Source organism: Narcine bancroftii, chromosome 1 (assembly GCF_036971445.1).
Source record: "Narcine bancroftii isolate sNarBan1 chromosome 1, sNarBan1.hap1, whole genome shotgun sequence".
NCBI lineage: Eukaryota > Metazoa > Chordata > Chondrichthyes > Torpediniformes > Narcinidae > Narcine > Narcine bancroftii.
The window spans coordinates 84,408,218-84,480,306 of record NC_091469.1 but is presented as its reverse complement, the minus strand read 5'-3'; the positions used below and the strand labels follow the sequence as shown (position 1 = coordinate 84,480,306).

The 72,089-nt window shown below is 44.5% G+C and overlaps 1 protein-coding gene and 1 non-coding gene across 6 annotated transcripts; one reads left to right on the top strand and one right to left on the bottom strand.

Moving 5' to 3' along the window:
* The first annotated feature begins 20,230 nt into the window (after positions 1 to 20,230).
* On the top strand, positions 20,231 to 67,498 carry LOC138760722 (noelin-like). 5 transcript variants are annotated; one of them, XM_069931730.1, is made up of 7 exons: positions 28,822 to 29,287; positions 31,167 to 31,220; positions 46,283 to 46,432; positions 48,856 to 49,011; positions 56,409 to 56,628; positions 58,413 to 58,519; positions 64,645 to 67,498. In XM_069931730.1, exons 1-7 carry the CDS (start codon positions 29,198 to 29,200, stop codon positions 65,317 to 65,319), a joined length of 1,452 nt encoding a protein of 483 aa, XP_069787831.1. In that variant the 5' UTR covers positions 28,822 to 29,197; the 3' UTR covers positions 65,320 to 67,498. The 5 variants fall into 5 exon arrangements, with proteins under 5 accessions (XP_069787854.1, XP_069787831.1, XP_069787839.1 ...); XM_069931753.1 differs by lacking the exons at positions 28,822 to 29,287; positions 31,167 to 31,220 and adding an exon at positions 20,231 to 20,312; XM_069931738.1 differs by lacking the exon at positions 31,167 to 31,220 and having other exon boundaries at positions 28,826 to 29,287.
* LOC138752045 (U1 spliceosomal RNA) lies at positions 27,959 to 28,121 on the bottom strand. Its single transcript, XR_011350337.1, has one exon. It is a non-coding gene; the product is annotated as a U1 spliceosomal RNA (small nuclear RNA).
* Positions 67,499 to 72,089: the final 4,591 nt, after the last annotated feature.

Here is a 72,089-nt window from a genome sequence, read left to right as displayed (position 1 = left end):
AGGACAGCTTCTTCCCCACTGTCGTCAAATTCCTGAATAATCAATAAACCAAAGGCACTGCCTTTCTTCTTTGTGCACTATTTTTAAAACATTTATTGTTGTTATACCATGAATATTTTCACTTTGATGCTGCCGCAGAACATCAAATTTCATGACATTTTCATGACAGTAAGTTCTGATTTTGATTCTGATTCTGAAAGATACTCTGTACTGGATGGAAAGGGTCTTCTATAATTCCTTGAGCCCGATATAGACAATGCTCACAGCACATTATCAATGGAGGAAAGGGAGACTCCAGTGATGCTCTCACTGTTTTAATGATCCTCTGTACTGACTTCCAGACTGATGCTTTGCAGCTACCGTATCACACAATGATGCAGCTAGACAGGACACTCTCAATTGTGCTCTTGTAAATTGTTGTCCAGATGGGAGCCAGTAGCCTTGCACACTTAGGGTGTATAGGTGCTGTCCCTTCCTGACTGATGAGGAGGTGTGTAGTCCTGGGTAGGTCTTCCTTTACATACACATCAAGGAGCTTTGTGTTCTCCACTGTGTGCATCCCATTTCTGACCTCATGATGGAAAGAAAGTAATTTCTGCAGCAGCTGGAGATATGCGATGATACGCTGCAGTACATCACTCGGCCAGCAGGCAGCCTCGAGACATGGAACCCGGCCTAATGACATCCGACCACCAGGTGGTCCTAGATGGCCCATGGTATAAAGTCGAGGTCTGGACCGTGTACTCTCTCTCTCTCCGGGATCACTGCTGCAAGCAGCTAACAGCCAACAAGATCTTTACGTGAGTGGAATAAAGCTGTGTTGCCCCAAATAGCATTGTGCCTGTGTTTTCCTTTGGTGCAGCCTGTCACAACTTCTTCCACTCACATAAAATGTGGGTGATCCCACCCAAGCATGAGGACGAGATCGAGGAGGGGGACAAACCCTTCATGATTGAGGAGTGTGTGAGCGAGGACGCCGGACCTTCAACGGATGCCTACCAGGTAACGCTGGTCCCTGGGGAGTCCTACGTCCATCAGTGGAGGCAATAGTCCCCATCCCCAACATGATCGGGGCGCCTAGAAACAAATCAACAGCAGCACCTCTTAATGATGCCATGGCCAGAACGCCTGGAACTAGACCCCCAGGCTCCCTGGGCACTCACACACTTCAGCCGCTGGAGATATTATTTCCTGAACTACGCTCGTGTGATGATGCCCACTGCGCCCCCGGAAGACCTTTTCATGCTGCTGGTGACCCAGCTGGGAGACCTCCGTAAGCGTTAGTCCAAGACTGCACCTGATACAGGGAGGCTATGGACATGCTTCAGTCCCACTATCTCCAAGGGGGAGGCGAAGTACACGCGAGACACCATCTCCTGACCAGAAGACAGCAACCAGGGGAGTCCTTCCGGGATTTCAAGCTCTCAGTAAGAGCCCTAGCATGGGCATGGAACTTCCGCGCTAGAACCCCACAGCAAATAGCGCAGGACCTGATGAGGGACACGCTGGTGGTGGGGGTCCGGTCAAACAAAATCCGCCAGCAGCTGTTAGAACAAAGCACAGTGTCCCTGGAAGAGGCTGTGAGGGTGGCAGAGGCAATGGAGACAGCTAGAAACAACTTTGGGGAATACCTTCCCAACCAAAGTGCCAAACCCCCCACTCCAACCCTGCTAGATTCTATCAGTTCCTCCTACTCCCGTTCAGAGTCACTAACGGGGTATCACTGTTCCAGAGGGAAATGGACTGACTGGTGGATGACTACTGCCTGGAGGCTGTTTTCCCGTACTTGGACAATGTTACCATCTGCAGGCACTAGGGGAAGGAGCACAACACAAACCTCAAGAGATTCCTGGAGGCAGCCAAAGAACGCAACCTGACATACAGCAAAGACAAATGTGTGTTCGGGGCTAGGAAGCTGGCTTTGTTGGGTTATGTAGTACAGAACGGGGAAGTGGGACCAGATCCAGCTCACATGCAGGCCCTGATGGACCTACCCATCCCTACTACGCCCAAATCATTCAAACGCTGCCTGGGCTTATTTGCCTATTACATGCAGTAGATACCCCAGTACACAGACAGGGCCTGTCCACTGATGAGAGCAAAAAAATTCCCCCTGCCCAGTGAGGTGATCCAGGCATTTAACACCCTGCGCAATCACTTGGCACACATCACCATAAGAGCTGTAGATGGAACACTCACCTTCCAGGTGGAGACCGACATCTCAGATGTAGCCATAGCAGCCACCCTGAACCAGGAGGGACACCCGGTGGCTTTCCTTTCTCAAATGCTGCAGGGCTCAGAAACCATGCAATCAGCAGTGGAGAAAGAGGCCCAGGCCATAGTGGAGGCAGTAAGGCACTGGAGGCACCACCTGGTGGGCAGCCATTTTACACTGGTCACAGACCAACAGTCGGTAGTTTTCACGTTTGACAACCAGAACTGGGAAAATTAAGAACGACAAAATCTTATGTTGGAGGATCGAACTGTCTACTTGCTCATATGACATCCAATACCGCCACGATGAGTTCAATGAACCCCCAGACGCGCTGTCCAGGGGTGCTTGAGCGGCCACTCAACACATGTCCCAGCTGCAGAACATCCACAGCGAGTTGGGGCTCCTCGGATTGACCAGGATATTCCATTTCATTAAGAATGCCAACCCATGTGAGAAAGTGAAAACATTTTGGGAAGATCTAAATCACGTATTAAATAAAATCACAAAAAGCAACATACCAAAAAATCCAGAGATCTTTCTTCTAAGTAATATAAGAAGTAAAGAACTTGGACTCATTTTGGATGGAGCACAAAAAAGATTTATTATGATAGCCTTAGCTGTAGCAAAAAAATGTATTATGTCAACCTGGAAATCAGAAGATAGCCTGAGAACACAGCAATGGTACATAGAAATGAATAAATGTATTCCACTGGAAAAAATAACATATAATTTAAGAAATAATATCACAGTATTCAAACAAATTTGGGAACCGTACATGGAACACAACAGCGAAGTCCTACCGCAGATCTCCACCACCTAAAATGCCAGAAGGAGAAGACGAAATGAACTGACCCAGTATGTAAAAGTAGATGACACAATTTTCTTGTTTATTTTCATTGTGAGATGACATTGTTTAATGGGTTTAATGTATCATATAGGTTGAATGTTGAGTGGGTGGGGAGGGGGGGTGAAGGAGGGAGGGAAGGGAAGGGGTAAAAGGGAGAAAATGACACTGTGTATATTCAAGAGGGAAATGGTTATGTGTATTTTGGTCAGTATGGTTCATAGTGTGAAAAATAAAAATTAAAAAAAAACACCAAGCTGCCATTCTCAGCAGAAGAGGTAAGGACTACTACAAGAGGTTGTCGTATATGTGCCGAGTGCAAACCACAGTTCTACCGCCTGCCTGAGGCAGTCCTTATCAAATCCACGCGGCCTTTAGAACGTTTCAGCATCGATTTTAAATCCCCCTCCAGTCCACCCCAATAACAACTGTTACTTCCTCACTGTGATAGATGAGTTCTCCCAGTTCCCCTTCGCCATCCCCTGCACAGATGTGTCCACGGCAGCAGTAATTAAGTGCCTGAAACCCAACTTCAGCATGTGTGGATACCCTAACTCCATCCACACAGACAGGGGGTCAGAATTAATGAGTGCCGAGGTGCAGCAATACTTCAGAGAGGGGGGATCGCTACCAGCCACACCACAAGCTACAACCCCCAAGAGAATGGGCAAATAGAGAGGGAGAATGGTACCATTTGGAAGACACTGATACTAAAGTCAAAGGACCTCCCAGTATCCAGATGGCAGGAAACGTTACCCGAGGCGTTCCACGCAATACGCTCATTATTGTGTACTGCCACGAACATGAACCCACATGACAGATTTTTTTCTTTCACAAGGAAATCGACCCCGAGCTCAGAGGTGACACATTGGATGATCTCACCGGGCCCGGTGCTGATCAAGAAACATGGCCGAAAGCATAAAATGGACCCGCTGGTCGAGAGGGGTGAGCTGATCCATGTGAACCAGAATTACGCATTTGTGACGTTCCCTGATGGGAGGGAGGATTCTGTCTCCATGAGGGACTATGTGCCAACCGAAGAAGAACTAGCCAAAGAAGAAAAGGAAGAACCAGAAGAATCCCAGCCCGACCCAATTGACGTACTGTTGGCACCCTTCCAAGCACCCATACCCCCTCAGCCGCACCACGGAGGACGAATGCCACCCCCCTGGGGACCCCCAACTCACCCAGTATACCCACAACACCTGGCCAATCAACCGCCCCCCACAGCTCAAACCACGCACCGTCCCTAGGTGGTCCCAGAGGGTGCAGTAACCGGTACGCTTGGACCTACGAGTAATACCAGGACTTTTTTTTAAAGGGGGGGTGAATGTGATGATATGCTGCAGTACATCACTCGGCCAACAGGTGGCCTAGAGACACGGCTCCTGGCCTAATGACATCCAACCACCAGGTGGCCCTAGAGGGGAGGGCCCATGGTATAAAGCCAAGGTCCAGACCATGTGCTCTCTCTCTCTCTCTCTCTCCCCCAAGATCACTGCTGCATGTCAGCACTGGAGCTGCACGTGGACTCACTCTGGAGCAACCAGGTTGCTGAGATGCTGGTGGATAGCACCTTTATTGAGTTGGTCACACTGCAATTTCAGAGGATAGAGAAGGATAGGGACTGGGTGTCCAACAGTAAGAGAAGTAACAGGAAGGAAGTGCAGGAGTCTCCTGCAGTCATCTCCCTGCAGAACAGATATGCTGTTTTGGTAGGCAGCAGTAGCCAGGTTCATGGCACTGTGGGTGGCGCTGCTGTCCAAGAGGGCAGGAAAAAGAGTGGTAGGGTAATAGTCAAAGGGAATTCCATTGTAAGGGGGATAGGAGTTTCTGTGATTGCAAATGAGACTCCCGGATGGTGTGTTGCCTCCCTGGTGCAAGGATGACTCAGAGCGGCTGCAGGACATTCTGGAAGGGATGGGAGAACAGCCCATTGTCATGGTCCATATCGGTACCAACAACATAGGAAAAGAAAGGGATGAGGTCCTTCAAGATGAATTTAGGGATTTAGGAAGTAAATTGAGGTGTAGAACCTCAAAGGTAACAATCTCTGGATTGTTACCCGTGCCACGAGCTAGTCAGAGTAGGAACAAGATAGCTAGAATGAATTTGTGGCTTGAAAGGTGGTGTAGGAGGGAAGGTTTGATTCTTGGAACATTGGAACCAGTTCTAGGCCAGATGGGACTGGTACAAACAAGACGGTCTGCATCTGAGCAGGGCCGGGACCAATGTTCTTGGGAGTTTGTTTGCTAGCACTTTTGGGGAAGGTTTAAACTAATGTGGCAGAGGAATGGGACCCAGTGCAGAGAGTCAGAGGGATGTAAAATGAGAACAGAGGCAAAAGGTAGCAAGATGAAAAGCATTAGTGGCAGGCAAGTAAAAGCGGAGGGGGAATATCAAAAAGAGCTATTTATTTACATAATGGTAAAAGGGATAAGAGTGTGGCTAAGGAAAGGCTGAAGGTTTTGTGTCTCAATGCAAGGAGCATTTGTAATAAAGTGAATGAAGTGAATGTGGAGATAGCTATTAATAATTATGATATAGTTGGGATCACAGAGACGTGGCTTCAGGGGGAACATGACTGGGAGCTCAACATTCAGGGTTACTCGACATTCAGGAGGGATAGACAGAATGGAAAAGGAGGTGGAGTAGCCTTGTTGGTTAGGGAAGAGGTGACTGCCATAGAAAGGAAGGACATCAGTGTAGAGGATGTAGAATCCGTATGGGTAGAGCTGCGAAACATGAAGGGGCAGAAGACGCTAGTGGGAGTAGTGTACAGGCCATCTAACAGTAGCAGTGAGGTTAATGAAGGAGTCATGAAGGAAATTGGTAACGCGTGCAACAAAGGGATGGCAGTTGTAATGGGTGACTTTAATCTACACGTAGATTGGGTGAACCAAATTGGCAAGGGTAAGGTTGAAGAGGATTTCTTTGAATGTATGTGGGATTGTTTTCTAAATCAGCATGTTGAGGAACCGACGAAGAAACGAGCCATTCTAGGCTAGGTATTGAGTAATGGAGAAGGGTTAATTAGCAATCTTGTTGTGAGGAACCCCTTGGGCAAGAGTGACCACAGTAGAGTGGAATTCTTCATTAGGATGAAATGTGAAAGAGTTGATACGGATTCAAAGGTTTTGAACTTGAAGAGGGGTAACTTTGATGGTATGAGATGTGAATTGGCTAAAATAGATTGACAAATGGTACTTAAAGGACTAATGGTAGAAATGCAATGGCAAAGGATAGCTTGCAGCAAGTGCAGAAAATGTACATCCCAGTTTGTACGAAGAATAAATCAAGGACGGTAGCGCATCCGTGGCTAACAATGGAGATCCAAGAGAGTGTCAAATCTAAAGAAGGAGCTTACAAATTAGCCAAAAAGAATAATATCCCTGATAATTAGAAGAAATTCAGAGTTCTGCAGAGGAGGACAAAAGGATTAATTAGGAAAGGTAAAAGGGATTATGAGAGGAAGCTGGCAGGGAACATAAAAAATGACTGTAAAAGCTTTTATAGATACGTTACGAGAAAGAAGTTAGTTAAGACAAATGTGGGTCCGTTGCGAACAGAAACGAATGAGTTGATCATGGAACATGGCAGACTGTTTGAATTATTTTAGTTCTGTCTTCATCAAGGAAGACATAACTAATCTACAGGAAATGATTGAGGATTGGGGATCTATTGTGATGGAGGGAAATAATTGTAAGTCGAGAAGTTGTATTAATTAAATTGCAGGGATTAAAGATGGATAAATCCCTGGGGCCGGATAGTCTGCATCCAAGAGTGCTGAAGGAAGTAGGCCAGGAAATAGTGCATGCGTTGGTGATAATGTTTCAAACCTCTTTGGATACTGGATTAGTTCCTGAGAATTGGAGGGTGGCCAACGTAACCCCACTCTTTAAGAAGGAAGGGAGAGAGAAATCGGGAAACTGCAGGCCAGTTAGCCTGACGTCGGTAGTAGGGAAGGTGCTAGAATCGGTTATTAAAGATGCATTTGCAGTACATTTGGAAAGTAGTGGTATCATCGCACAGAGTCAGCATGGTTTTATGAAGGGAAAATCATGTCTGATGAATCTAATAGAGTTTTTTGAGGATGTAACCAGTAGAGTGGATAGGGAGAACCAATGGATGTAGTATATCTGGACTTTCGTAAGGCGTTTGATAAGGTTCCGCACAAAAGACTAGCATATAAACTTAAAGAGCATAGTATAGAAGGTATGGTATTAAGGTGGATAGAGAATTGATTGAGGGACAGGAAGCAAAGAGTAGGAATAAATGGGTTCTTTTCAGAACGGCAGCCAGTGACTAGTGGGGTACTGCAGGGCTCAGTGCTGGGGCCGCAGTTGTTTACAATATATATCAGTGACTTAAATGTGGGAATAGATAGCAGTATCTTGAAATTTTCAGACAATACGAAGTTGGGTGGCAGGGTTAGCTGTGTGGAGGATGCTAGGAGAGTGCAGGGTGATTTGGACAAGTTAGGCGAGTGGGCCAGGTCGTGGCAGATGCAGTAAAATGTGGATAAATGCAAGGTTTTCCACTTTGGAGGTAAGAACAGGGAAGAGGATTATTATCTAAATGGTATCTGTTTAGGAAAAGGGGAGATGCAGCGAGACTTGGGTGTTGCTGTGCATCAGTCGTTGAAAGTGGGCGTGCAGGTGCAGCAGGCAGTGAGGAGGGCGAATGGTATGTTGGCATTCATAGCGAGAAGATTTGAGTACAGGAGTAGGGAGATCCTGCTCCAGCTGTACAGGACCTTGGTGAGACCACACCTGGAGTACTGCATGCAGTTTTGGTCACCTTATCTGAGGAAGGACATCCTCGCCATAGAGGGGGTGCAGAGAAGGTTCACTAGGCTGATACCGGGGATGGAGGGACTTGCATATGAAGAAAGGTTGGATAGACTAGGCTTGTGTTCTCTGGAATTTAAAAGATTGAGGGGGGATCTTATAGAAACTTATAAAATTGTTAAGGGTTTAGACAGACTAGATGCAGGAAGGTTGTTTCCAATGCTGGGAAAAACCAGAACCAGGACCCATAGTTTAAGGATAAGGGGGAAGTTTTTTTAGGACTGAGGTGAGGAAAATTTTATTCTCTCAGAGAGTAGTAAATGTGTGAAATTCTTTGCCACAGGAAGTAGTTGAGGCTGGTTCCCTGTCAATATTTAAGTGTAGGTTAGATTTGGCCCTTGTGGCCAAGGGGATTAGGGGCTATGGGGAGAAAGCAGGAAACAGACATTGATCAGCCATCATCATAATGAATGGCAGTGTAGGCTTGAAGGGCCAAATGGCCTACTCCTACACCTATTTTCTATGTTTCTATGTTTCTAAGCAGCTAGCAGCCAACTAGATCTTTATGTGAGTGGAATAAAGCTGTGTTGCCCCAAAAAGCATTGCTCCTGTGTTTTCCTTAGGTGCAGCCTGCTGCAAGATAGTTGAGCCTCAGACACTGCCCTGAGGAGCTCCTGCTGCGAAGTCCTGGGTCTGAGATGATCAACCTCTGACAACCTTTGTGAAAGTTACATGTCTAGATTTTCCCTTTGTTCCCCACTGATGCAGATGTACCAAGAGCTCTTCATGTTCCCTGAATGTCAATAGTAATCATGCTTTTGTAAAAGGCCCAGGGAGAGAGCGCATTCTGGATGATCTTGACAATGAGCCTGCCATTCTCTCTGTCACAATGACCTTCCATCCCTGCCCTGCAAGAGAAGAATATTCCATCATTACAAATACACTGAAAACAGAGAATCTGAAAGAAAGACTGGCATTTCCATGGAGTTGTTCACAGCCTCCGGTGTTGCAAAGGGCATTGTAGCCAACCTGTACTACACTCAGCAGACTTCTTCCTTTTAGTAGCTCAGTTGATGGATTGTTGTAGGCCTGTGCACTAGAAAGAACTTTCTGCTCTTAACTGCTGAAATAGAGTTCTGGCATCTTTTGAGAGAGCAGAGGGGCTTTGTGATTTTACAAGCAGAGAGAGACAACTGGAATTTTAACCTGCTGAAACCAGAAAAATGAGTCTCTCTAACAAAGGAGCGACCATTTTGTACTCCTGTGTCAGGAAACAATGTGTTATGGATATGTCAGTAACAAAATTTAATTGCAGAATGAAAATACCTTATTGCTGGACAACTGTTAACTTACATTTTCAAGAGTTTGTTTAAAGTAGAATAATCTGGTCATGTTAAACTGTCAACGGCATTCTTGATTAAGGATAGGAAAAACTGAAGAAAAGCAAAATTAACTGGTGAGTTACAAAATGAAAAGAGTGTTTATCTCAATCTCAATTACCAGCACATTGTGACCCCACCTTGCTTGAACAAGATAGAGTTCCCAAAGGCCCTTCCTGTATCCGCTTCCCACTGTCACCTGCTCACTCTGATTTCTTATGAAAAGGGAAGAAAAGAATTTCCTGAACGATGCCTTCAGAAAGAAGCGTAGGCCTTCAATCATCTTAATAGTATTTCTCCTCCGCTGCCCAAAGGCTTTGTCTCCCCACATGACTGGATTTGTCATTTATTTGTAATGGCTGCCTTTACACTGTAACTGGTGAAGAGTTAAAATCACCTTCATCACAAAAGGCAGCTTTTTTTTGTCATCAGGCTCAGCTACACTCAAATTGCTGAGGGAGCAACACTTGTCCCATCCGTGTGTGACACTTGAGGTGAATTATGTCTTTCATTTGTAAACAGAACTGACATTTTACTCCTTTTACTCCCTTGTATTTAAGCAGTGGTCAACTAGGGACATGATCCAAGGAGTGCAGTGAACTGGGATTCACTGGTAGGGTGTTGTGCTGATAGCTGAGTCCGCCAATCCAGCTCTTCCCCCATATAATTCCGGTTGTATTGACAAATAACCACACCAGCAATGCGAGTATAAGACAGCTTTAATTAACTAATATGTACACTAAGAGGTCTTGTCTCTCTGCAAGGCGAACCTGGAAGGCTAGACTGTAGCTCTGGACTGCTTTATATACAAGGTCACCGGGATGACCCCTAGTGACCTAGTGGTGTAATTACATATCACCACATTCACCAAACCCCCCCTCACCCCATGAGAATGGGCCTTGGCTGTGGCCTTGGGGCTTCTGCAGACTTTTGCATAATGGTCATGTTTTCTACAGTTGGAACAGACATTTTCTCTGGGAGGGCAGAGGGCTCTGGGGTGCTTTCTTTGTCCACAGAAAAAGCCCTTGGGACCCTCAAGGTGCTGCTGCCGCTGTGAAATCCCGTGAGGCAGCACACTTTTCTTTTCGTGGGGCTAGAGAGTCCAGCAGTGTGACGTTTGTCCCAGCCCCAGGGTCCTGTGAGTACTCCTCCAATTCTTTCCTGGTGTTTTCTAAAGCTTCTGCAATAGTCTTTGCCTCATCTAGCCCCACCATTGCCTTCTACAGCAATCAATGTCTCGTCTCAGTAGACCGTATGCCCACAACAATTCTGTCCCTAATAAGGTCCTCTGCATACTCCTGGGCTGATACTACTTTAAAGTTGCAGCCTCTCGCCAGGTCGTTCAGAGAGAGTATAAAGTCTCTGGCAGACTCCCCTACTTGTTGTGACCTGGTCATGAGCCTGTACCGGGAGTGGAGTTCACTATGCCCCTTATTGTTATTTGGCTTGGCTTCGCGGACGAAGATTTATGGAGGGGGTAAAAGTCCACGTCAGCTGCAGGCTCGGTTGTGGCTGGCAAGTCCGATGCGGGACAGGCAGACACGGTTGCAGCGGTTGCAGGGGAAAATTGGTTAGTTGGGGTTGGGTGTTGGGTTTTTCCTCCTTTGTCTTTTGTCAGTGAGGTGGGCTCTGCGGTCTTCTTCAAAGGAGGTTGCTGCCCGCCGAACTGTGAGTCGCCAAGATGCACGGTTTGAGGCGATATCAGCCCACTGGCGGTGGTCAATGTGGCAGGCACCAAGAGATTTCTTTAGGCAGTCCTTGTACCTCTTCTTTGGTGCACCTCTGTCACGGTGGCCAGTGGAGAGCTCGCCAAATAACACGATCTTGGGAAGGCGATGGTCCTCCATTCTGGAGACGTGACCCACCCAGCGCAGCTGGATCTTCAGCAGCGTGGACTCGATGCTGTCGGCCTCTGCCATCTCGAGTACTTCGATGTTGGAGATGAATGCGCTCCAATGAATTTTGAGGATGGAGCGGAGACAACACTGGTGGAAGCGTTCTAGGAGCCGTAGGTGATGCCGGTAGAGGACCCATGATTCGGAGCCGAACAGGAGTGTGGGTATGACAACGGCTCTGTATACGCTAATCTTTGTGGGGTTTTTCAGTTGGTTGTTTTTCCAGACTCTTTTGTGTAGTCTTCCAAAGGCGCTATTTGCCTTGGAGAGTCTGTTGTCTATCTCGTTGTCGATCCTTGCATCTGATGAAATGGTGCAGCTGAGATAGGTAAACTGGTTGACCGTTTTGAGTTTTGTGTGCCCGATGGAGATGTGGGGGGGCTGGTAGTCATGGTGGGGAGCTGGCTGATGGAGGACCTCAGTTTTCTTCAGGCTGACTTCCAGGCCAAACATTTTGGCAGTTTCCGCAAAACAGGACGTCAAGCGCTGAAGAGCTGGCTCTGAATGGGCAACTAAAGCTGCATCGTCTGCAAAGAGTAGTTCACGGACAAGTTTCTCTTGTGCCTTGGTGTGAGCTTGCAGGCGCCTCAGATTGAAGAGACTGCCATCCGTGCGGTACCGGCCCCCAAAGTTCCTCAACATGATTATCCAACTGCACGAAAACCATCAAGGTCGGGTCAGATACAGTAATGAGCTCTCTGAACCCTTCTCCATTAACAATGGTGTGAAGCAAGGCTGTGTTCTCGCACCAACCCTCTTTTCAATCTTCTTCAGCATGATGCTGAACCAAGCCCCTTACTGTAATGCCTCTGTAAAGTACTCATTGCCTCTTGGTATGCCTGGCATCCTGTATAAGGGAGTAAGGGTGTCTCCCAGCTGTGCTAACAGCAGCATTAATAGCTCTTTATCTGATGCCTCAGCACCCTCCATGTAATTCAGAAAGCATCTCTGCCAGCGGCCGAAGTGCGTGCTGGCTCTGGGATTTTTGGGGTCAAGCTCCAGCCTGTCTGGCCGTAGCACATGGCTAAGCCGCAGTCTCTGGTCCCTTAGGTAATGTGGGGGGACCCCAGGGGTCGATCCCAGTCTCCACATGGTCTCTGGGTCTAGGTGTAACAAGGGCAGACCCTGGGATACTGGGAGCTGCTGGTAGGGCCTCTGTGGGGCTTGTGTCTGCTGGAGGAGTAACCTGGGTGCTTGGGGCTGTTGACTGAGTCTCTGGCTTTGGGACGTTTGCAGTAGGCTTATGGGAGATCCCAGCAATATCTCCGTGGTACTGGGGAAACTGCTGCTGGGGGAGTGACGGTAGTGGTGTCTGCTTTCCCTGGCTCTGGAGTGGTCGGGAATTCTGCACATACATGGCGAGCTGGAGCACAACTTGAGGAGATCCTTCCACCGTGCTTGTAGTGGCCCCTTCCTGATAGGACCGGGGTTTAGGATCGGCAGCACCTGTACTGGCGAACCCATGGGCAGACAGGGCTCTTGGCCATTTCTTACCTACCCTATCGTTCTTCTGTGGTCTTCCCCAAATTCCACCATGATTCCAGTACAGCAGTCCCTTGTCATCTCTCTCCTCGGATGCACATGTGTGCTGTTTGTCCCCAGATTCTATTCCTCAGGAAGAGTCTCCAGGTGGTCAGGAATGCACGTTGGAGCAGAAGCAGCTTCCATCCTAGTAGCTATGATATTAGTTTATTAAATTGTATTGACAATAACCACACCAGCAGTACCAGCTTTAATAAACTAATATGCACACTAAGAGGTCTTGTCTCTCTGCAAGATGAACCTGGAAGGCTAGACAGTAGCTCTGGACTGCTCTATATACAAGATGTAATTACATATCACCACACCGGTTTCCCACCTAAATTCAGAATCCTTCTGAAGACTACTATTGAACCTAACCCTCAGTTATAAGTTAATAAAAGTGTTTGTTCTCCCTCCAGTTTTGAGAGCTTTAATTCACGCTACAATTTTATTAGCTTATTCCCTAAACGATGGAAGCACTACTCAAGCCAGGGATGCTACTGATAGACTCTCTGTCCCCCAATGTGGCTGAGGAGTTCACATTCACATACTGGCTAGATTCTTTCAGGCCTACCTGAATGCAACCAGAAACGTCTTCCACACTGATGAACTCAGGATGTCTGCACTCGTTTCAAGGGTATGCAGTCATCAGGGACTGCACTACATATGATGCTGCCATTGAGGCTTTGAAGGCTAGGTATCTGAAGTTGCAGAACAAGGTCCTAACAAGGCACTGACTCGCTCTATGTTGCCAGCGGTCAGGAGAGACCATCAATGATTACATGCTGGATCTGTGGACACTTACCAAGAAGTGTAGGTACGAAGCGGTTATGGCCCGTGTTCATGAAGAAGAACAGATCCAGGACACTTGAGTCGCGGGGGCCTGCTCGAAGTACATGAGGCAGTGACTGCTCTAGTTGGGAAAGAAGGATCTGGCTAGTCACATTGAGCTGGCCAAATCGCTGGAACAGGCCAAGCTCGACAACAATGACCTCGAAGCTAGCGAGCTTGCCCACCAAGGTGAACCCTGCCAAGGACCGGCTGCTCCCGCTACCCCAGCCCTAACGGCCGCCACTTCCCATGCTAGGGAACAGTTTTTCTGCGACAAGAGCCAGCATCCCCAATCTATTTGCTCGGCAAAGGATTCAGTGTGTTCCAACTGTGGCAAGAAAGGACATTAGGTGAGGATTTGACACATGAGGGGAGGCTCAGGGAAGTCCATGGCCTGCACAGCTCCCGGATCTGATTCCAGCCCCAAGTCTCCCCTTAATTCACCTGAATCCACTTGTTGCATGACATGCCGACGGAGGGTGGCAGTGAGAAAATGACACGAAAAGGCTCGTCGGCCATCTTGCCAATTCAAACTCAGCAACATCATTGTTGGAGGAAGAAGGAGGGCAGCTATCTCACCACGCCATGAGGTTGATGCCATCTTACCCATGCAGGGCAAGCCAGGACAGTAAGGGCCACTTGAGTGAGGAGCATGGAGTCTCCGGGGTCCTAGCCTCTATGGTCCTAGATCAAGACAGACCTCACCAGCTCAGCAACTCAACTGTGAAGGTAAATGGACATTTAACTAAATGCCTAATTGACGCAGGCTCTACTGAAAGTTTCATAGACTTACAGAGTGAAAAACATAACCTGAAGATATATCCTTCTAATTACCGCATTTTTCTCATGTCTCATTCGCATTCTATGTGTGTTCAACAACATTGTTGTTTGAAGGGGAAATTCTGTAAATTTCGCTTGTATATTCTTGATGAAATGTGTGCTCTGGTGTTGTTGTGTCTGGACTTCCTGTGTCATCTTAAAAGCATGACCTTGGAGTTACTCTGGTCCCCCCCCCCCCATAACAGTTTGGAACAGAAGGCCCCTAAAATCAGAACCCACATGCAGCTTTTCACACTGAATATTGACCCCCACCCCCCCACCTCTCTTCCTAAATCTGTCCTCAGACTGCAATCCTATTGCTATCAAGAACAGGAGGTACAGCACAGCAGATCGAGACTTCATAAAGTCTGAGACACCACATCTGCTCGGCAAAGGTATCATTGAACCTAGCACCAGCCCGTGGAGAGCACAAGTGGTAGTGGTAAAGGGGGAAAACATATCCAGGCTAGTAAATGACTATAGCCAAACTATTAATCAGTACATACTCCTGGACACATACCTCCCCCACTCATATTTTGGATATGGTGAATGATATTGTGCGGTATTGGGTCTATTCAATCACTGACCTGAAAGCTGCCTATCACCAGCTCCCAATCCATTCCAAGGACCGCCCATATATGGCATATGAGGCTAACGGTCGTCTCTATCAATTCCAGAAGGTCCCTTTCAGTATTATTAATGGAATTTCTATCTTCCAGAGGTAGATGGACAGAATGGTGGATGAGTATGGGTTGAAGGTTACCTTCCCCTACCTTAATAAATCTGTGGCCATACCTTGGAAGAATGTGAAGCCAACCTCCAGAGTTTTTTCCACACGGCAAAAGCCTTCAACCTCACTTATAACTCTGACAATGTTCAGGACTAAACATCTGGCTGTCCTTAGCTATGTGTTGGAGAATGACATAATTGGCCCTGACCTGATAGGATGCGCCCCTGTTAGAGCTCCCCATTCCCAGCACCACAAAGGCTTTGAGGAGATGCCTGGGGTTTTTCTCATACTGCGCCCAGTGGATCCCTCAAATCGCTGATAAGGTTCGCCCACTCTTAAAAGCCATTAATTTCCTCCTCTCGCTGAAGCCAAAATGGCTTTTAATTACCTCCAGAACCACATTGTGAAAGTCGCTATGCATGCAGTGGATAAAAATGTACTTTTCCAAATGGAAAGCAATGCTTTGGACATAGCCCTGGCCACTACCCTCAACCAGGCAGGCAGGCTGGTTGCATTTTTTTCCTCAGACATTACAAGGCCCACGAGCTCTGGAACCCATCTGTGGAAAAGGAGGCTCAAGCCATTGTAGAAGCCGTAAGGCACTGGAGACTTTACTGGCTGGTAGGAAATTTGCGCTCCTCACTGACCAGCACTCAGTCACATTCATGTTTAATAATGTCAAGAGGGGAAAAATTGAAACCCTACATGGATTTTATTGCTACGACTTTACCACCACCATCCCCCATCCAATCCACCCTAATTAGTTCACGGTTTAAGATTATTATGTCAATTTGCAATTAATTAATTAAAAGATACAAGTTTATTAGACAGGCTTTTCATTTTCCTACTTTTTTTGGGGATGGGGGTGAGTGGGGGATAGAAAATATAAAAAATGGTATTCTTTTTGTATTGTTCTTAGGTTATGGATAAATACTGAGGCAAATGAAAAATAAAATTTATATTAAAAAAGGGGGGCAAAATCAAGAATGGCAAGATTTCTAGGTGGAGGATCAAACTCTCCACCTACAATTATGACATCACCTATCGGCCAAGAGCCCTCAATGGCTCTCCAGTTCCTCCTTATGCCTCTGCACACTTGGCCAACTGTGGACTATGTATAATGAGCTCTGCCACCCAGGGGTTACCTGCATGGCTCATTATGTCAAGGCGTGCAATCTGCCCTAGTCCATGGAAGATATCAGGGAAATGCACTGTGTGCATCCAGGTAAATTGTAGTAAGGTTACATCTGTCACAACCATGTCAACTTGATGGAGAAGATCTGAGAAATTAAGAGGATAGCCTGCTTCTCATCTGCATTTTAAACCAGTAAACAGCATAGGGAAGGATGATATTTCCTTTAGTTGCCTGACCCTTGTGTGGTTTGCATATTAATTGCCACTTACTAGTTGAGAATTGAATGACGTTCAGGTTGTGCTGCATGGGTGGGGGGGGGGGGTGGTCTGCCTTATCACTGAGGAGTTGTTAATAAAGTGGTGCATCAGAAGCAAACATTTACACTTGTGACAGGCTCAAAGATCTGGCAGCTAAAGATGGGTTGCTCTGGACCAGTACTTTGGGGAATTCTTAAAGCAATGCCTTAGGGTTAAGATTCTTCACAGCCAAAACTATAAGCCAGTGGAGAGTTGCCCATCAGGTTCTCTTGACTTAAATTTTACTGGGGTACTTAATGCTGCACTCATCCAAAAACTGTCATTCTCACCTCTCCTTGCAGTTCATTCTTATTTGTTCAAAAACATGTTGTCAACTGTGCTCATGCCAGGAATATAAACTTAGCATCAATGAAGTTGATGAATAAGTACTGCTAGAACAACAGATAGACAATGATTGCATTACATTTGGCCTCTCTATCATCACAGCTTTATGCAATCAGGATGATTCCTGTGTTGTCAATTTTATTGAAACAACTTGGCTCAAGGGTTAGTTATTTCAGAGCAGGTCTTTAGGCTGCCAGGTCTCATTTCCTTATTTGTGTACAGGGAATTGATTATATAGGGGAGTGGAGTGGGGGTAGGAGTTGAATTGGCTCAAGACTGCAATGTTGGGGGCCTGGGGTGGGGTAGCCAAGACAGACCATTTCCCCTGGCGTTCCTGGCTGAAGATGTTATGAATGCTTCATCTTCAACCATTGTATTGCATTAAGGGTGGATGTATTCAGGGACTTTCCATAGGACCATAGAACATTTCAGTATTTGCCAAAGCCCTTTCCTGCTCACGGTGTCAAAGGCTTTGGTGAGGTCAACAAAGGTGATGTAGAGTCCTTTGTTTTGTTCTCTGCACTTTTCTTGGAGCTGTTTGAGGGCAAAGACCATATCAGTAGTTCCTCTGTTTGCGCGAAAGCCACACTGTGATTCTGGAAGGACATTTTCGGCAACACTAGGTATTAGTCTATTAAGGAGAATCCTAGTGAAGGTTTTGCCTGCAATAGAGAGCAGCGTGATTCCCCTGTAGTTTGAGCAGTCTGATTTCTCGCCTTTGTTTTTGTACAGGGTGATGATGATGGCATCATGAAGGTCCCAGCAGAGCATGAAAAACTCATGCAGTTTGGTATGCAGAGTTTTGCCGCCAGCCTTCCAGACCTCTGGGGGGATTCCATCCATACTTGCTGCTTTGCCACTTTTCAGTTGTTCAATTGCCTTATATGTCTTTTCTCGGGTAAGGACCTCATCCAGCTCTAGACTCAAGGGTTGTTGAGGGAGCTGGAGCAGGGCAGATACTTGGACTGAGCGGTTGGCACTGAAAAGGGATTGGAAGTGTTCTGACCATCGATTGAGGATGGAGATCTTGTCGCTGAGGAAGACCCAACTGCGCTGGGTGGGTCACATCTCCAGAATGGAGGACGATCACCTTCCCAAGATCGTGTTATATGGCAATTTCACCACTGGCCACCGAGACAGAGGTGCACCAAAGAAGAGGTACAAGGACTGCTTAAAGAAATCTCTTGGTGCCTGCCACATTGATCACCCCCAGTGGGCTGATCTCACCTCCAACTGTGCATCTTGGCGCCTCACAGTTCGGCGGGCATCAACCTCCTTTGAAGAAGAAGGCAGAGCCCACCTCACTGACAAAAGACAAAGGAGGAAAAACCCGACACCCAACCCCAACCAACCAATTTTCCCTTGCAACTGCTGCAACTGTGCCTGCCTGTCCCGCATCGGACTTGTCAGTCACCAACGAGCCTGCAGCAGACGTGGACATACCCCTCCATAAATCTTTGTCCGTGAAGCCAAGCCAAAGAAAGAAGAACATTTCAGCTCAGAAAGCAGGTCCTTTGGCCCTTTTAGTCTGTGCCAAACGATTATTCTGCCTAGTCCCACTAACCTGCACCCTGTCCATAGCCCTCCCAACCATGTACTTGTCCATATTTTTCTCAAATGTTAAAATTGTGTCAACATTCATCACTTCAGCTGGCAGCTCATTCCACACTCCCACCACTTTCTGTGAAGAATTTTCCCTGAATGTTCCCTCTAAATGTTTCCCTGTTAATCCTTAAATCATGTCCTCTGATTTGCCTTCTTGCATTTACTCTGTCTATACCCCTCATAATTTTGTACACTTCTATCAAATCTCCCCTCATTCTTCTACCCTCCAGAGAATAAAGTCCTAACCTGTTTAACCTTTTCCTGTAACTCAGTTCCTGAAGTCTCAATAACATCCTAATAAATCTTCTCTGCACTCTTTCAATATTATTGATATCTTTCCAGTAGTTAGGTGACCAAAACTGCGCACAATACTCTAAATCTGGCCTCACCAATGCTTTACCATACAACAATACAACTTTACCATAATCTCCCAACTTTGTTCCTGGCTGCCCTTTCCAAAAGTGTCTGACAGACTGCAGATCTCTGTTGTGGTGCACCCTCGCTTTCAGTATGGTGGCAGTGCCACATAACCTGATGGAGGGTGTTCTCAATGCAGAGGCAGAATTTCAATTGAATCCACAATCAGTGGTCACTTGCAAGCTTCCGAGGCCTGTTGAAGGCATATGATGCCAGCTGAAGAAAACACAGGCTGCTCACAGAGCAGGGGAAACCTCAGGCCTGCTGCAGCTCTCCAGGGTAGTGGAACCTAGGCTATAATTCTCTAGTTTTCTTTAACGCTTTATTTTTCCTGGCGTGAATCATGAGATTTTTAATGTTCCAGTTTCTAGGCAAGGACTGCCAGCTCTCCACTCCCCAGGGTACCATCACGGTCAGGTGCATCTTCAGCAAGTAGGTTAGTGAGGACTAGAATAAGCAGGCCTCACTGGCTCAGGTCATCCCAAAGCACATTGGAGTCAAAGCTGTACAATTTTTGAAGGATAACATTATAAAGGAAATGGGTTGCTAATTTGCGTAAAGAGCAAATCATATTAACCAGATAATGTAGTTTGAAGGATGAAAACTGATATAACATAACAATGGGAGCTTCCCTGTTATTCTTCAATTTTGTAGATGAAGAGGTTGTAAGAGAATGAGAATAGTTGATGGGTTGAATATATCAGAAATAATTTATCTTATGAAGCCTAAACACTCGCATATTTTGAATATGCTAAATGATACATGTCTGTGCTGCATCGGTTTTACAGCCCAAGATTTTGCAGTTTTAAATTTAGAATAGACCAGTTCTGATGAAATGTTTGTACTATTGTTGCCTAATAAAATCCATTCTCCACCAGCTTTCAGCAATAACCTGTTTATTTATCAGAAGGTCCTTCTCAAAACCACAGAAGTGAATTGAGTGCTGTTTTAGAAAGATAATGTGGTTGTTTTTTTTCATGTCAGTTTTGGTCAAATTCTGGGTGATGATAAATATTCCACACATACCACAGACTTAGACCTTTAAACCTGTCGTCAAATATTGATGATTCTGCTGTTTTACCGGAACAAACACATCTTGAAATAATCTCGAGGCTGTCCTATAATGTATTGCTTGAAATCTGTATGTTTGAGTCGGGGATTTAGATCAAACAATGAGTATTACAAGGTATTTGAAAAAAAGATGGGTTCAGCCTGTTCCGAAACATAGACCGTGTTCCTGAAGAATTGCTTCAACCAGAAGTTATGATCAATTCTTGGCAGTAATTCCATGTGCAAGTCCTAGATTCAGGCTGGGCGGAGCAGGGAGCTAAAGTTGCCCTGCATATAATTTCACAATTCATGATGAGAAATATTTGCTCTCCAGTCATGATGGGAGACAGGAGAGTTTGAGAGAGATCCTTCAGTTGCAAGGAGGAGTTGGCATTAGATGTCAAGGGGGAAGGAAGTACCTGGGACAGGAGAGAATGGAGGTAATCCAGACTTACAAACTTATTACTCTCTCTCTTTACAGTGGACAAGTATCTCACATAGAACTGCGCAGCACAGGAACAGGTCCAATAGCCCACAAATGAAACTGGAGCACCATGCAGGGAGTAAAGGGATATATATTATGTCCAAGCAGTAAAAATTTTGTTTACTTTGCCATTGAGTTCGGCGCAGACATTGTTGGCTGAAGGACCTGTTCTGTGCTGTACATAGAACAGAACAGCAGTGTTGGATGTTATATATTTTATATATAAATATAATCTTTAAAAGAAATAGATTGTGGGTGGGGGGGGTGGGGTTAGTGTGTAGGTCACTTCATAAACAGAGTGACACTTCACAAAAGAGGTCTCATTTAAAATACAAGAGCTTTGCTGAAAGTGAGACATTAAGGGACCAGTGCCTTTGCAAAGACAATGAAACTGCTTTGGAAGGAATTTCAAAAGCAGGTGCAAATAGACATTCCAGGCTCAAGGTGCTGATAAGATCTTTCAAGGATTGGGTTTTGGAGCCTTGGGGAGGTGTTCTGGTTTTTACAAGCAGAGAGAGGAAAAACCCCAAACAGGATTTCTTCTTTTAGAGAGAAGGGGGGGGGGGTGTCAGTTCTACAGTTCTGAATTAGGTTTTGGAGGCTGCAGCATGACAAGCTGGCAGGCTTATTAAAACCCCATTTTGGAGATGGGTTGTGAGTTCTGAGTTCAGCCTGTTCAAAACTCTTGTAGACCTTACAAGAGGAAATGGCTGGCAAGAGTGTATCTCCTGAAATAAGGGAAACAAGAGGAATTCTGTGGTGACCTGGAAGAAGAGGTTGTCATTTGGAAAACAAATGATGGGGCAAGTTTCTTCCACAAGACATTGAAATTGCAGGTTGAAGGAAATCAGTTTGTGTGTGTCCAATGAGCAACGTACTTCTCTCTCTGAAACCAACAAGAACCTTACTGAGCGGTAACCATTTACCTTTAAGCACCAGAGCCTGGTGAAAAATAATAAATGTTGAATTCTGTGCACAGTATAAGAATTGCCTGATATGGGTGAACATGGAGACGTGAGAATTGAATGATTGGACTATTAAAGCAAAGAACTTTCCTGAACATATACACATTGCATACATGTACACTTAGAATTAGAAGGGGGTTGTTATGTTAAACTAAGTTAATACTAATGTTAACATTTGATCCTGTTTTAATGTTTAAATAAAATTAAAAGCAACTTTTGTTTAAAAAAACCATTTGTCTTCATGAATTTATACTACAGTTGGGTTTTGGGGTCCTCTGGACTTATAATGACAGGAAGTGCCCCTTTGGCCCATGTCTGTGCTGCACATGATATACAAATCAAAGTTAAAAAATTGCTGCTTGCATCAGATAGCAATCCTCTGTTCCCTTCATATTCATGCATCTATCTAGAAACCTCTTGAACACTACTCCTGGCAGTTTGTTTCAGGCACCTACCACTTTCCATGTAAAATACATCTGCCTTAAATTTTCTCCCCCTCACCACTCATGTGTGATGATTTTACCCTGGGAGAAGGATGCTAACTAGGAACACAATCAATGCTTCTCATCATTTCATTAATCTCTATCAGATCTGCCCTCAGCTTCCTGTGCTCCAGAGAAAACAACCCAGATTTGTACAATTGCTCCCCATAACTCATACCCTCAAAACCAGGCAAAATCCTGATGAACCTCTTCTGTACTCTTTCCAAAGACACCATATCCTTCCTGAAATGGGGAGAACAGAATTGGACACAATATTTCATGCAACCTAACCAAAGTTTTATATTGTTGCATTACGACTTCCTTACTTTTATACTCAATGCCTCACCAACGAAGCCAAGCATATCTTATCACTTCTGTTAACTTCTAATATGTATCTCACTCAACCAATTCACCAAGCAAAGCAAACACTCCTCAAGTATTTCAGTGCAAATTCTCTATTTGCCTCCCCTCTACAATGGTTGCAGATGTTTCTCTGAGCATTTATATCCAACTCTAATTAATCAGTGATGCTAATTAGATGGCCCTTCTTGCAAAGAGCCAGCGCAGATAGGATTCTCACATTTCTTCCTCTTTGCAGTTTTTGCAAATAGTAGAAAGAAGGAACAATTTAGAACTCAAGCACAGTTGAGAAACAGACCTTAATATACCCTTAGAACTCAGTGATAGTGTCAGGAGGATTGTGAGTATTAAAGCAAAATTCAGTTGCACCACTCACATTCATTTCCATTGTGCAGACTCAATACAGGAAGTCAAATTCAATCTGTAAACTGTGCCCATCAAACAGACCCGATCAAGCAGATCCCGTCAAACCCTATTTGTCAAACTGATTCCATCAAACACTGCCTGTCAAACAGATCCCGTCAAACACTGCCCTTCAAATTCTGTCCAAGAGACACTCCTCCTCAAAGACTGCAGATCACCATCACCACCTTCTCAAAGAAAATCAGCGATAAGTAACAGATGCTAGTTCACACCAGTGATACCAATATCTTAAGAATGAGTGAAATTTGTCATCAAAAATCCAGCATTGTATGATGAATACTCCCCAATTGTCTATTTATTTATCAGATGTCACCTCCAAGGGCAAATTTGTTCCTTTCCAAGAATTTTGTTTTCTTTGCACTGTATTTATAGAGATTGTTCATATATTTGATATCTAACCTTAATAATAATATTTCAAAGCAACCGATTCATCCACAAATGAGGCACTTATTTTGACTTAACTCATCCATAGAATAACAACTAATGTCAGCTGCATGCTGGAGTTATGCCCCATGGAGTGAGCTAGAATAAAACAATCTCAATGTGGCTGCTTTTGATTAGTGAGGGAGGAGTTTGTACCACCAAACAAATATAAGGATAAGGGGGTGTCCTTTTGACAATGACTACTCACCTGTGGAACCAGAGTTGAAATCTGAGTCCAAAGCAAATGGTACTTTCAGATGCTGTGAATGTCCAATGTGAAATGAGTCAGGTAAATCTCTACCCCAGAAAGAGTTGCATTTATGTGACATTTTTCACATGGCTTTTACGCCATCCAAGTGGCATTAGCTCTTCCTCTGCATTTTAAATTAGAAAGTTGTGAATGGAAATGAACACAATATAGTCACTGGCAAACATCCTTACATCTGGTCTCAAGCATTGATGAAGCATCTGAAAACCACTGGGCCGAGGACATTGCCCTGCAATAAAGTCCCAGGCCTGGTATGATTGACTTCCAACAATTATAACCATCTTCCTTTGTACCAGGGTGATTTCAACTATTGGAGAGTTTTCTTTCACCTCCTTTGACATCTATTTTATGAAGGCCATTCCTGGCTGGATGCCAAAGGCCATGGATTTTACTACACCTCTGGAATCTGCTCATGTATCCATGTTTGAGCATTGGCTGCAACAAAGTCCACAGCCAAGTGTTCCTAGCTGAACCCAAAATGAGCATTGGTGAATAAGTGGCCCTCCATCAGATGAAAGAGTGAAATGAGTGGTTGAAATCGGCATATTTAGCGCAGTCAAAGTTAAAACCAACTAGTATATCCACCTTGGGCACCATTAGCTAATCCTGCCAGCTTTCAGAATAAACTTTTCACTTATCCCATATGTCAGTGGAACATCACTAACAATTTAGTAATATCAGTGCAGCCCCAGCCATCCATTATTTACTGCCGAATAAATAGAATTAGCATTCTCAGACAGACAATGAAATCAAAAGATATCCCACAGAAATAATGGATCGTGTTCAATGGACTTTGTGAAAGCCATGCTGGGAGCCAGAAAAGAAATAAATTCGATCTCTCTGCAAGACTTCTGACTGAGTGACAGAAAGCTCAGAGGAGGAGCGGTGATATGTGGAACATTTAAGTTTACCGGTAGAGATCGACCATGGCCCAAGTGAGACTAAATATGCAATAAAATGTACTCATCCAGACCCGACTGTACCCCACTGTACTCATCCTTCTATGCTCCAAAGAGAAAAGTCCCAGCTCTGCTAACCTTGCCTCACAAGAATTATTTTCAAATGCAGCATCATGCTGGTAAATTCCCTCTGCACCCTCTCCTTAGCTTGTACATCCTTCTAAAATGAGGTGACCAGAACTGAACAAAATATTCCAAGCAGGCAAGGCTCCCAGCCACCATCATGTCAATCTTCTACAGGAGCTCTTATCAAAAGCATCCTGGCCCGTGGCATCACAGAGAAATGGATCAGAGGTCATTCCACAGGACCATAAGATCTACCAGGATTTTTGTCTGAAGAGGGCGCAGAAAATCCTGCACCCTGCACACAGCATCTTTCAGCTGCTCCCATCGGGAAAGAGATCCAGGAATATCGAGCCATCAGCACCAGGACGAGGAACAACTTCTTCCCATGCACTGTGAGAATGCTGAACAACTATTCCACTTTCATTATTCCACTCCTCTGGAAAGAATTATCAGTGTTGCTTGCTATTAGTGGTGAATTATTTGACGAACAAGTGGAGTCATTGCATGAACAAAGAGAGCAATTAATTCTGCACAGTAATATCTTCCAGGCCACATTGGAAGGAAGACCACTACGTTTTTATTCCTTTTGATTGGGACAAGAATACTGTAAAGGATTTATAATAAGATGTCTTGTCTTTAAGATCGCCATCCTGGGAACTTATGGTCCAAACTAATCGAAGACTTATTTTAATGAGGGCCTTCTATATCTTCCAGTATTAGATAAACACCATAGTTGCTTGAAGTGACAAATACTTATCAGCCAGATAACTAAGCACTGCCATCTAATATTTGAGGTTCAATATATGCATGCACCATCAGTTTGACAAGTCAGTGGGATTGGAGAGCAAGAGAGAGATTCACAAAGCAAAACTCCATTATTTATTGACATATCTACTGAAATAAAGTGAAAAACTTTGTTTTGCATCCTATTCAGTCATCAGAATCAGATTTTATTGTCATGAACATGTCACGAAATTCATTGTTTTGCGACAGCATCACAATGCAAACATTTATGTGAATCACCTTACAAAATAAATAAAAATAGTGCAAGAAAAAAAAGACAAAGTAAGGTAGAGTCTGTGATTCATTGATTATTCAAGAATCTGATGGCAGAGGAGAAGAAGCTGTCCTTGTGCTGCTGAGTGCTCAATTTCAGGCTCCTGTTCCTTTATCGTCATGGTAGCAGAGTGAAAAGGGTGTGGCCTGGGTCATGGGCATCCTTGAGGATAAAACCAGCTTTCTTAAGGCACCGCCTCTTGTAGATTTCCTCAGAGGAGCGAAGTCTGGTGCCCATGATGTCGCAGGCTTAGTTAACAACCCTCTGGAGTTTTTCTTTGTCCTGACCATTGGCACTTCTATACCAGGCAGTGAGGCAACTAGCCAGAATGCTCTCCATATACCCCACCTGCAGAAATTTCTGAGATTCTTCAGTGACATACTTGAATTTCCTCAAACTTTTATAAATTACGTGCCTTCTTTGTGATTGCATCAACATGGAGACTCCAGGATAGATCCTCGGAGACATTGACACTCAAGAATTTGAAATTGTTGACCCTCTCCACTACTGACTACTAAATGAGGACTGGATCATGTTTTTCTTGTTTCATTCTGAAGTCCATAATCATCTCCATGGTTTTGCTAATATTGAGCTCAAGGTGATGTCATTACACCATTCAACGAGCTGATCTCCCTCCTGTACACTTCCTCATTGCCATCTGTGATTCTGCCAACAACCATGGTATCATTTGCAAATTTGTAGATAGCAATAGAATTGTCAACCTATACATTGGTTTGGATGATGACCTAAATTGCGTTCATTACACTCTGCAGTTTCTTGTCTTGAGCAGACCATTTTCTGTACCAAGTTATAAAATATTTGGACAGAACACTTTTTATGGTGCATCTTTAATAATTGGTAAGGGACACTGAGGACAAGTCAAATTACCTTAGACTTCTGAAGAAATAGAAGCGTTGATGTGCTTCTTTGATACAGCATCAACATGTTTGAACCAGGAATAGGTCCTTGTTGATATTCACTCCTAAAAAATTAAAGCTCCCCACAATCTCCATTTCACATTAACACAGACAGGGGTACAAACGTCAGTAATATATCTTGACCTCCTACGGACACCGCGAGGCCAGCTGAATTGCTGTGTGTTTTTACTACAATCGCTGCATCTGCAGACTTCCATATTTTCTTCCATAGAGAAGAAAAACCATGAAGGGATGTTAACATAATGAAAATTTTAAATTTATAACAAATTGGGGGGCCAAGACAGAAGCCAACTCACTTGTGGTGAGTTAAGCCAGCAAAGTTTTGGACCAGGGGAAGTCTGTAATTCATACAAAATGGTAAATCAGCAAAAGAGAACTTTGGAAAGTTGAATCTGAGAGTAATTAAATTAAAGTTTTACCAGATTATTTTACATTAGATGAGCACATTGTCCTGTAATTAATGTTCATTGCAAATTATCTTTGAAAACATGTTGGTGAGTTGCATTATTGAACTGCAGAAACAGGCAATCTCATGAAGATAGAAAGAGACTAATGTGGATAGTGTATGTAATTGATATCTCAACTCTGGGCTAATTAAGATACTAAAGTTACAGAAAGATTTGCTCAGCATGGAATAGCAGCCAAAAGAGGAAATGAAATTGGAATCACATTTGTTATGAGCTCTTTGATCTTCTGCATGTTTACTGTTCAAAAATCAAGAACACAGTGGACCACAGGATCCAATAATGAAAAATAAACTGGAACAGTTCCCACAGGTGCTTTGGTTTCCTCCCACATCCCAAAGACATCTAAGTTGGTGGGCAAACTGACCACTGTAAACTGTTCCTGGCATAGGTGGGGAATGAATCTGAGGGGAGGAGAGTTCAAGAGAATGTGATGGGAGTGGTGTTAGTGGGTGGCTGGTACAAACAGTGCACACAATGATTCTCCTCTATCTCTTCCTCCTGCTTTAACCATTTCTTCTGCTCCTCAATTTTCCTTATCCCTCCCATTCTTCTCTCTACCTGCCCCCTCTCTCCATCCTCCCCATCTCATCCTTTCCTCATGTCTGTTTCCCACCTTTCTCTTCTTCCTCCCTCTCCCATCCCTTTTCCACTTCTCTCTCATCCTCTCCTCCTCTTCTCTCATTCCCTCCTTCTCCTCTCCCTCCTCCTCCATCCTATCTCTCCTTCCCCTCTCTCATCTCTTTTCTCTCTCTCCCTCATCACCTCTCTCCCTCCCCTTTCTCTTCCCTTCCCCTCCTATTCCATTTCTCTCCACCATCCCCCTCCATTCAATACCAACCTTCCCTCCTTTCACTTCTCTCTCCCCATTTCCTCCCTCCATCTATCCCTCTTCTCTTCCTCCTTCCCTTCTTTCTCTCTCCCCCTCCCTCCCCATCTGTCTGTCTCACTCTCTCACCCTTTCCACTTTTCTCTCTCCCTCATTCCTCTGCCACCCTTCCTTCCCTTCTCTAGATCCATCTTTCCCCTCACTCCCATTCTCTCCCCCTCTGTCCCTCCCTCTCTTCTCCCTTCCCTTCTATCACCCTCATAACCTCACCTCTCCCCTTGCCTCCCCCTCCCCTTCTGTCTGTTCCTCTCTCTCCCCTACCTCATCTCACACCCTTCTTTTTTAAAATTATTATTTTTTTTTATTTTCAGGGGAGAGCACAAATGCAGTCCCCCACTACCACCAATTTTGTAGTCAAGTATTTCACCTTTGGGGACATGCAGGTGTCAGCATACACGAAGTGCAATGGGATAGCCTTGATTTGGGAGATTAGCCTTCCTGACCACCAATTTTCCTCTGCCAGCTAAGTATTCCCCCGTCTCTCCCACCCTCTCTTATCTCCATCCCCTTCCTCCATTTTCTCATCCCTCCCCTTATCCCCCTCCTTCCCATTCCCTCCCCTTCTCTCCCTCGCCTCCTTCCCTCTCTCTCTTACCCTCCCTCTCTGTCTCCCTCCCCTCCATCCTCCTTCTCCTCTCCCTCCTCTCACTCTCCCTTCCCTCTCCCTTCTCTCCCCTCCTTCCCTCTCCCCCTCCCTCTCTCCTCCTTCCCTTCCTTTCCTCTCTCCTTCCACCCTCCCTCCTCCCCTCCCTCCTCCCCTCCCTCCTCTCACTCTCCCTTCCCTCTCCCTTCTCTCCCCTCCTTCCCTCTCCCCTCCCTCTCTCCTCCTTCCCTTCCTTTCCTCTCTCCTTCCACCCTCCCTCCTCCCCTCCCTCCTCTCACTCTCCCTTCTCTCCCCTCCTTCCCTCTCCCCCTCCCTCTCTCCCTTCCTTTCCTCTCTCCTTCCACCCTCCCTCCTCCCCTCCTTCCTTTCCTCTGTCCTTCCACCCTCCCTCCCCTCCCCTCCCCTCCTTCCTTTCCTTTGTCCTTCTTCCTCCCCTCCCCTTCCTTTCCTCTGTCCTTCCACCCTCACTCCTCCCCCTCTCCTCCTTTCCCCTCCCCCTCTTTCCACCCTCCCCTCTCTCCTTCCACCCTCTCTCCTTCCACCCTCTCTCCTTCCACCCTCTCTCTACCATCCCTCCTCTCTCTCCCTCCACTGTACCCCTCTCTCTTTCTCCACCCTCCCTCCCTCCCTCCCTCCTCTCTCTCTCTCTCTCTCTCTCTCACACCTTCCACCGTCCCCCCTCTCTCTCTCCACCGTCCCTCCTCTCCCTCCCTCCCTCCGGATTGATGTCACATCCTGTGGTAGCTCCCGGACCAGATTCAGGCTGGAAGCTGCTCTCTGCTCCGTGGTGCCCGCGGACCCGCTCGTCTACTGCTGGCGGGGCTGAGATGCGGCTGCGGTCAGGTGCCTGAGCGAGAGGGACAGAGGGAGAGGCGCCGAGCGGGAGCCGAGGCCGGGACGAGGTGCAGAGTGCTCGGGACAACTGGACAAGGAATAGAGCAGCATGGAAGCACAGCCCCGGGGCAAGAGGGAGCGCGGCCGAGTCCGGCTCCTCGCCTTGGGTGTCCTGTTGATTAGCATTCAGCTCACCCAGGTAAGGGGGCGGCCGAGGTCTGGGGTCTGTGTGTGGGAGGGGTTGTGAGGGTCCTACCCTCGTGTTGTTCGGGGTAGTCAGGGGTCATTTGAGTTGTCCTGGGTCAGTGGATGGTTTGAGGAGAGAAAGGGAGGGGTGGTGAGGGAGGAGAGGTCATTTGGTGGAGTGTCAGTGGCCGGGGGGGGGGGGGGGTGATGGAGATGATGGGTGAGACAGTGTGGGGAGGGGTTAGGTCTGGGTTAATCTTGGCTATTGGAGTAGGGGAGAGAGGGTCCTGAGGAATGGGTCGATGGGCTGGATACGGGGGAGATTTCAGGCTCTGGGAGCCCAGGTTTCCATCCAAACCTTGGCCCACTCCGAGAGAGGGGGTGGTGGTAGGGGGAGAGAGGGGGTGGGGTGGGTGTTTAGGAAACATTTCCACTGGAAACTTTATCCGAGTTCGATCTTCCCTGGGATCGAGGATGCCACTCCAGCTCTGTGGGTTCTGAACTGGTTGATCAGGGCTATTGTGAGAAGCACAGACTCCTCCACACTTGCAGAGTAGGGTGCTGGAACAGTCAGTGTTATACCACCTGAATTGGACTTGGAGGAGATTACAACGGGAGTTAAGGGCGGGAGGGGAGTAAAAGTGAGTGTGTGTGTGTGTGTGTGTGTGTGTGTGTGTGTGTGTGTGTGTGTGAGAGAGAGAGAGGGAGGAGGAGGAGGTTCTAGTTGCATGTGCATCTGGAACTAGGAACCCTGAGTACAAGATAGTAACAGATAATTCCAACAGAGAGCCGAAACGAGCGAGGGTGAAATGGAATTCATGGCCATCTAGCGGGGCCAAGGTGACCAGAGCCGAACGAAGATGAAGAAGGGTCTGTTGGTTAGGGGTGGGGGGGTCAGACGCCTCGAGAAGAGTCTGGGGTGATGGAAAGCGAGTAAAGCTGCAGATAATATGATGGAAATAATTGCTGAGAAGGGTGGCATGTAGTAGGAGAAGCAGAACAAATGAATTAAGAGGGGTGGGGGATCAAGCAGAGGGGAGTTGGGAAAGAACTGCGACGGAGATGGAGCGGATTGAATACAACAGCCTCTGTGTCTAGGACGAAGATTTTTCGAATTTTCGTGTTTATTATGTAATATGTATGTATAATTAGTTTAGGTATTTATTGCAACCTATCAGCCTAATTGGTTGGTATTGAAAGGTGGTAAAAATCCTGGCTATTTAATATTCGGCGAAGTCGCTTTATTCTTTTGTAACAGCCAATTTGCACTGATGTGAAATTTAAATCGATGGGTAATTTAGTGTGAATGGAGGTTTGAGGATTTGTGTATCGATTTTTATTTGGTTTATTGAACAAAGGTAAATTGCAGTTGGTATCTTCATAGCTGGTTACCGTTATTCATGGTTTATCCGGGGTAAACGATTTGTTTATTGAGCCTTTATGTGGATATGAGATTGGATGGGGGCTGCAGTACTACCAGTTGTCACCTGGCGATGCTATACTCCATTCTTAGCGACTCTCCTCCTTAAAGTGAGAGGCTCTTGTAAGTGACAAGCTCCCAGCATCGATGAATGGACAGAGAAGGTCTCCAATCCATTCACCATAATTACGCTCAAGAATACCATTCCCACGTTTCCCCCCATTCCTTTTACCTTCGACAAAAGTACTCCGCAGCATCTGTGGAGGGAAACGTTTTGGGTCGAGGCGCTGCATCAGAACGAGGAGAACAGTGGGAAGAGGTGGAGGCAGGAGCTGGGGCTGCACCTAGTGAGGGATGATGGATAGATGGGGGGCGAGAGGTGGGTGAAGATGATGACAGAGGCTGGGGGAAGTGGAGGTGCAAGTGCTGGACTCTTTAAAAAGTAAGGCAGCATCTCTTTTTTTTCCCCCAGGGGCGACAAGACAAATACCAGAGGACATCTAAGGCGAGCAGAGGGAAGTTTAGGGTCAGTTGTGTTTTTTTTAGTGTGTGGAATGCTTTGCTGGGGGTGGTGGTGGAGGCTGGTACAATAGGGACATTTAAAGTCTCTTGGATGTATGCAATAAAACAGAGTCTGGGGACACCATGATTGAGGTAAAAACATAATGCTGGAGAAACCCAGCAGGTCAAATAATGTCCTTTATATAAATGTTAATTTTTAAAAAAAATCTAGACATACAGTAATAGGCCATTTTGGCCCAATTTACACCCCATTAACTACACCCCAATATGTTTTTGAATGGTGGCAGGAAACCAGAGCCCCCAAAGAAAATCTATAGAGACACGGGGAGAATGTACAAACTCCTTACAGACAGTGCGTGATTTGAACCCCAATCTGGTCCCGATCACTGGTGCTGTAAAGCCGTTGCGCAACCACTATGCCAAATAAAAAAGATACATAACCAACGTTTCAGGCTTCATTCTACTACAGTGGTTCTCAACCTTTTCCTTTCTACTCACATGCCACTTTAAGTAATCCCTATACCTTTGAACTTCTGTGATTAGTAAAGGTTTGCTTAAAGTGGTATGTGAGAGGAAAGAAAAAGGTTGGGAATCACTGTAGTAGAATGAAGCCTGAAACTTTGGTTATGTATCTTTGTTATTTGGCATCGTGGTTAGTGCAATGGCTTTACATCACCAGTGATCAGGACTGGACCGGCATTCAAAGGTTGCGAATCATTGCTCTAGATCCAATTGTTACTGAAATATTTTGCTTGAGAAAAATTGTCATTGGCCCCTTTTCTTTGGAGTTATGAAACCGTGCATATAACAAGTAAATTAGGGATGATTAAAACAGTGGTTCCCCCTTACTAATCACAGAGCACCTATGGTACAGGGAATAGTTAAAGTGGTAAGTGAGTGGAAAAAAAAAGGTTGAGAACCACTGAGTACATCCGGTGCTCCCATTGTGCCTTCTGTACATCGAAGAGTCTGGACGCAGATGGGAAGATCTCTTCGCTCTGTCCGCATCAGTGACCGGGATCTCCCAGCAGCCAACCACTTCAATTCGGTGCCCCAGACATGTGATGACATGTTTGTCCATGGCCTCATTTTGTCAAACCAGGGGCATCTGTAAATTGGAGGAGCAACGCCTAATTTTCCACCTGGGCCTTCTCCATCCAAAAGGGTGCCATTAACATCGACTTCTCTGGTTTTATTAAACCTTTCCTCACTCTCCCTTTCTTTCCCCATCCCTCTGTCTTCTTCCTCTCCCTCTCCATCCCCTTCCCTCTCCATTCGCAGAGCCATCCCCACTCCCCCTGTTTGCTGGAGTGCCCTCCCTCTCTTATCCACCTATTACCACCTGCCAGTGGACTATGCTTCCCCCCCACCATTTTGTTCAGACACCTGCCCACATTTTGTTCATACCTTAATGAAGGGCACAAGCCCAAAATGTTATAACCATATAACCATTAACGGAGCAGAAACAGGCCATGTTGGGCTTTTGAGTCCACACCGGTTCACTGATTTTGTGTGCCCTCTTCAGGCTTTGGTCCCAGTAGATCTTCATTCAATAACGATGGGCGAATTCAATGCAGGTGGAATCAGTCGTAGAAATGTTTGTGAAACGTGCGGTTCAATACTTCTGGGCACATCCACCTTAAGTATTCCCATGTTCAAAGAGAGAGGTGGATAAAGGAAAGGTCTGTGATTGGGCAAAGATCGAGAGAAACATGTGACTTTCCCATATAGAATTTTTTATGGTGAGTGGATTTATATTATGAAAAAGTAGGGGGAGGGGTTCTTTTGGTTGTTCGTTTGTAAGAAAAAGTTTTTTTTTATATATATATATATATATATATATATATATATATATATATCTTCTTCTTTGGCTTGGCTTCGCGGACAAAGATTTATGGAGGGGGTAAAAAGTCCACGTCAGCTGCAGGCTCGTTTGTGGCTGACAAGTCCGATGCGGGACAGGCAGATACGATTGCAGCGGTTGCAAGGGAAAATTGGTTGCTTGGGGTTGGGTGTTGGGTTTTTCCTCCTTTGCCTTTTGTTCGTGAGGTGGGCTCTGCGGTCTTCATCAAAGGAGGTTGCTGCCCGCCAAACTGTGAGGCGCCAAGATGCACGGTTTGAGGCGTTATCAGCCCACTGGCGGTGGTCAATGTGGCAGGCACCAAGAGATTTCTTTAGGCAGTCCTTGTACCTTTTCTTTGGTGCACCTCTGTCACGGTGGCCAGTGGAGAGCTCGCCATATAACAGGATATATATATATATATATATATATATATATATATATATACATAGCACTGTTTGACCTCAGCATTGGGTTTTTACTTGGATATGGGGTCTTTCCTTTGACTTTTCACACTCAACTCACTCTTGTATCTTCTCCTTCCCTGGTCTCACTTCTCCAGCCACCACTCACTCCTCCTACCTCCTCTCTTGAACCCTCTTTCCTTATTCCCTGCTGCCTCAAGACTTTCAGCTCTTGCCCAACCCCAACTTTGCTCATTCCTTCCTCCTCTCCTTTCCCCTCCTCCATTTCTGACCTTCTTAATTCCCTCCCCTGTCCTTTGCAATAAACCCTCTCACCCCAGCCTCTCCATCCTGCTTTCAAGCAATGAATAAACCCCTCAAGCTTTCTTTCTGTTCCAGGGAATGATGGCGAGACTGAATCATTTAAGTTAATTTGTCACATTACACCTAAGGGTTCTTCTCTAACATTCAATTTCAGAGTGTAGGATTTCAATGGAAAAAGATCAATTAGCACCAAACAAGGCCAATATGAGAGCACTATTATGAGGTTTGTTCAAGAGCTTGATGACTGTGGGAAGAAAATATCCTTTAGCCTCCGTGCTTTCACTCTCTTAAGCTTTCTCTCCAGTAAGAGGAGAGTGTAAATTGTGTTCATAGTTATCCACATGAGCTCCATGTGCCACAGAAACCCATGAATGCAATGAACCTCAGGCATGCTTTTTTTTTACATGACCTTTAATCTGCAAGGTTTCTTCCAGACATGATCATGACTGCACATCTCTAACCACAAGATCAATGCCACTTGTTCTGAATTCTTCGACAAAAAACAGATTTCCTCAGTTGAAGGCTCTGAAAGTTTCTGTCAATTAACCCTGGAGAGCCTAAAACTAGCTCCAAGTCCAGTTTTATCATCTCAATGAGATCAGTCCTCAATCTCCTATACCAAGGAATTACAAGGCAGCCCATCCCTTTAGACACAGTTGCATTCTGGCGAGTCAACTGAATATCATGGTTTCCAATAGGTTTCTTGGCAGTAACATGCGTTAGGACATCCTGAAATCAATCCATTTGATAACTCCCTTTTTTTTCTACTCAGCAAAAAGTTTATTTTACAGAGAACTTGTCCCTTGTATTAACATTTTCTGGGCCATCCTAAGCTAATGAGAAGCCTAATGTTAAAGTAGCAGTTTAAATTTTTGTGAAGCTGATCATTTTAATCCTGTGATTCAGCAGTGGTATTAAAGAAGCAACTGTGTTTCTAATACAAATGAGGAGTGCAACTCGGGGAAATGTCCAATAACTGAAGGGTGGAGAGCTGGGGGTGGGGTTGCAGAGTGCAGGCAGAAGGATAGGTGGATAAGGTGATGAATGAGGACACGACCAACAGGAGTAGGTTCCTGAGCTTACTTTGCCTTTCAACAACGTCATGACTGATGTTTACTTCAAATATCATTTTCTTCCCTCAATCCCCATATCCTACAATTCCTTCTACATCCAGAAATATCAGCACTCAGTCAAATATTGAGTACAGGACTGGAGATGTTATGATAAATTTGTATAAGACATTTGGAGTATTGTGTGCAGGTTTGGTCACCTAACTACAGGAAAGATATCAATAGGATTGAAAGAGTGCAGTTTCAGGGGATAAACTTCTGTTGGGTATTAAAAGAGCATGGGAAATAGACCTGAGTGTATGTCAGTGGGTCTATGCAGAATAATAGTTTGGCAAAGACTAGAAGGGCCTGTTTTCTGTGATGTAATATTCATAGTTCTAACTGAGCCTCCAGAAAGGGCATTGCCAAAATTCACCTGCGTCTGTGTGAAAACGTTTCTCCTCCTCAGTAAAATATTGAGAGTGGCTTGAACAGAGTGGATACGAAAATCAACAACTTGGTAAACGATCAACTTTTCACCCAGAGGCCAGTGGCCTTTTGAAAAAACAGTGAGAGGATGGAGGAACCCAACAGGTCAGGCAGTGTCCATGGGTGGAAATGGTTAGTCTGCAGTTCCAATCAGGACACTTTATTGAGATTAAAGTAGGAAGGGGGTGGGGGGGGGGGCCAAGGAGGGGTGAAGGTATACATTGCCTGATAGAAGTGGAAACCCATATCACGTTGAAACCTGCAGGAGGAGCAGCTGATGAAGTGTGGCCGGCAGGATAACAGGCAGAGGGAGGGCAACAAGGATATCTGCAGTTGCTGGGGTCGAAAGCAGTTCAACAAAGGTGCTGGAGAACTCAGCAGGTCATGCAGCATCCACAGGAAGTAAAAAGTAGTCAATGTTTCGGGCCTGAGCCCTCTGTCAAGAATCAGGTGGACACCTGAATAAAAAGGGGAGGGAGGAAGGGAAAAGGGGAGGGAGTGGGAGGAAGGGACAGGGAGAGGAGGTAAGCGATAATAGGTGGATACAGTTGTGAGTGTAGAAGTGAAAGAAGCTGAGAAATGATGGGGAGAGGGCAGAGGGCTAAGGGTAGCTCTTTGATAGGTGAAGGAAGGAAAGGTGTGAGGGGATGAGGAAGAGAGAGACAGGGGAGGGTGCTGAGGGAAATTGGATGTCAATATTGAGACTGCCTGGTTGGAGAGTGTCAAGATGGAACACAAGTCAAAACACACAATACTGGAGGAACTTAGCTGGTCATGCAGCGCCCATAGGAGGTAAAGATATATTACCGACGTTTCATGCCTGAGTCTTTCTTCAAGGTCTAAGGAAAGAACAGGAAGGCATCTGAATAAAGACTGAAAAATGGGAGACGAGGAGTTCAGAGCAATAGCCAAAAGGTGTTAATTGGTTATGATAAGAGGAAAGCTGAGATTTGATTTTGACTCTAAGAAAGGAGACAGAAGGAAAAGAGAGAGAGAGAGAGAGAGCTGGGGGAAAGGCAATCGGGGGAAGAAGAAAGGGGAGGGGGTTTAACGAAAACCATTGAAATCTGTGTTAGTGCCAACCGGTTGAAAGGTCCCCAGAGGGAATATGTTATTGTTTCCTCCATGAGATGAGGCCATGGACAGACATGTGGTGTGTAGAATTAAAGTGAATGGGAATTAGGAAGCCCTGCAGCAGATGGGGGAGGAGGAAAGAGAAGTGGTATGCGGTTCGGACTGACTGCCCTTTATTCAGCAGGCAATGGCTGTAGTGGGCGGGAGAGCTTTATATTTAAAAGGTTCTGAAAGAATGTTAACCTCCCGAGCATGTGGACTGACTGGGTCTGGTGAATGCAAAGTTCAGATATTCTATCGCGCGTTGTTCGGGCACCGAGACTTCAGACCTTCTTGTGGGGACAGAAAGTTAAAACCACAACTGACATTTCTCCACCTCCTTCCCAAGGCGCTTCACGGGAGAAGCATGTCACACATTTTGGCACTGAGTCCATTGGTTAGGCGGAGAGGAGAAGAAACTTGCTCTGAGAGGATGTTTTCTTGGAGTGACCTTTGCAAAGGAGGGAGGTGGAAAGGTGCAGGAAGCAATTGCAGAGGCACGACTCTCGACAGTTGGAGACACGGAGGTCGGTGCCGGGATTGGACGATTAAAGTGGGGAATTGAAACGAGATGTTCTGGATGGGGGCAAGAGAAAGCTCAAGTGGGTCAGCGACGTGGTGGGAGAGCAGAACTGAGGGTGAATCAGGGAACAGGTTCAGATCGGTTGAGTTTCGGGGAATGCAAAGAATTGTGACCACAATGCAGGAACTTACTTACCTGTAAAGGACGCCTTTCCTCCTCTTGAGCCCGGCCTCTCCTCGCCAGTGCTGGGCGCTGGTTGGGGAGGTCGGCTGCTGCAGTAAGTGGTTGAGAGATGGCTGTAATCTGCACTCGAAAGCAGGCTGGGCGCTGTTACCAAGGCAACCCTGTGCACCGAGAATTCAGCATACATTAAGACAGAGAAGTAATAAATCATTCCAGCTTTCCAATATTATTTTTAATGCGGATTTCTTTTTTTTTCAGAAGAAACTGACCCTCACTTGGGTACAGGTTCCACACACACTGACCCTCACTGAGGTTCGGGATCCACACACACTGACCCTCACTGAGGTTCGGGGTCCACACACACTGACCCTCACTGAGGTTCGGGGTCCACACACACTGACCCTCACTGAGGTTCGGGGTCCACACACACTGACCCTCACTGAGGTTCGGGATCCACACACACTGACCCTCACTGAGGTTCGGGGTCCACACACACTGACCCTCGCTGAGGTTCGGGATCCACACACACACACTGACCCTCACCGCGGTACGGGTTCCTCACACACTGACCCTCAGTTGCTCAGATGGGCTTTGGCTTGGTCCCACCGACATTCCGTGTTGCACCTGTGGCCAGGTCACTGATGCTCATTGCACAGGTCCCTCCCTGCCTTTCCCAGGACGGACGGGTCTCAGTTCAAGGAGACTCGGAAGATTTTAAGAGAAAGAGACTGGTAGAGACACTGGGGCTTGGAGCGAGCCCTTTTGGAAGAAGGGTGGTCCGTTCGGTGTGTACCGGGGGCGGATCGGTATGTACCGGAGGCGGGTCTGCTCACACTATACCGGGGGGCGGGACGAGCTTGCGTATCCAAGGCTGCTGTCCCAGACTCCAGTCACTCTCTCGTCAGCTCCCGCCATCCGTGGATCGACACCCACGACCGTGCCCGAGCCTCGCCCGCCATGCCCCTGTTCGGAGCGGGGCTGCTCGGTGCCTCGCTGATGCTTCGTCCCCCCTCCGCCCTGCCAGCTCCACTTTACTCGGTATGAAAGCACTGCAGTCCTCCCACGATGACGGTACCTCTGCTGAAGATCGGGATCGTCCTGAGCACAATGGCCATGATCAGCAACTGGATGTCCCAAACACTTCCCTCCCTGGTCGGGCTGAACGCTACCAGGCTGAGCGCAGCCAGCGCTGGCACCTTGGACCGCAGCACCGGGGTGAGTGGAGTGGCCGGGCGGGGAGGGCGTGGGAGTGAGGAGGGGAGATGTGGGTTGCAGGAGAGACGCGAGATAGAGAGGGCACCGAGGCGGGAGAGAAAAGTGTGGAGGGGGCGGAGAGAGAATGGGCAAAGGTGTGGGGGTCAAACGGGGCGGGTAGGGTGCGGAACGGACTCATGCAGATTAAACGTCCTGCCGCTAATGGGAAACTTATCCGTCGTGTCCCTCCCAGTTTTCGAACGCTTGCTACCGCTGGTCGGATGATCTGCGAGGTGGGATTGTAGCCGCTGTGGGTTGGAGCGGAGATCCAGCAGGCGGCTGACAACGCCGCGGTACCGTTCAATCCTTGGCGGTAACAAATGCGACCACATCGAGCGGCTGAGAGTGAGCTTCGACGTGAAGAGCAGTTGGGGTGGGGGGGGGGGGGGGGGGGAGGAAGGAGGGTAAATGTGTGAAAGGCGATGTTGCTGCAGGAGAGAGCCGAGTGTTGCAGCGCAGCTGCGCTTCGCAATGATGAATGTGAAGGGTTCGCTCGTTCCCCGCTGCGGAGCGTTCTCCCTCCGTCACATCATCCCTTATCGGTGTCAGGCCACCCGTCTATCTCTTTAAGCAGACTCTGGATCAGGTGCTTTGTTCCGAACCAGCGTCCAGTTTGGTGGTCACAAGCTCTCCGAGCCTCTTCTGCAAAGCATCAGGTCGTGTGCGTCTGCGAGCCCACGGTTCTGATGGGGTGTGATCGCCGGAGCCCCTCCCTTATTTCGGTGAGACCACCTGCGTTCTGTAAACTCGAGCCCCCGCCACTTTCCCCCGGAACTCCTCAAGCGTCAGGGTAAACATTGCGCTCGAATCAATGTGTGGCGGGTTAAACCTCTGCCAACTTTCGCATTTAGAAACTTTTTCCAAACTTCGTTGGCCAGTCCTAGCTTCGGCCAGAGAAATGGTTCTTAGTGTTGGTGTGTTTTGCAGCGAGCGCTGTGGTTTTGACACAGCCCTTCACAGTCATGTCTCGGTAATGTGATACTTCCACCTCTACTGCCCACAATGTTGCCCTTCGGTGTATACAGCAGGGGTGCAAATGTCGCAAAATCGAAGTCATTAGCAAATCAGGTGAATCTTTGCGACACCAACGAGTGCCGATTACCAATCCTATCCGACCTGCTAGGGACCTCGTCCCTTGGAATCATTGAAAATGTACAGCACGTGAGACCATTCGGCCCACCATGTCTGTGCCGGGCATGAAAGAAGCGTGGATCTCCACATTTGTAAACGCGATGAAGATTTCTCCCCAACACACTTCATGAAGGTGAGTTCCAAACTCTTGTCTCCCACCCCAAGAAACACAATTACTGATCTCCACCTTGATACCTCTTCCTGTTTTCTCCATCCAAGCCTATCATAATTTTACACGTCTCCTCTAGTCATCCTCTATTCATTCTTAAAATCAAGGCTATCAGGATCAGGTGACTAAGGGTAGATGCTGATTTTGTTAAATTGACAGTAGTTTAAATAGAGAAAAATAATAATGATGTAGAATTATGTAAAAGTTAGATGGAGTGGGGTTGTAATTATTATTACAGTGCACTTAAAGCACACCATCAGGATTCTTCTCTAGTCAAAGGATCAAGTAGCTCCTACAGCAGTTTAGCTAAATTAATTTTCAGACCTCTTGATTCACCCACAGTTTGGAAGCATGTAATCTCTGTTGTTTAGCTCTGCATTGACATACAGTTAAATGATGCTCTACTGACAATAGGAGCTAACATTGTCTCCAGCCTCTCGACCAATTTGTCAAGCAGGCCAGCAATTTTCACAATGACCTTTGGCTTTTGCCAACAGCTTTTTATTAACAGAAGTTATGCCCAATGCCTTCTGGGTCCCCACATTAACCCCATTCCTCTATACATTAATTTTGTCACCACTTTGGAAAATTCAGTTGGGTTCATCAGCTTGACTTAGCATTCACAAATTTACTCAAGATCTCACTGATTAATGGAAATATTTTCAGGCCATTCAGTCAATTTAGATTAGATTCAACTTTATTGTCATTGTGCCAAGTAAAATACAAAGCCAATTAAATACAATTACCATCCAACCAAAAGTTTTTTTTTAAAAAGTGCTATATACAATTTATACTTAATTCTGAACTATAAATTTCCAGACAGTAGATCTATACATTCCTTTTGCCCACTCTAACCACTCAGTGGTTAGAGCACTGATCTTGTAAACCAAAGGTTGCAAGTTCTACTCCTTATTGAGGCCTTATTTCTGTGAGGGGCACTGGACAAAGTGGTGACTCTCTGTCATCTTTACAGTAGGCAAAGTTAAGGAATTTCATGTATGTTACATTCTAAATGTAGTATTATGTGGCAATAATGGAAACTTTGCCTTTACCTCCTCTGTGGAATGGAGTGCTGTGCAACTTTCCATTCTGTTTCCCAAATCAAGAGAACGTGGAAGATAACACTGGGCAACAAATTTTTCAGAAAGTTTGTTTCCTGAAAAAAATTGGGGATTCTGATAGATATCTTTAAGCTGAACACAAAGATAATTTCAGATTTGCTGTATCATGCAGGAAGTTGGAGAAACATGAAATTAACTTTTATTGAATTTAGCATGTTTAATCGCGTAACGATGCTGACACATTGCGTTAGTTCAACTGTCCTAAAAATGTTTTGCTACTGATTTTTGTTTGTACTCAGCATCTGATGCCTCTCGTGTCAGTGCCAACAATAGTCAACCAGCATTGATGGATTCCAGTTTCCTTGATACCGCTTTTCCATTGTCACAATGTCCTGGTGAAACCTTTCACTGTGTTCTTCATTGACTGCACCAAGATCAGCAGGGAAGACGTCCAAGGGCAAATGCAGAAAATGTATTTCAATGACATGTTGCTCTTCGTGGTTTTGTCTGCTTGAAGTAGATTTAAAACTTGACAGAAAATCACAAAAATAGATTATATCTAAAAAGCAGTATGTGAAGGGAAAGTTTAATGGTGCTTTTCATAGTCGGCAGGGCAAAATCCATAAAATACACCCAAATCTGTTCAGGAAGCAAAATCTTCATTGTCCAGTTAGGACATCGTATTTCCATTTCAACCTTGGAACCTACTTCCTTTAGTTCCTTAGCTGGAGATCATCTGATCCTGAGGATTTCCATTTATATTATTTTGCTTATGTTGAGTTGGTGAATTTCTATCCAAATACTATCTGCTTCCTCCACCCTAAAATAATTATTTCAACCAAAGCATTTTTGTTTACAGTGTAATGTCTTTCAAACTGACCACTTTGTTCCATTTTGACCACATGGTTTCAAAAAAACTGTTCACTCATTTATTTTCATACACTTGTAATCCTTGCTATTGATTTTGAAATGCTTTATTCTTTGTCCTTTAAATCAGCAAGATTTTGGACCAGATCTTGATTTTTAAAAATTCTATGTTGACCTTGATTGATCAAAAAGATCAGTACTTGGTGCAAACTAGTTCTACAGCCCACTAAATGTTTCCCAAACACATTCAGCTCTCTTTCATCTATGTTCTCATAAATTGATTTTCTCACTTTACAAGTGGACAAGCGAACTTAGCTGGATCTAGAAACTTAGTAGCTGCATTAAAAAAGAAAGTCTGCAGATGCTGGAATCAACTAAGTAGCTACCCCTTTTCAAATGTTACATTTAATTTGATCATTCTCTGATCATTATTAATGCATTATTTTGGCTGACTCTTTGCTAAATCTACCTTTCCCTTGTCACTTTTGGGAATGTTGCAGCAAAGCTATCCCAAACATATTGACAGAACAGGTTTAAATCCCATTCATTTTGAATATTAAAACTCTCCACTAAACTACTTTGCCTTTGCAACATGCTCATTTGTTCTCTGCATTTATTCATCATTTTGCTGTAACCAAGGGACATATACACAACTCCCAAATCAGTCTTAAATCCTTTATTGATTCTTAATTCAACCCATTAAGTCTCCACTGCATGCTAGCCTCACATTATTTCCTCTCATTATTGAAATTATTTAATGTTTCATCACTAAAATTATTTCTCCCCAGTCAGCCATTTTCTCATTCTTTTCTGTAAACTCTATAATAGTATAATTTTTTCTTTGTATTCCATTTGGTTATTTGAAGCAAGCACCTTAACCTGTGCCTCTATTTAGATTACACTCTCATATCTTATTTCAATCTCCTGGGTTAATTACATTGCATTTAGTTTTCTTTTTTTTTTCTCATTATGTCTAAGGCGCAATTGCTGACTTGATCTCCTTTTCTTTGAGACCATCTCTGCCACAATTTTCTGGGTTAAAGTCCTCCTGACTTAATCCTTGGCTTAGCCTGTTTCGGGTGAAGTTGGTGACATGAAATAGTATCGTGGGTAAAGGCACATGAGTGGGAATGTGAAGCATGACATTAGCCTATTCACACTGGCATGTTAACGCAGTAATTAACTGCCATTCTACTGGTTAACGAGCCAGTGTGAATGTCAGATCACTCCGGGGGTGAACCACCTAGGGAGAGTGCATCATCACCAATTCTCTTTGAATTGGTGTACCAGTTAGCCCAATGTGAAGGGGACAGGGGGTACACAGGGTGTTCCCACTGGAGGATAGGTGCCCCTATGCCCTAGATGCTGGGTGGTATGTGAAAGGGCACAGAGAACTGGTTAACATTGGCTTAATATGAACAGCAAAAACACTATATTGAATTAGTAAAATAGAATATGGAACACTACACCACAGTATAGGCCCTCGGTATTGTGCCAAGACATATATTCTTTAAAAAAAAAGTGCTAAACCCTCCATACCCTGTAGCCTTCTAATTTTCTTTCATCCATGTGCCCGTCAAGAATCTCTTAAATCCCCTTAATGTTTCAGCCTCCAGTACCATCTCTGGCAAGGCATTCCAGACACCCACAACTCTCTGTGTGTAAAAAAAAAAACACAAATGCCCCTGATGTCTCCCCTAAACTTCCCTCCATTCACTTTGTACATATGACTTCTGGTGTTTCCTTTTCCTGCCCTGGGAAAAAGGTGCTGGCTGTCCACCCTATCTATGACTCTCTTGTAGACCTCTATTAAGTCTCTCATCGTTCTATGCACCAAAGAGAAAATTCCCAGCTCTGCTGACCTTGCCTCATAAGACTCTTCCAATCCAGGCAACGTCCTGGTAAATCTCTGCACCCTCTCCATAGTTTCCATGTCCTTCCTATAATGAGGTGACCAGAATTGAACACAATATTCCAAGCGTGGTCTCACCAGAGATTTGTAGAGTTGCAACATGACCTCTCTAATCTTGATGTCAATCTCCCTATTAATGAAGCCCAGCATCCCATAGGCCTTCTTTCTTTCCTATCAACCTGCGTGGCAACCTTGAGGGATGCATGGATTTGGACCCCAAAATCCCTCTGTTCATCCTTAAGCAACTGACCATTAACCCTGTACTCAGCCTCCTGGTTTGTCCTTCAAAAATGCATCACCTCACACTTATCAGGATTGAGCTCTACCCAACTCTGCATCCTGTCTAAGTCCTCTAGTAACCTTCATCAACCTTCTGCTCCATCGACGACTCCTCCAACCTTCGTAATCACTCACAAACATATGGACCCATCCTTCCGCCTCTTCATCCAGATCATTTATAAAAATCACAATCCTCTGACACCTCCCCTGAGGCCAAAGAGGACTCAAAGATCACAGCTACTCCTCCAGCTCCCTCTTCCCTCACTTCCCACAGCAACCTGCAAGAGGATCCAACACTTCTTCATTAATCTCCACATTGTCCAGCACACAGGCCTGTCCTATTTCGACCTCACCCTGATCAAGGTCCTTTTTTTTTATGAATACTGAAGGAAAGTATTCATTTAGGACCTACCCAACTGTCTCTGCCTCCAGGCACATGTTGCCTCCTTTATCTTTTAGCGGCCCCACCTTCATTCCCATCATCCTTCTGTTCTTCACATATGCATAGAATGCCTTGGGGTTATCCTTAATTTTCCATGCCAAGGCCTTCTCATGCCCCTTTGATCTGTCCACAGTTCTTTCTTAAGATCCTTCCTGGCTACCATATACTTCTCATGAACCCTTCTTGTTTCCTGCTTCCTAAATCTAATGTATGCTTCCTTCTTCCTCTTGACTAGCTGCCTCACCTCTTTCATCAGCCATGACTCCCTTTTCCTACCATATTTTCCCTATCTCAGTGGGACAAACCTATCCTGAACCTAACACTTGGTCCCTAAACTTATTCCACATTAGTTCTGTGCTTTCACCCTTGAACATCTATTTCCAATTTATTCTCGCTAGTTCTTGCCTCATCCCTTCACAATTAGCCCTTCCCCAATTAAACACTTTTCCATTTTGTCTGCTTTTATCCTTATCCATAGCTATGCTAAAGGTCAGGGAGCTGTGGCTACTCTCACCAAAATACTCCCCCACTGAGAGGTCTGCCACCTGATTAGGTTCATTACCCAGAATTAGATCAGGTATGGCCTCGCCTCTCATCAGCCAGTCCATATACTGTATCAGGAATCCTTCTTGAACACACCTGACAAATTCAGTTCCATCTATCCCACTTGCAGTCGGGAGGTGCCGGTCAATATCAAGGAAGTTGAAATCATGCATAAATACAACCCTCCATTTCCTACACCAGTGTTTTACAAATGATTCTGGAAGAACCAAAGCACCAAGTGCTACAAATGTGCTAACATCCTCCCTTAACCCAAAATCCGCACCACTAGGGTAACAACTGTCAAGCATCAATTCTGCTGGTCCAGACCATGTGTTGGCTTGTCATCAATCCAAAAAGTCCTCAACTCCCAGTTCACATCAGGTCTGTCCAAGTATAGCAAGGCAGACTAAAGATGTATCTCAACACAGCAGATGTGAGCATGACAAGCTGGGAGGAACAGTTGGTCTGATTAGAGCTACCACTTGTGTTAACTTCCAGAAGAATGCTCCCAATGCTGAAAGTGGGAAAGGAATGATGGAACCTCACACCTGAGGGCAGCTAATAGACAAGGAAATGTGTGGAGCATCTAGAGACAGGTTGGTGATTCCAGATCACACTCCTGAACCATCACCAGACCCACATAAAATGATGGTAGGACTGTCCTTAATTCAAAGGATTGACATTAATAAAGAAGATCACCTTCCCAGACTGAGACTCGATATTTGAATTCTACAATTTCAAATAATGTCTTTCCTGTTGAGTCAGAACTAGCCAGTTTGATGCAAGATAATCCATCTTCATTTGTGATTTTTCTCTCTCCACAGATGCTGTCTGATCTGCTGTGTATTTTTAGCATTTTCTTTAATTTCAGATTTTCAACATCTGCTGTGTTCAGTATCTAAAGTCCCGAGATGCTCCTCTGTTTGCTTCTCCCTGCAACTGCTTACATTTATCTATTAACTTGATGGCTTAAAACATTGTGTCACTTGGAAGCCTTGGTCTCCATGTTATTACAAACTTTTTGCTTCCTCAACTCCTCCCCTCCCCCCGTCATCATTGCAATTTTAAACATTTTCATTTTCCTACTTTCTGATGAAATCTTGTGATGCGAAATGTTGACTTCGCTTCTCTTCCCATTGATCCTGCCTAATCTGCATTCTCTATCTTAATTTTTGGCTCTCTCAGTACCAAGCTGACAGCACAGCACTCCCTCAGTACTGCCCCTCTGTCAGTGCAGCCCCTCTGACAATGCAGTGCTCCCTCAGTACTAAGCAGGTGCTGTCAATCTAGTTTAGAAACTAGGAAATGTTAATCAAGTACATTCTCACTTCAAATGTAACAGCTGTACTTGCTCCTGTTTCTTAGTCTTGAATTTGTTTAATCATGGAGAAGTCTCGGGTCTTGGAGGTAGTGCTTTGTTGTATCATTCATTCAAGCTGATTCTGTGGTTCTTCTGGATGACTGTGTTCTCTTGCCAACCTAGGTACTACCAGATAATGCTGAGGATGGCTGGCGGGTGTTCAGCTCTGCCCCGGATAGTGAGGGCAGGTGTATCTGCACTGTGGTGGCTCCCCAACAGACTCTGTGCTCCCGTGATGCCCGTACCAAGCAGCTGAGGCAGCTCCTGGAGAAGGTATGGCAAAGGATGTGGATGATTATTGTTCAGTCTCCTGAGGGATGAAGAGAGGAAGGCAATGAAACCCAAAACAGGAGAGACACTGCCTGTTCAATTTGATGAGGACATTTCAACATCACCCTCTTTAAAATGAGAGTCTATGAGAACATTATGGAAGCAAAGAGATGAGAGAAGCCCTTCAGTCCATCCTGTGAGCTAGGAACATTCCAGTTCTTCTCACTCTCCTTCCCCTGACTCATTCAAATCCCTACTAAATACAGTAGAAGTCTGAAAATCCAGACGGCTCAGAGATTGGGCAAATCCTGATTTTCCAGATTCTCGGGCAGTACTTTTAAAATTCAAATTTATGGAGGAATAAAGAAGAGATTAACAGGTACATTTTGATTGTTTATTCATTTGCAAATGCAACATGCTTCATTTATCAAAATGGGCAATTTAAAAGAAATATAAAGTGGTCGCTTGTTGCTGCTGTGCATCTGAGGCACTTAAGCAGGCACACAAGTGCACAAAAGCCCACTAAATTTTAAAAGTTTTTAGATTTTTTGAAAAGTCTGGATTCTCAGTTGGTTCTGATTTCTGGCTATCATTGTCCTTTAGAGCAGTGCATTTCCTATCATTAAATATGGCTGCAGCATATAATGTCCTCAGTCTCACTCCTGATTCTCTGGTATAGCCTCCAAGCTTGTTCTTTCATTCATTTGTTTGACCTGTCCTCCAGATCCACTTATTCTCCATTGCATGATGTCCCTGTATACCTTCACCTACTTCCCAATTGTAGCCCAGAACTATACTTTTGTGGTGGAGGTGGGTGGGTGTTTGAGAATACAGATTTTTCTCCTGAAAATCACATGAAAAGATTCAATAGACCAAAAATGCTTCAATTATGGTGAGCTCAATTTAGGCACCACACAAATAAAAACCTGAGGGAATTTGGAGAAGCCTCTTTATGCACAGAGGGGTTAGAATATAGATCTTGTTGTGGAGTGCAGTGATGCAAGCAAATAAGGTGAGTTTTGTTAAGAAAAATATTAAATTTTAAACTTGCATTTAAATTTAGACATGCAGGACAGTAACAGGCCCTTCTGGCCCACGAGCCCATGCTGCTCAAATATCCCAATTAACCTATAACCCCTGTACATTTTTGAAAGGTTGGAGGAAAGCAGAGCACCAGGGAAAAGCAGACATGGGGAGAACATACAAACTCCTTGCAGACAGCGCCAGATTCGAACCCGGGTTGCTGGTCCTGTAATAGCGTTCCACTAACCGTGCTGTCCTTGCAAATCTTAATCAATACATGAGGGAAGAAGTATAAATATTTGGTTTCATAGAAAATTCAGCAGAGAAGCAGACCATTGGGCCCCACTTTACTCCATGCTGGTAAAGCTCTCCATACAGAGCCAATCGGATGTAATTAAGGTTGCAGAGATTTGTGTGGAGCATAATCACTAAGCTGGATCAGTTGGACAGAATGGATCGCTTCTGTAAGGTATATTGATCTAATTCTGTTCAAAAATCTTATACCTTCTCTTAAAACTTTTTTTTTGCATGGGTGTTCCTGTTGATTGTGTCTGTTTAGATCTCTTAAAAAATATTTTTATTGATGTTTTACTATGTAAACAATTGAACAGTACAAGATTCGAGAACTAAAAAAATTAAAACATTATACAGTTATGTTTAACATTATATTTAGATCTCACTTTTAGAAGTGAAGCAGCCATTTTTTAATTTTCTGTCAATTTCTAATAATTTTATTTAATGTATCAGACCAGCATAATCAGATCTTAAATGATATTATCAATCACTATGCAATGGACTGCATTTCTGCTGATGTTCCTCTGGCTTCAACATTCTGTCACTTAACAACTCCTTGCCCAGTTTCCTGCATTACTGACTGTAGCTCTAACTATACCTACTGTCAATCCAGCTCCCCCTTTCTGCTACTCAGTGATTCCCTGCCAAATGTATTTTCTCACTGAATCCATTCCTACTCATTTTAACATCACTTTCTCATACATCACTCACCAAACATTTTCATCAGTTACTGGACTCAGTATCTCTCCTGTTGTTGCTGTTGTAATGGGAATGGTGAGGGAAAGATGGTTCCAATTACTGGAATGTTATTCTGTGGCAATTAATTTTGTGAAGAGTATTTTCCGCCTTCTGTTGTGATCATCTGAACCCTCACTTCTGAATGCCTAATTTTGATGTCACAATTTCACTGTTAAAATGAAGAAGTGGATTCTCATGCTCATTGAGTGAAACTGATGAAGTGGAATTGATCTCCGTGAATGTATCCACTATGTGGCTGATCTGTGCTATAGATGGCTGTGGCTTGTTAGGGCCACAGCTGAAGGTAAAATTGTCCCCTGCCTCTGCGTCAGACATTGGAAGTTGTTCTCACTCCTCTTTCTCCGGTACAGGTGCAGAACATGACTCAATCCATTGAGGTCTTGGATCGCCGAACCCAGCGAGATCTGCAGTATGTAGAGAAAATGGAAACGCAAATGAGGGGCTTGGAAACAAAATTCCGACAAGTGGAGGAGAATCACAAAGCACATCTCTCCCGACAGTTTCAGGTATATAAGCACTCAGTCTCTGAATGGGAGCTAATCAGGGGGATGACAGCTATTTAGTGTGTATTCATGGTCATTGAATGATTTTCCTTCTTGTAATATCACATTGATCCCTTATATTCAGGGATCCTCAAGATCCCACTAAGAATAGCACAAAACATTTTCTGGGACTTCTACAATCTCAATTCAGAAGAGCCCAAGAATGGGAAAAGGTGCTTTAAGTGTTATGTTTGCTCATCTGGTAACTCCATACTAATCTCCATCATTTCTATATCCTTTTACCATGAAAATCAAACAGACCTAATTCCACATATACCCCAAGCCCATTATCCACAGCAATTGATCTGCTTCATTTCAAAGTTTCAAGAATTATTCTTCTCAGTCTCCAGATACTTCCCAGTCATCGAAGCGCATTTAAAAAATCTTTGGGTTAATGAACATTGAATTCAGAGTCTGCAAATCCTTCTTACAGAAGGTTATTCGATACATTATATCTGTCCCAATCCTTTGACAGAGCATTTCAAATCTATTTTCAGTTTTCCCTTACAGGCAGTATATGCTCTCAGGAAAAGCATTGCCCAGTACTGTAAACTTCTGTGTTAAGACATTATTCTCTACTTAATCAAAAGCCTTCATATGTTTAAAACCCTCTTTTTGATGTTGTTTTCCTGATGTGGCAGAGCTTATGTTTACATCAAGATGTCTCAAGGAGAACCATGTGCCTCTATTGGCTACAAAATAATTGGGATTCTATCACCTGAATTAGCACCATAAGTCAGGAGAGGAGAGGAGAGGGAAAAGCAGGTTGGGCCTGTATTACACCTCTTGTGACTATTCCATTCTTATCCTGGCCTGCCTCCTACTTTCAATCTTTCACACGATTCATCTCACTTGTCATGTTCACTGTCTGACATTAATTCGATTTTGCTCCATTCTTGTTTGATATCCTTCCAATGTCCTTACCCTCTACCTACCTTGCAGTAGCCCTCTGTCTCCCACAATCCAAGAGCTCCTCATTGTTTAGATTTCAGATTTATTGCCAGAGAACATACATGACAATATATTTAGCCAATCCATCATTAGTGACCATCCCTCCTGCTGTCCGTGCCTCAAAATCTACTGTTCACTCCGTTAAGCTCTCTTCCTCCTTTACACAGCTCCTTAAAGCCGACCTCTTGGACCAGGTTTCGACAACTTGACCTTGTGTGGCTTGGTATTAAATGTTGTTTAATGATTTTCTTCCAATATGATGCCTTGAGAAGGTGCTACACTAATACGAGTTGACATTTCTGTGTGGGAGGGGAAGAGGAAGGAGGGCTGGGTAAATATGGAAGGTTATGGAATTTCAGTAGCAGGAACCACCTCAGACATCTGTTTGCTTCTAAAATAGACAAAGAAAAAAGTTATGTTCTTTTACCTTAAGTAACAAAAGATAAATCAGACGTTGAAAAAAAGAATAAGATAAAGGAGAGGAGGTCATTGATAACTTCATCAAACCCAGGATAAAAGCACTGTTCCTGATGAGTTGTGCCTGTTCATGTTAAGAGAAAGGTCTTGGATGCAGTATTACAAAGGGAATAATACCACAGGGCATCTGATGTTTGAAAAATAAGACCAATTAGCCTAACGTTAGTGGTAGGAAACATGTTGGAATCATTTGATATCTGTACCAGTGGCCAGGTCGGTACGTATTCACAACCTCTAATTGCTCCTGAGCATTGAGAATTTCTAGGCCATTCCATTCCAGAGCCCTTTAGGTCAGCCATTCTCAATGGGGGCCAAACAGCCTCCACCTCCCCCACCTCCCTGCGTGGGGGGGCCACAGCACATTTAAGGGGGGGGCATGGATGGAAATCATAAAATATATTTAATGGTTTTTATGTAATCGATAGGAGAGACATATGGAAGAAACCAACTAAACTTGACTTCTTCGCAGGGAAGCAGCCCATAAACTATGAGCAGAGCCCTGATGAAAAAAAGGTTGAGAATAGCTGCTTTAGGCCATTGCATGTGAGGGCACCGTATTTCCTTTCCAGAGTGAAGGACATCAGTGAGCATGATAATCCAAGAGTTAAATGGTCAGAATACCCCTGCTAAGCCTCGTGTCACATTTTTGTGGTATGTACAAATGTTTTTTTATGGGTGGCACGGTTAGCATAGGGGCTAGTGCAACGCTATTACAGTGCCAGCGACCCAGGTTCGAATCCAGCACTGCCTGTAAGGAGTTTGTACGCTCTCCTCATGTAGGCGTGGGTTTCCTCTGGGTGGACCGGTTTCTTCCCTCCCTTCAAAAAGGCACCAAGGGTATATAGGTCAATTCAATGTAATTGGGCAGCATGGGCTTGTGGGCCAAAAGGGCCTGTTATTGTGTTGAAATTAAAATGTAAATGTGGCAACCGTACTTTGCTGCTGAGACCAAAATTAGACTGTTGATAATTGAGAGATAGTTCACAGGTACAGGATAGATGTGATGAGCACAAAGGGGCAAATAGGATTCAGTCAGGAGAAGTCTGAGGTGATGTGTGAGGGAAGAGCAATTGAGGAAAAGAATTCCACCAAGAAGAATAGAGGAAAGGAGAGTCTTGGAGTGCATTTCCACCAATTCCTGAAGTTAGCAGGCGAGGTAGAGAAAGGAACTAATACAAGAACAAAAAAGTCATGCTGAAACTCCACAAAACATTAGTTGGACCATATTTAGAGGAGGGTATGAACATCAGGTCACCACACTCCAGGAAGGATGTGATGAATCTGGAGAGGCAGCTGAGGAATTTGGGAAGCACATGGCCATGGCTGGAGAATTTGGGGATGAGGAGAGATAATTTTGACTAGAGTTGTTTTCTTCAGAAAAAAGATGAGTGAAGGGAGATATAATTGACATAGTGACTAGGTGAAAAGGAAAGATTATTTTCCCTTGTTAGAGAGGCCAGTAACTAGGGAAGTATTGTTAATTGGTAGAAGGGAGTTGTGATAAAATTATTATACTCAAAAAGTTCTGGGGGTTGGAAATTGCTGTCACCTATGTTTGTGGAGGCTGAACTGTCACATTTTTAAGGGACTGAGTGAGTTCTTGTAAAGCACACCCTTCAGAATTACTTACTATGGAATTAACTGAGAGTTTATTCTTGATCAACCTGGGCACAATGGGACGTGGCCACTTTCCATATCTGTGATTCCATGAATTTATTACTTAAATTCTCCACATTTTCAAATCAATTTCTCATGCCTCTGAATGTGTGACTAGTAATAACTGAACTGAACGTCTGAACATGTATGGGTATAAATATAAGGCAGTTGTCCATAAACCCAATACAGAATTTATGAAAAGTTGTTAGCCAGAGAGTGTGCAGAATGTGGAACGTACTTCCACGAGAACAAGTGAAGTGGATATGGTAGTTAGGTGAACACTTGGGAAGAAGCAACAGGAAATGTTGATGTAGTTGGAAGTAAGTTTGTGGATCATAAATACTGCACAGATTTTTAAAATTTATATTTAGGCATAGAGCACAGTAACAGGCCATTTCACCCCATGAGTCTGTGCTGCCCGATTTACGCCCAATTTAATCTACATCCCCGGTACGTTTTGAATGGAGGGAAGAAACCGGAGTCCCGAATGGAAAATCCTTGCAGACGTGGGGAGAATGTACAAACTCCTCATAGGCAGCCCGGGATTCTAACTCTATTCCCGATCACTGGCGCTGTAAAGGTGGTGCACTAACCGCAATGCCAACTGTGCCAATCTACGATGAGCCAAACCCTATGTTTTTGTGTTGAACATTCCACATAATTATTCTTGGAACTTCACCTCGTTTGCTGAAGGTGTTCACTGACCTCACAAACCTCTATCCTGTGGGGATAAACAATTCACTCTATACTCCCGCCTTTTATAGTGATGGCTTTAGAAGCCATCCCTGACCTTGCACTTTCCCTTCTTTGCACAAGCCCCATCGACGATCTCCCACACTTCCCCATCTCACATCCCTCCCCCTCCCCGCATCCCACCCCTCCCCCTCCCCACCTCCCACCCCTCCCCCTCCCTGCGTCCCACCTCTCTCCCTACCCATCCTCCCTCTCTTGTTAAAGTCAGCCTGCACTGTAAGAAAACAAACAGTAGAAAACACAGCAAAACCAGTTAAACATACAACCGCTTCTTTATTTATAATGCTAGCAGGAGTGAGGAGATTCAAGAAAGAGTTCAGTGACTCATTCTCTACACTGAGCCCCACATTCAAAGTATCAGAGTGTTCATAATAGGTTGATATACAATTTGGGCAGGGTCTGCGTGAGACCTTTACAAGTTTCACATGAGTTTTACCCACCTGCATTTTGTGTTTACCATTACATGTTACCCTGTAATGTTTACAGATGTCTGGGAAAGTCAGAGTGTCTTGAACCCAAGGTTTATTGACATACTTGTGAAGTTAGTGATTACCTCATTGTGGCACAGATGTTAAGAAGGCAATTATATTCCCACTATTGCACAAGCAACTACTGTATCCTTTCCTAATTCATTAACCCTTTATTAAGCATATTAGTAAAACTTGTTCTTTCACATGCCCTCCTCCCTCTTTGCCTATCTTCTTGCCCCCATTCCTCTCCTGGCCTACACCTCCCCTCCCATCTCTGGTCCTAAGTGTGCTTACCACAGCCTGCACCCCGCAACATCTGTGTCTGATTCTCCCTCAATCTAATCCTGACTTTCTCATTCACATTCCCAGCCACCCTTCTCCTGCCTGACAGCCCCTCCACCTGGAGCACTCTGCTACCCCATCCTACATGCTCTAATCCCCACATCCATGCACCCCCAACAACTCTTCATCCCACATACCCCAACAGCACACCATCAGATGCCCTGAGCCTCAGTGTCCTGCACTAACCTCTGTCTACCACATGTAGTATCCCTCTTTTACTGAACTCCCCAACCCCCTTTCTGGGCAGTTGTTTCCACTCGATTAGTGCTGCTCCCCTGCCCTCATACATGTCACTCCCCATAACCCGACTCTCTCTCTCTGCCCTGGCCCTTCCTCCTGCAGCTCTGATTTTTCACTTCCCTCTGCCCCATCCCATTCCTGCCCTCAATCTAGCACCTTCTTCATTTTTTCTTCGTCCAACCTTGTGAACTCTCTTCTCTTTGCTAAGAGGTCATTAAATTTTTATTTGTGCAGGTATAGATCAATTTTCTTGTGTTTTGGAGCCACTAGGACTGTCTTTGATGCTGGTGAGTTTGGCCTTGGGATGAGCCTTAACCCATTCTTCCCCAAACTCAACCACCTCCAATATAATGGTGCCGGAGGGGCCTTTCCACCAGGGAGACTGCCTCCATAATCTCAGTGTGACCGAATCCATGGGACTCATTCTCTCATGGGAGAGTAGAACCTTTTCTTGGAGATACTGGGAAGGATTGAGGGGATTGGCAAGATAATTGTTCCTGGAACCTTTGATGGTTTCTGAAGTGATCATTTGGAAGGTGCACCTCCCATTAATGTTGTGTATCAGGAGTAGAATGTGTGGATGTGTGTTATACGGTGTGAGAGACAGAGAGAGAGAGGGAAACACGCCAGTCAACTTTCATTTCACGGCCCAATCTACTTCTCCTCATTCAGCAAACTCACTATTCCAGGACTCAATCTGATGAACCTTCACTGTATTCCCCCAACAAATGTGCACAATAAAGTCCAACCTGCCATAGACTTCCCTAATTGCTCGCTGCACCAGTAGGTAATCTTTTAATGATTTACAAGAATAGGTACCCATTCATCTGAAAACCTGCAATCTTCCAGTATTTCCAAAATACTTCTCATTTCTACTTTTTTCTACCAAAGTGGATGGCATCTTAATTTTTCACATCACACTCCATCTAACATATCCTCATCTATTCAGTTAGCCTGTCTAGAAATCTTTCAATACCTCACACAAAGCTCACACTGCCAACTAGATCTAGAATCATCACTAAACTTGAATATATTAGACTTGATCCACTCTTAACCAAAGCATTGATATTGAGTGTAGTTCAGGTGCCTGTGGCTTCCTGGCTTGAAAATTCCCAATGTAGTCTTGTTGGCTATTAACCAATCCCAGTTCACAGCATTGTATTACCACAAGTGCCATGTGTTCTAATTTTTTTTTCATAATCTCTTGAGTGGCACTTTATTGAAGCCCTTCTCAAAGTGCAAATACACTATTTCAACTGGTTCACCACAGTCTATCCTGTTGGTTCCAGATTTTTTTCTAAAAAACCCACCTTGTTTCCCATTCATAGATTAATTGTTCTGGCAATCCTATTTTTGTCCTGTACTAACAGATTTCAGCAATTTCCATATAGTTTGATGTTAGTAATCTGCTTTGGAGTCTGTCCCTCCTTCAACAGTGAGCTCTTGACATTGCGAAGCTGTGGTGGTGGTGGTTCAGATTTTTCAAAGGGGTTTCTTGTGTCTGTGGGAATTGGGGAAAGGGCAACAACTCCTCAATAGCATTGCTCTTGCTTTTGTTTGTTTACAGGGCTAAGTTAAGAAAGTTTTTTTGAAAAGCGACATTGATTGAATGAAGAAACAAGTCCAATTCTTTGTAACCGTGGTCTTGGGCTCCTGACCTTGCACTATTATATAGTTTTAAAAAAATTTTAAAAAAATCACACAGTGACAATTTTAAGGCTTTCTTTAATACTTACAAAGCTAACTTGTTAATCTTTGTTGTGAGCCCTCCTGCATGTTAAACCATTTAACCAGTGATAGTTTTAAATAAAATATTTTAAAAATGTATATATACAAATCAAAACAATGTTGATGCATCTCTGAATGTCCTTTTGTTACGTGATTGAAAGCATGTTAACCCAATCGCATTCTAAAAAATAAAAAAAAATAAAGGCATTTTTTTTCCAAACTATTTTGGTGTGCTGTTCAATCTCTGCTCCTTCAGCCACACAACAAGGGGAGTCAGTGATCCCGGAGCCAGTATCCTTGAGAGAGTCAATGTAGGGACCACATCATTGCCTCTATCTCTCCCTTTCTCTCTCCCCTCTCTCTCACACATACGCATACATGCACTCACACATCAGAATTTGAGCACATAATCCCCCTGAAGGTGAAAGATCCCACAAGACTCTGAGGAATAGCTGGGAAGTTCTCCCCAGAAACCTGACTGATCCTTATCCCTCAATCAGCATCAGTTTAGGAAAACTTATCTTGTTTCTGATTGTGGGAGCGTCCTGCGTGCAAGCTTTTTGTCCCAAGTGACCATCATGTCCAGTGCCTGTAATTAGCTACTTTTGGGATGCCCTGAGTTTGAACAAGGTGTGAAAGAAATGAAAATTCTTTCTTCAGTAGGAATAGATGGGGTGCAAGGAGTTGTTGGGAGTTTATTTTGCCACACTCACAACTGAATAGAGATTATTTTACCCGTTGCAGGCCCTAAAATCGAAAATGGATGAACTCTTGCCTTTGATCCCCGTGCTGGAACAGTATAGAGCTGACGCCAAGTTGGTGTTGCAGTTTAAGGCGGAAGCAACGAATCTCACGGCTGTACTGGCCGCGCTGCAAGAGGAGATCGGAGCATACGACTATGAAGAGCTCCTGGGCAGAGTATCCAGTCTTGAGGACAGGCTTCGAGCCTGCATGCAAAAATTAGGTAGGCCCCGGACAACGCGACTTGAATGGGTTTTGGGGAATTGGCTACTCCCCTCGGGTTCCACGGGGTAGGGGCTAAACCGCGGATTGGAGGGTAGTGATAGGGGTGTTGAGAGACTCTGCCAACCTGCCCGTTCAGGGAACAGGAAATGCAGCCTCAAGCATTTCAAAAAACCCCCCTCCTCTCCCCACTTCTATTTCATATTTTTTTTGTAGGGATGAGGATTTGTCCCATTACCTCCTACCATTTTACTTCCATGCAAAAAGGATAGGCTGTTCAACCTCAGAGAGGCATTATGGCCAAGTATTAAACCTTAGCCCACTCTTGACTTCATAAACCTCTCTCTTTTGGGAGGAGTTGATATTCCCTGGCCACTCATGTCACTGTGCCATTGGCTAGTTCAGCGCAAGATGAATTCTGGGAGCTCCTTTCTGCCTAATGCACCTGGTGTAAACAGGTGTAAATGGAACAGACTACAAAGGTCATCTCTAAGACACAACAGTAAAGAGAATGGGATGCCATGAGGGACATTGCACTAGACAGCCACTCAGGGTCACTAATGCCCAGTGAAATCAGCTGAAATACGTCTCCAACTAGGAGGAGCCTCCCCAGTGAGATCCATTCATGGTGGGGGAGTGGTCTTCGTGAGATCCCAGTAACGTGCAGGATAGCACAGCTGAGGAATTGGGGTAGTATGAGGACTCTCCACAGGAAAATAAGCATCTCTGGGATCCAAATAAACCCTTGTCATTGGTGGGAGAGATGACAGAAAACCACAGCAGATGAGGGCAATCCCACTTCATCCCACACACTCGGGTACAATCCTACCACATCCCACACATTCAGGGACAATCCCACTGCATCCCACACACTCGGGGGCAATCCCACTGCATCCCACACACTCGGGGGCAATCCCACTGCATCCCACACACTCGGGGGCAATCCCACTGCATCCCACACACTCGGGGGCAATCCCACTGCATTCCACACACTCGGGGACAATCCCACCACATCACACACACTCAGGGACAATCTCGCCACATCCCACACACTTGGGTACAAGCCCACTGCATCCCACACACTCGGGTATAATCCCACCGCATCCCATACACTCAGGGAAAATCCCACACTCTCTGGGACAATCCCACCACATCCCGTACAATCGTGGACAATCCCAGCACTTCCCACATACTCCAGGACAATCCCAGTACATCCTTCAGTCTAAGGGGGTAGTCCCAGTGCATCCATTTCTGGGGGAACAGTGCCTGCATACCCATCTTGGAGATAATGCCAGAACATCTTTCACTGTAGACACATGACCCAGCACATCCCACAACCTTAACTTGCTTCAAGAATAAAGCAATAGTCTGCAGAGCCTGTGGTTTAAGTAAAAACAGGAATAGAACATGTTTTTAACCCATCTTGTACACAATGTTCAGTCTTCCCCAGATTTACCTCCCAAAATACACAGATTCCAAGTTCCCTTTCCACAAGCTGAAGACTAACTCCAGCATCGCCCCACTCCCCTGGGGCTGTATACCAGCTCATTTCAGATTCGGCTGGTGGAGAGTTCCATCACAATGCCCCACCCTTCACTTGGTTCCCTTAGGACTACCATCGTATGGAGAAGCTCAGGCTTCAGACACGGCCTCAGGTCTGAGGCCCATCAAAGAAAGAAGCAGAAGCAAGTTTAGGGGACATAGAGTGAAACAGCGACTTTGTTGTCGTCCAGGGTCAGTTCTCATCGCCTTTCTGCCTGGTCACCCTTTCTCCATCACTTACAGCCTGTGGCAAGCTGACAGGGATCAGCAACCCACTTACTGTCAAGACTTCAGGATCAAGGTTTGGTGCCTGGATGACTGACCCTGCCTCACCAGAGGACGATACTAAGGTAAGTCCCCACAGTCAATGCACACACCTATTAACTGAGCAGTGACCACCCAATCTCATTGGTGGGGCAGAGAAATCAACAAGAATATTGGCTGGGGATGGGAAGGAGCAATTCATCAAAGAGTGACAGATCAGCAAAACTGAAGCCCCAAAGATTAAGGAATCAGTGCCACCACTGATACAAAATTGGCTAAGGCCTGTTGGAGAGTTAATCTGTTTTTCACTGGAGGGAGACATGTAAATGTTGTCCTCAAGGGATGTTAAACAAGGAGGCTGGGGTCGAGACCAATACACATACAAGCTGGAGAAGCTCAACAGGTCACTCAGGAGTGCAGTGCTAATATTTTAGGTGCCAGAGCTCACCAAAAATGGCAACAAGGAGGTGCTGAAGTGGCGCTCCAGTGAGATCCAGCAGCACTGCAGCCCTGAAGTCACACAGCATCCATAAGAAGTAAAGGGTAACCAACATTTGGGTAAAAACACAATACTGGAGAAACTCAGCAAGTCAAACAGTGACTTTATGTAGCAAAGATAAATATACATAACCTACATTTTGGGCTTGAGCCTTTCATCAGGCTATGGGCAAAGATAAAGATACATAACCAATAAATGACCTGCTGAGTTTCTCCAGCATTGTGTTTTTACTTAATCATGGTGTCTGCGGACTTAATGCTTTACTTCTAACCAATATTTGGAGCCTGGGCCCTTGATCAAGTATAAGCAAAAACAGGCGCCTGGATAAAAGGAGGAGGTGGGATGGAGGAGGGAGAAAGGGCCAGGGGTTATGTCCATCATGTAAGAGGATATATGTGCAAGGGTATAAGAGAAAAAAAGCAGAGAAGTGATAGAGTGGGGAGATGGTAGCTCCTTCTCCTATCAAAGGAGGGGAAGGGAGTAGGGAACTGGGGAAAAGGAAATAGAGGGATCAGGACAAGAGAGACCGGGGGAAGGGGGATCAATGGAAATGAGAGGTCTGGTTGGTGAATACCCAGACATCCACTGGGAATGGGTGTTAGGATATGTATTGGGAATGTTGTCTTGGGTATTCAGGATGTTATGAAATTATAAAATTTTTGGAATTAGGAAAGATTGTGATAGTTTTAATCACAATATAAATCAGTGGCAGATGCAAATCATGATGAGATAAGAAAACTGACTAATTTTGTTTGGGAAGAAAAGAGTTAGAACACAACATAGAAGTCTATAGCACAGTACAGGCCCTTTGGCCCACCGTTGTGCCAACCTAATAACCTACTCAAGCAACTGCCTCGAATTTCTCTACTGTTTAACCTTCTATTTTTTCTCAGTTCCATGCATCTAATAGTCTTTAAAAAGATCCTATTGTACCTGCCTCCACACTGTTCCATGCACCCAGCACTCTGTGTGAAAAATGTACCTCTTACTTTCTCCCCCCGCCTCCCACCGCAAACCCCACTCTTTCTCCCAAACACCTTAAAACTATGCCCCTCGTGGTAGCCATTTCAGCTCTGGGAAAATGCACAGCCCTCAGAATATAAAAAACATTTCTTTAGAAAAAAGATGAGGAAGAATTTGTTTACCCAGAGGGTATTGAATCTGTGAATCTCATTGCCATGGCTGGCTGTGGAGGCCAAGTCATTGGGTATGTTTAAGACAGAGGAAAATAGGTTCTTAATTAGGAAGAGAGTCAAGCGATACAGGGTGAAAATGATTGAAAAGTTAATAAATCAACCAGGATGGAATGGCAGGAAAAATTCAACAGACCAAATGGCCTAATTTCATTCCTTTGTTTTACGTCATTCCTGGTCACTTCAGTGGGAATTGAAGCAGTGCCTTATAGTTACCTGCTCATTGGGAGACAGTGCAGTACCATGGTGGGAGGAGGAAAATGAAACATGGAGTCTGCAGACACAGCGATTGTAGTTAAAACACTATAATGCTGAAGGAACTCAGCCGATCTCGCAGCATCCATAGAAGGTGAAGATATATCACCGACATTTCGGACCTGCACCCTTCTTCAAGGTATAAACAAAAAGCAGACTCAATAAAGACAGAGAGAGAGAGAGAGAAAGGGGGAAGAATGGGGGGGGGAGGACTCCAGTCCAACAAAAGCTGTTAAGTGCATATGATATGAGGAGAGAATTGATTTTGGCTCTGTGAAATGAGACAGAGGGAAAAGAGAAGAGAGAGGGAATGAGAACAAGAGGAAAGGAGACAGGAGGATGAATATGGAGGGGAGAGGAGTTTTAATAGGAACCAGAGATGTAGATATTAGTGCCCAGATGGAGGATGAGGTGCTGCTCCTCCAATTTGTGGGTGGTCTGTCTGGCAGTGCATGGGACCATTGATAGGCACATCAGCAAAGGAATGCAGTAGAGAATTGAAATGGGTAGCCACTGGGAGATCCACACTATTGCGGCAGATAAGTGCTCATCAAAGCGATCTTCCAGTCTGTGCCCATCTCTCCAATGTAGAAGAAACCACAATGGGAGCATCGGATGCAGTGGAAAGGACATGCTTTGATGTGTGCAATCTCAAGCCCCACCCTAATGTTCACCTGCTGTAATCAATTACATTGCTGTGAGTGACCCACACTACGGCAAGGCACAGACTCATCAGCATGCAGTAAGTGTGCCATGACTATAATCATCAAGCATTATGTGACCCAGTAATGCCCAGAGAAAAATTCAATCATCCACATTCAGAAAGCAAAACATTGGTGTCCCAGATACTTCAATCCATGATGGTGCCACCACTTGCTATATGGCTAAGTTAAAACTCCAGATTCTGGGTTGTGGCTTTATTCCTCCAAATTCACACCTTAATGATGCTGGGGGAAAAAAACAGTGTGAATCCTGTCTGGAAATGCCTGATTCAATTTCATTTTGGGCAGAGCTTCCAGTCGAAGTGTTGCAATCCCAGTGAAACATGCACAAACTGACCTTGTGTGCATAAAGACTGGCACAGTGCACTTGGATTTTGAATTACTTCTTTCTAGCTCTAAGTGAAATCTTGATACAGTAAGAGGTTTCTGAAGATATCCAGTAAAACCCCTGGTATCCAGTACCTGTGGGGATTGGTACATGCCAGATAAGTGTATTTGCTGGTTGCTTGAGACTTACTCTTACAAGGCCTCACTAAAACAACTGGATTAAGAATAACTAGTTTAAAAGTCAAAAGATAAAATTACTACACTGTATTAAACTGAACCAACTTCACTTGCATGAATATATAAACCTTAAAGCATTTTATTTTATCTTCAGTCACATTCTTTGAAAATATTTAACCATTGCTGCATCTGCAGTTTCCTCCCTCTCCACGGAGCCGCCCAAAAGATGAACAATAATATTATAGATAATTGACCACTCCCCTCATCCCCAAGTTTACAGATAAAGCCTCTGGCTGGGGTGACTCTCACTCAGCAAGGATGAGACACTTTTAGAGTCACTCCATCGGCTTGCGGTTTCAACCAGCTCTACATTCTGGGCAACACCATTATTCAAACAGCTACTATGAGCAAAGCACAACCAAGGCATTCCACTGGCTAAATATTTGCTCCCATCTTCACCAAATGTTTATGTGTTACTTCAGAGAACATTTACTTTTACAACATTAAATTTGCATATTTTTACCTATTATTTTATTCTTTAAAATTTATTTTTTTTGATTTTTTTTTAATGGCTGCATGAGACTGTCAGTTGCTTGAATTCTGGATAACAGGGGTTTTATTGTCGTTAATATCCAGCTTTTCTAATGGATTCTCCATGGTATCCAACTGTTTTTACTTTAACAACAGTAGCTACAGAATTTTGTGTTTTACTTCTTATTCAAGATGGTTTGCATTATTTTCAAAAAAATCTCATATTATTCCATATTGGTGGGTTATTTTGTCTCTTCATTGTTCAAAGGTAATTACTTTTAACATCAATTTCTCTCCTCAGAGTGAGTTCAGCTCCTCCAAAGCTTTCACCGTATCCCAGTCTCTCTGGGCTCTGTGATACTGCTGTTAATGCATTGAGTTACATATCAATAAAACAGCAATGAAATTTCTCCACAAGCACCATCCCTACACCCTATCTTTGTCTCTCTGCAGCCCTGCTGTTCCATCAGAGAATAGTTTATCTTTATCTATCCTACTAAATGGTTAACTGGTTAAATAGATCAACATAAGCCTAAGCAGAACAGTGAGCAGAGCAGTTAGCATGATGCTATTACAGCACCAGAGACCCAGGTTCGGATCCAGACGCTGTCTGTAAGGAGTTTCCTCCCACCCTGCAAAATAGGCGGGATTGATTAACTCGGTGTAATTGGATGGCATGAGTTCCAAAGGCCAGAATCAGCTTCTACCATGAATAAATAGTCTGTCCTCATGAGATGTTGCTGTCCCCCTTGCCCAATATATCCTTCCTTAAATGCACTGGCCCTTAGTGAACACTGGGTCAAATGAACCCTTTTTTTATCAAATTGTTTGAGAATCAATTGAGACTCTCGAAGCAGTGGTTGTTATCAAAGAATAAAGCAAATCAGATGCTGGAATAAAAGGCCAATCTTGAGTTGTGAGGTAATCCTGCCCCTAAAAGAATATTAAACCGGTTGTAAGAGTTCAGAAGACAGCAGCCAGAATGGATTAGATTATGAGGAGCAATTATGTAAATTGAACATGTTCTCATGAAGAAGGAGTGAAATGATTGGTGTTTTCAAGATTGTAGAGGGATTGGATATTGTGAACCTTTCCAAACTGTTTCTCCAGAACAATGGAACGAGAGGACAAAGTAAGAAGGGTACCAGCATGTGTAGATCCAAATGGTAGTATAGTAAAAAAAACCCGGTGTCTGGCACCTATGGGGCTTGGGAGATGCCAGATATGCCAATTTTCCAGTTGCTTGAGACTCACTCTTACAATGCCTAATTAATACATCAGCATTAAGAATAAACAGTTTAAAAGACAAAAGGCAATGCAAAATGTAAAGCAATTTGAAAAAACATACAGTATTGTAGTTATTAATTATGTAAAGTTCACTTTAATCAGGTAATTCCAAAATAACTTACAAAATTTAAATTTAAATTTGAACCCCAATGGCTAGCACTGTAATGGCATTGCACTAACTGCTACGCTAACTTTTCTGCCATCATAATTAACCACCCCTCCCCCAAGTTTACAGATAAAGCCTTACTAATATTCTTAATTATATGTGAATAAAGGTAAAGATTTTTTCTTGGCAGTGATAGGGCCGAGCAGCATCGGCCGGCTCTTCATCCTGGGTGATGACATTTTATTCAAACACAACCACAACTTTATTGAAATTTTATTCAAGCAGCTGCCACGGGTGGGGCACGACCAGGGCACTTCGCTGGCTGAATGTTTGCTCCCATCTTCACCAAGGGGTTTTGTGTGGCTTCGGAGAACATTTACTTTTACAATTTTAAACTTTTATTTACATTTTTATTTATTCTTGTTTGTTTTTCATTTGTTTGTTTATTTATTTCCTTGATTTTTTTTTGTTGGTTGCTTGAATTCCAGATAGCAGGGATTTTACTGTATTCCAATGAGGTTGAAATAGGCTCTTGAAAAATTGTTGGAAGCTGTTCATATTGATTTTTTTTATGTAATTAGATTTGTTGGACGTAGGGAGGGCTATGGCCTGGGTGCAGGTCAATGGGATTGGATAGAAATAGTTCAGCACAGGCTAGATGGGCCAAAGAGCCTGTTTCTGTGCTGTGTGGTTCTATGAAGTAATGTGTTGATAAGCGGTAAAGGAGCACATTGGTCACACTGTGTGATAGCTGAAGTGTCTAGGGAAAAAGGTCCCAAATATCCTTTAATTTCTGCTTATGGTAATTGGTTTATTCGCTTCAATCGCACGTGTTGTGGCCAGGCCTGAGCAGAGCTGTAGATATACAAAGTCTTTCTACAGCAGAAGCAGGCTCTCAGGAGGGCTCCTGCTTGAAGAAACTTATGGTAGAATTTCTGCAAAATCTTCAGAAGAACCCTCTGAATTTGAAGTACATTATGGTTTTAGATCCTTTCATGTTACATGTACTTAGATAATTTAGTAAAAGGTATGTTTATCTAATCAAACCCCTCCCCAATTTCAGCTCCCATGATGAGCCAAGAATCCATCTTGACAGTCTCTTTTCTCCCCCTAGGTTTATTATATGGATGGTTACCATAACAACCGCTTTGTGCGTGTTTATAAGTCCCTGCAGGACTTCACAAGTACGGACAATTTCACAGTGCACCGCCTGCCTCACCCTTGGTCTGGCACGGGTCAAGTGGTCTACAACCAGACCCTCTACTTCAACAAGTACCAGAGCCACATCATCATCAAGTTCCACATCCCCACCGAGCGCTTGCTCACCCAGCGGAGTCTGGATTACGCGGGCTATAACAACATGTACCCTTATTCCTGGGGAGGTCACTCTGACATTGACCTGATGGTGGACGAGGGGGGGCTGTGGGCTGTCTACGCCACCAACCAGAATGCGGGCAACATTGTCATCAGTAAGCTGGACCTCGTGACGCTGGAGGTGGTGCGCAGCTGGAACACGGGATACCCAAAGCGCAGTGCTGGAGAAGCGTTCATGATCTGCGGCACTCTCTACATGACTAACTCCCACCTGGGTGGGGCCAAGGTTTACTACTCGTACAACACCAACACTTCTACATACGAGTACACTGACATCCAATTCCACAACCAGTACTCCCATATCTCCATGCTGGATTACAATCCCAAGGACCGAGCCCTTTATACCTGGAACAATGGGCACCAGGTCCTGTACAACGTCACACTCTTTCACATCATAAAATCTGATGAATTTTAAACTCACATTCATTTACATGGTGGTACAGTCAATATATAGATCTGTAGATGTGTACAGGTATATATATATTCTGTAGAAATGACACTTAGCGTAATTGATAGTCTTAGCTTTGTTCTAGGCTACTCTCTCCATGTGAGGAATTTTCTTGTTAACCATTGACTTTCTCTGATTTCAAACACAACAGAACTGAAATCAAAATCAATGACCACTTCTCTTCCCATCCCCCTTATGCTCTCCCACAACTTCCTTCCTTCGCTTTCCTACAACTTCCCCATCCCATCTTTCCCTCTCCCACTCCCTCCCGCAACTCTGTGCACTTGTCCAACTCCTCCAACCCTCCCTTCCGTTCTCCCCACACCCTCTCCTCAAACCTACCCACCTGCTTCCCCTCCTATTCTCTCCCCCAGGCCCATTCCCTACCCACCTCTCCACTGTCCTCCTCCCCCCTCCCATTCACTCCCTCCCTCCCCTCACCACCCCCTCCATATCTTGTTGCTTCAAAATTGGAGAGCAGCTGGATCCACATTGTTCCCACAAAGCCTGGGATCTGTCATGAGAATTGAATCAGGAGTGGGTCCTCCATAACTGTGGCAACAATTCCATCTCATCTGTCCGAGGTATCCTCACCATTGCTCAATCTTAAATAGTCTCACAAAAGTAAGGGGTGGGCAGGAAGGGTGATTAATCCCCATACAATGTCTCCCCTCACCACCAACACCTCCCACTCAGGCCAGGCACCTGGGAAAGATGGTGATTAAGACTGGTTACAATCACTAACCACTGACCAAAGGAGCGGGAAGAATCATTTGGATGGAACGATTGGACTCACTGGATTTTCCCCTCATTGTTACCTACTGCAACCTTACTGAACCTGCCTCATCACCATCACTGGGAGGAGTTTGTTGTTTATTGTGAAGAGATATAATTGTTGAAAACTTGTTTCTGCATTAAGTGCATCATATGGTGAATTGTGTGTCACAGCTTGTCAGTGACACATTGTTATAGCCCATTAAACAAATGTGTGTCAATATTACAATGTGAGGTGCATCATATTTAGAATTCATTAACTGGAGTACTTTTTCCATTATGGCACCTGGTATTTTAAGATTTTGTTCTGAATTCGATCCAGGGCTGTTTGTAGAAGTTAAATGTTTCATCTTCAGCCCATCAATAAGGTTCTAATGTCCTAACCATATGATCACATCAGTGAACTCGATAATTATCAGCTGCTAGAATATTGGTTAATTCTTTTGCAAAACTTTGCATATGGGTGAATGAATAGTGGGAGTGTGAATGTACTTATGCATGTTATTTATGTCAGAATATCTTGGTTATTTATTTGTGCTGCGTTTCTTTTTCTGCACACACCTTTTTTTGTGTGTCTGGGTATGTGTGTCTGTCTGCCTGTCCTTGGGTGTGTGTGGGTGTGTGTGTGTGTGTGTGTGTGTGAGTGTTGGGGAGACAATTGCATATCTTTATGCACGTTTGTGTGTGAGTGTGTGTGTGTGTATATATGTGTGTGGTCAAGACTACACGTACACATATATTTATGTGAGTGCGTGTGCGTGAGTATCTGTGAGTGTATGCATCTCCACATGACGGGAGTACATGTGTGTTCATTCTGTGTGTGACTGTCTATCTGTTGTCAGGGTGTATGAACGTATAAGTTTAAATTTTATTTTCACAACTATCAATAGCTTTTTCAGGTCCATTCTACGCTAAGAATGCGCCTGAAGAAGCGGAAGCAGCCCTTTAAATTGCCGTTCAGGTGACAGCGTTTAAAGCGCCACGCTGGCCACCTGAAGGACACAGCTGCCCAGGATACGGCTCTGAGCAGTGTCAGCTGTGATCAGCAGCCTGACCCTTTAACATCCGCTTTCAGCCAGCTGCATTCAGGTGGCTGGGGGAGCCACTGAGCTGAGCTGATTATCCCTCTCGGAGGAGGGTTACGTAGCTCCCCTCAAGTGCGCCTCCTGCACATTCAGGTGGCCTCAAAACAGCTGCATATTGCCTAAACATGTGGCTTTACATGCGGGGCATTTGGCCACCTGAAAGTGCCTAATGACTCCAGAGGTCAGCTTGTGCTGCTATTGACTGTTGTTAAAAGGAACGATATGACTGTTAAAATCAACCTCTGTACTTCCCTCTTTCTATTTTATCATTAAAAGGAGTCCAATGATGAGCTTGTGCATCCTTCTGTCCTTGTGTTTGGCAAAAAGCTTTAAACAAAAGTGGGTCTTAAACTGCAGGAACATGGGTCTGGAGTAGGAGCACAAAACACACTTAGCTACCCATCAGAATCGTGAAGCCTTACAGCACTACAGCAATTCAACCCCTTGTTTCTGAACTGGAACTTTGAAAGAGGTTTTCACTTAGACCCACCGCCACTCCCATTCAATTCTGCCTTCACTATTTATCCAAATCCCTTTCAAAATCTATTTCTGCATCAATCACTGTTGCAGGAAGCTCATTCAAACCATTATATTGGTGCAACAAAAAAAATGATCGTCGTCCTCCCGTTCCTTTCCCATTCCTTCGCTCTGTGACCTGACGTTTCAAGTAAAGTTTTTTCTATCAAAATCCTTAATAAATTTGGTCACTTTTATCATTTCTTCCCTTAGCCATTCTGTTACAAAGGAAATGAATCTCTGCTTCTCAAGTTGAATGTTAAATGTTGATACCATACCCTCTATAACCTGGATTGTATCTGCCATGGGAGTGTTTGGTCGGACAATGTGGGCAGATCTTTACTTGGGTCTGTACTATAGCTAAATGTGAAGCAGCAATGAAGAGGAGACTTGATATCTAACATGTGCCTGGGGCCCTGGAATGTTTTATTTGATGGTGTACTGGGAACATTAGGTTGTGTCAAGCTGGGAATATTTGAAGGAGCAGAGGGGAAGGAGTTTTAATCCTTCATTATTTTTGGTATCTCCTAACTTGCAAATTGACCAGCAACCTGTATTTGGGAATTAGAGCGGGGGGTCACCTCCATCTTTTGTTAAAGGGCACATCTCATCTCCTGTTACTAAGGCTGATCTTTCAATTATTTCTCGTTAATTATGCTGCCTCGCCATGAAGACCAACATATCAGCAAGTCTCAGCGGTAACCTTCCAGTTATTTCTGTATTTAGCTGAGAGATAATGTCCCACAATTGCTGTCCTTGGGAAATTGATATGTAATCATTGTTCCAACTTCCTGCCAGCATTCCACTCAAAGCAAAGTTCCATTTATATTGCACCTTTTATAGAGCAAACCATCTCAAGGCATTTCAACCAATAATTACAATTTTCAGAACTGCTGGAGCTGGTGACCTAGAGCTTGTTCCGAGACAAGTTTGAAGGAAGAGGGAGGGGTAGAAAATGGAGAAGATTTGGGAGGGTAGTGCAGAGGTTAGAATCTTGGCAGGAATGGTCAACAAACCAGAAATGAAAGAACTCTAAAGAAGGATTATAGAGCTGGATCTTGTTTCAAAAATAAGGAGGGGTGAGGCAGCACAGTGTTTCAAGAACCGGTGTAAGTCAGCAAACCCTGGAGCAGTAGGTGAATGGAATAAGTTAGCATAACTAACCTTTCCATAGGGTAGAAAATGAAAGAAGGATCTGCAGGACACTCGAACAGGTTTGGTGGTAACAAAAGTGTAAGATGCATGCAATGGCAGCTAAACAGACACAGAGCAAAGGTACAAATATGGACACAGTGACAAGGAGTCTGCTGTATCAAATCCTACAGTGGAGGGAAAGTCGTTGACAAAGCAGGGACAATTGTAAAAGTTCAACTTTAATGTGTGACCTCACCCCTTCCTATCCCTGTAATCCCCTCCAGCCCCTCTGAGTCCCTTCAATTCCTGAGCAGCTCCTGTATTTTTTTCATTGGGGTAGATTGGCTACAGCTAACTTTCATGTTTGGTGTAATTTGTCCCATAGAATATAGAACAAAACAGCACAGTACAGACCCTTCAGCCCTCAATGTTGTGCCAACCCATAAATTCCTTCCTAAAGAAAATACAAAACCCTCCCTACCCCACAACCCTCTATTTTTCTTTCATCCATGTGTCTGCCTAAGAGTCTCTTAAATGCTCCTAATGATTCAGCTTCCACCACCATCCCGGCAAGGCATTCCAGGTACTCACAACTCTCTGTATTAAAAAGCTTATCCCTGATATCTACCCTAAACTGCGCTCCCTTAACTTGGTACATATGTCCTTGTGTTTGCTGATCCTGCCCTGGGAAACAGTTTCTGGCTGTCCACTCTATCTATGCCTCTCATAAGCTTGTTATCCTCATCAAGTCTCCTCTCATCCTTCAATGCTACACAGTGAAAAGTTCCAGCTCTGCTAACCTTGCCCCATAAGACTTGTTTCCCAATTCAGGCAACATCTGGTAAATCTCCTCTACACCCTCTCCATAGCTTTCACACCTTTCCTATGAGGTGACCAGAACAATGATCTAAATGTGGATTTACCAAAGACATGACTCCTCTACTCCTGAACTCAATCCCCCTATTTATGAAGCCCAGCCTTCTTAACTACCCTATCAACCTGTGTGGCAACAAGATGCATGGATTTGGACTCCCAAATTCCATCTATTCATCCACACTCTTAAGTAACTGTTCCCCTTGATTCCCTTGGACTCCTTCGCACTATGCTGATGTGCTCACCAATGCCCTGGCACTCACCATGTCTTCCCATGTCGAGTAGGCAGGTTACATGCCTCCTGTCTTTTGTGGATTGGGCCTTTGTTCATAGCTTTGACACACGCCGTCCTGCACAGAGGGCCTGCCCAAAAGGTTTGTGAAAGAAGATTCAACAGTAAATTTTAAGTTACCATTAGATAAATGCTAAAAGTGGGAAAATTTGCTCTGGACAAAGAGAAGGGGATGCAACAAATGAGCCATTTCAAAGAGGTAGCTCAGGTATAATGGCTGGATTCCCTGCAGTGGGTTTTTTTTTAATATGCTGATACATAAGAACACAAAGTTATTCAGCCAATCCCCCACTGCCATTCAACAAACTCAAAGCTGATGTGTTTCTTCATCATTCTCCCTTTGCTCCATGTACTTTGTGCCTGGCAAAAACCTGTCAAACTCAGGTTAACAATTATTATTTGAAATGTAGGGGTGGAGCCACAGACACTGGCCTTCAGCACGACTTACAAGACATTGTATAAGACGGGTGAGGCTAAATTTGGAGATTTGTGTGTAGTTTTGGTCATCTAACTGCAGGAAATATAACAATAAGATTGAAAGAGTGCAGAGAAGATTTGCTAGGATGTTGCCTGAACTTCAGGAATTGAGTTACAGGGAAAGATTAAACAGATTAGGACTTTATTCGCTGGAGCTTTGGAGAATAAGGGGAGATTTGATGGAGGTATACAAACTTTGAGAGGTATAGACAGAGTAAATGCAAGTAGGGTTTGTCCACTGAGGTTAGGTGAGATATAAACCAGAGGACATGGGTTAAGGGTGAAAGGGGAAAGTTTTAGGGGGAACATTAGGGGGAAAAAATTCACACAGAAAGTAATGGGAGTGTGGAACGAGCTGCCAGCTGAAATGGTGAATGTGGGTTCAATTTTAACATTAAAGAAAAATTTGGATAGGTACATGAATAGGATGGGTATGGAGGGCTAGGAACTATGTGCAGGTCAGTGGGACTATGCAGAATAATAGCTTGGCACAGAGTGGAAGCACTGAAAGGCCTGTTTTCTGTGCTATAGTGTTCTATGGTTCATTACAGATGAGATATAACAAAGCTCACAGCCACAATCCAATAGAATCCATTGCTTCTAGGTTGGGTTATGAGTATTTTGAGGGATTGGGATCAGGAAGAGGATGGAGGTTGAGGGATGGAGTAGTGAGAAAACAAAAACTCATCTTAGCAGAAGTTGTTTGCCGAGAATTCAGCCTAGTCTTTGATGTGGTAGTATGGTACACCTCTGACATCATCCGTTGGTTATGGACCTCTTTAATTTTGTTCGTGAATTAGGTCTCATTGTGTTATAACTTCAGCTCAGTAAAAACCACATGTTCTCCATTGCACCTATGTCCATTCTGTTAAAGGTAGCCAGAACTGCAAATCAGCTGCACCCAGTCCCTTTTCCTCTCGTGCCATCCTCTGCTACCATCTTTACCAACCTTCATGCCTTCTCCATGTTTTTATTCTCAGGATGTGACCATTTCTTACCCATCCTTAACTGCCCTATGCAGGCAGCTCTGCAATTGCTCTGGTTTGAATCAATTTCTCTTGTTCAGAAATTTGAAATATTCTCATCCTAATGATGATTTTTATTGATACCAGCTTAAAACATCCAGATACTTTGAAATTTGTGATGAGATCTTTTGTTCAATGGATTATTAATGGGCACCATTCACTCTTCTGTGCACCACAAGTTTAAATGAGACATACATACAGCAGAGTTACAGGCCCTATGGCCCACAAACCCAAATGACCCATAATCCCGTACGTTTTGAACGGTGGGAGGAAACTCACACAGACCCTGGGAGAATGGATTCGAGCATTGCACTAACTGCTTCGCCAACTGTACTGCCCCACTACGATCATTAATTCCCCCACTCTATTTAAAATCTCACCCTCAATTAGAGTATTTCTTTTCCCTATTTTAAAGAATATTCTTTCACGTGCTTCTATTTCATCATTGTCAACCCATGCTAATGTTATATCTCCAGTCTCTCAATATCTATGAGAATTGGTTCACAGGAACCACTCAGCATTTGTTCCCATACAGGTTGTTAATGAGTTAGCTAACTTGAG

Excerpts from the sequence above, each read along its gene's own strand:
- LOC138760722 (XM_069931721.1), top strand. The coding sequence starts at position 38,207 with ATGACGGTACCTCTGCTGAAGATCGGGATCGTCCTGAGCACAATGGCC. Across the intron at positions 38,357-46,282 it reads CCTTGGACCGCAGCACCGGG|GTACTACCAGATAATGCTGA; the intron begins GTGAGTGGAGTG and ends TTGCCAACCTAG. Across the intron at positions 49,012-56,408 it reads ATCTCTCCCGACAGTTTCAG|GCCCTAAAATCGAAAATGGA; the intron begins GTATATAAGCAC and ends TACCCGTTGCAG.